This window comes from Tachypleus tridentatus, chromosome 13 (genome assembly GCF_004210375.1).
Source record: "Tachypleus tridentatus isolate NWPU-2018 chromosome 13, ASM421037v1, whole genome shotgun sequence".
Classification (NCBI taxonomy): domain Eukaryota; kingdom Metazoa; phylum Arthropoda; class Merostomata; order Xiphosura; family Limulidae; genus Tachypleus; species Tachypleus tridentatus.
In genome coordinates this window covers 110,409,382-110,481,470 of record NC_134837.1, presented here as the reverse complement: position 1 = coordinate 110,481,470, position 72,089 = coordinate 110,409,382, and the positions used below count along the sequence as shown (strand labels likewise).

The 72,089-nt window shown below is 32.3% G+C and overlaps 3 protein-coding genes across 5 annotated transcripts in view; 2 read left to right on the top strand and 1 right to left on the bottom strand.

Moving 5' to 3' along the window:
- LOC143237605 (uncharacterized) overlaps positions 1 to 7,883 on the top strand; it is a 22,698-nt gene extending 14,815 nt beyond the window's left edge. The window contains exons 2-3 of the mRNA XM_076477045.1: positions 3,946 to 4,121; positions 6,655 to 7,883. Coding sequence (XP_076333160.1) covers positions 3,946 to 4,121; positions 6,655 to 6,787 — 309 coding nt within the window. The 3' untranslated portion in view covers positions 6,788 to 7,883. The remainder of the gene's footprint in view (positions 1 to 3,945; positions 4,122 to 6,654) is intronic.
- A 10,633-nt stretch (positions 7,884 to 18,516) lies between these two features.
- LOC143236865 (uncharacterized) lies at positions 18,517 to 25,381 on the top strand. 3 transcript variants are annotated; one of them, XM_076475505.1, is made up of 5 exons: positions 18,530 to 20,501; positions 21,948 to 22,144; positions 22,542 to 22,701; positions 23,611 to 23,745; positions 25,045 to 25,181. In XM_076475505.1, the coding sequence occupies exons 1-5, from the start codon at positions 20,263 to 20,265 to the stop codon at positions 25,052 to 25,054; spliced, it is 741 nt and encodes a 246-aa protein (XP_076331620.1). In that variant the 5' UTR covers positions 18,530 to 20,262; the 3' UTR covers positions 25,055 to 25,181. The 3 variants fall into 3 exon arrangements, with proteins under 3 accessions (XP_076331622.1, XP_076331620.1, XP_076331619.1); XM_076475504.1 differs by having other exon boundaries at positions 18,537 to 20,501; positions 25,123 to 25,381; XM_076475507.1 differs by lacking the exon at positions 23,611 to 23,745 and having other exon boundaries at positions 18,517 to 20,501; positions 25,123 to 25,381.
- A 4,257-nt stretch (positions 25,382 to 29,638) lies between these two features.
- Ttd14 (TRPL translocation defect 14) lies at positions 29,639 to 64,594 on the bottom strand. Its single transcript, XM_076475503.1, has 13 exons — positions 64,379 to 64,594; positions 56,238 to 56,305; positions 52,154 to 52,191; positions 49,902 to 49,939; positions 49,440 to 49,568; positions 45,239 to 45,333; positions 40,043 to 40,147; positions 39,188 to 39,265; positions 33,657 to 33,752; positions 33,320 to 33,416; positions 32,580 to 32,671; positions 31,804 to 31,919; positions 29,639 to 31,612 (listed from the first exon to the last, which is right to left on the bottom strand). The coding sequence occupies exons 1-13, from the start codon at positions 64,431 to 64,433 to the stop codon at positions 31,399 to 31,401; spliced, it is 1,221 nt and encodes a 406-aa protein (XP_076331618.1). The 5' UTR covers positions 64,434 to 64,594; the 3' UTR covers positions 29,639 to 31,398.
- Between the last annotated feature and the right edge of the window lie 7,495 nt (positions 64,595 to 72,089).

The following is a 72,089-nucleotide window of genomic DNA, read 5'->3' as shown; positions in this document are numbered from 1 at the left end:
GTCACAGTTGGAGCCACAACAAACCCCTATTTCTTTCTCATCCCTATCTCCCTTCCAGGAGTTTCTCGTTTCATTGTTTCGTGCAACATTGATAGACGTATTTCCAGCAGTACCAGTGACTAACTAGATGATTCTGGTACAGTAGAAATTTGTCTGTATTATAGTGTTATCCTTTGGCAGTCTTTCTCTATAGTTCCATGGGTTCTTTGAGTTTTATCAGAGGAACTTATCCTACTTTTTCTTTTCCCATCTCCTTTGTCCCTGTTACTCTTTTTGTTCTGCATGACTTGAGAACCTGTTACCACTCTGATTATACCCAAGGCAGTACAAGAGTTTCTGTCTCTACAGGTCATTGCACCTGTTCATCATATTTCTTTAGGTTTTTATCCAAGGCTGATTTATTGTCTTCTTGCCAAATGAGAGACTGGCAGTCTGCACCATGTTTATCCTGCCTTATTTGAATTTTCAGTCTGTTCAGTTTTCCTTGGAATTGTTTCTCACTTTTCATTTGGCTTTTTTTTCCAGGTTTACCAACAATAAGGAAGAATGTTGTGATTAAGTATTTGCATATATCCCAATATTTTGCCACTAGCCAATCCTCTCCATTTTTTTTCTACATGAGGTGATTTCCCTGTTTTGTGCACTGCCCTTTGGACTTGCTTCAGCCCTGTAAGTCTTGTCAGGCATTCAGAGCATTTGTTTTTCACTTATTTGCACTCAGGTTGTGCTTTTCTCTTCTGTTGATTGGCTACTATTCAGTTGTTCCGAATAAGAATCTGCTGTTACTTTTATCAGATGTGCTTGGAGGCAGCTGTAATAGGTTGATAATCAAGTTGGAGAATTTCTTACTGTAACTTATTCAATATCTTCTCCATTTGGGTGTTTTCCTTTATCTACATACATCTCAGTAGGGCCTGCCCTTCTTCTCTTTGACTTCATTCAGTGGGTTTTCAGCTTGCAAAGTCCTGTCTCTTTTGGAAATGTGATCCTTCATCTTCATTTGGGTGGTGGTATCTTCCTAAATGGGTTAATGAGACACAAATAAAAAACAGAAATTATTATAAAAAACACTTACAAAGAGTGGAACATTGGTGTTCTGCTCCTGTAAATGAGGTGATATTCTCCAGTATTAAACATAAAACACAGGGAGTGAGACATTAAACTTACTGCTTAACTTTTCGATTGGGATCCCTCATCCTGTCTCCATGTTGATGTCATTTCCATGTGGCTGGGTTTCAGATTTAGAACAGAACCAGTCAACGTAATTCTTCTTCATTTATATTCCATCATTTTTGTGGGTCATGGTAAGTTAATAATGGATTGTTACTGTTCTTTCTCTTCTGCTATCCCTCAATGTTTCTTATTCTAAGGATGTTAATGTACTTGGGGTGGTTCCAGGCAAATTCACTTTTGAGGAAGGTTGTTTACATTATGTAGGCATCTTTTCAATACTGGATGTCAGGTTTCTTGGTTGATCTATCAGTTTATCATATTCACATGTACCTTATTCATAAGTCAGGGAGCACAAGATTCCCTCTGATTTCATGAATTTGTGGTGAAAACATGATTCTCTTTCCTACCCCTGTCAGATGATTGGGTTTTGGATTGTAGTTGACTTCCAATTTTATGATCCTCGTTTTTCACCTTCACATGGACATCAGTACCTGGCAGCCACATTTAGATTGTAGTTAATTTATTGATGGTATGATCCTCCTCCTATCCCTGTTTGGATGTCAGTTTGCAGTGGCATGGGTTTTGCAATTCTATACTAGAGGTACATCCTTTTCATTTTACACACTTTTATCATTTTTGGGATTAAGTTTCATAAATATTGCATGATTTGGATCACTTTCTGACTATAGTTCTCACCCAGTTGGATCTGCTCCTCTGTTTTCTTCCCATATGTGTAACATTTTCTATGATGGGTGAAGGGTATACCTGGTTCAGAAATGGTGTGGTTCCCTACATCAGATTTTAGAATCTGGCTGTCTCATTTTAAAAAGTGCCCTTTGGATGCTTTTGAAATATTATTATTTCTTTCCTTTACACAGGTGGGATTCTAGCTATTTGAGTGAGAAGTTTATGTAACATACTGGAAGTTATAATTTTCCTTGACCAAAAATGTATTTTCAAATAGGTTCTTACCACTTCTCACACTTCCCACCCTTCCTCCTCACTGAAACTGGTGCTTCCATCTTTTACCAAAACTTGAAGTGATAATTTGGTATAGGAATAAATAGAGTGAGTTGCATGTGTCATGGGAGTTTGGCAAAGGGTTGTTGCATGAGACACACACATTGAAATCAGTCAATTCCTATGGCAGGGGCAATAGAAAGTGTATGCCATGTTTATAACTATTTTTGCATGAAGAGGGCAGCACTGAACAAGTACAGCTATATAAGTGAAAGTATGTAAGTACCTATTGGAAATGCATTTTCAGTGTAGGAAAATTTATAACTTTCCACCTACTACAATTTTCTGAGTTCTTCATTACCAGTATATGCTTATTAAAACTAATCATGCATTACAGAAATGTAGAAGTCTTATTATTAATAGTTATAATTTTACAAGCTATGAATAGTAGTGGTAAATGTAGTATTGAGTATTCCATAGGTATTTTTAAAATTAGTGCCTTTTTTTGGATTTTTTTGTCCTTAAGATATTCTCTTAAGTTTTATGTTTCTGTCATTGAAAATATCCAGTGTTTTACTAATGTGCAGTAGTTTGAAAATAATTTGTGCAACTTGTAATGCATCGATTGCTGCAATGAGCATTTGTCATTTCTCAAGTTCACTGTTGTACTTTATATGTGGTTTTTATGCAACAGTTTCAGTAAGTTTTCTAGCAGCAGACAATTGTTATAGTAGATTTCTTTACTCTTGTGAGTGGGTATTTATTAATATTTTTGTTTTGCAAGACTATGGCAAAATCAGATGGGTATTTTGCATCAAAACATAAATATATGAAATGCTGCAAATGTTTATGACCTATTTAAAAAGTATTTTTCATTGAAAGTTGCTATACATGGCTCTAAGTATATAATATATGTAATGTTGTTATAAGTGGCTTCCTTTGTAGTCAACATTTATTAAGCGAGTGTTTACACAAAATCTCTGGCACATTCAGTAAATAAAGCCAATGCAGAACTAAACTGTTAAAACATTTAATGTTCAACTGAATGCATATGCATGTATATAGTTCAAAATATATTTTCTATAAATGATCATAAAAAAATAAGAAACAAACTAATTAAAAAATAATTTAAAATGAGAAATAGGGATCATACAAAAAGTATAAAAACAAGGTGAATATAATTGCAAATCATTGTATTTCCAAGCTTACAATGAGGGACTCTAAAAATAAATAAACAAGGCTGGATATAATTTCTACATTATTTTCTCAAGCTATAAATCCCTATTTTGATTCCACTAAAATCAATAAGTACTGTAGGCATGGAGCCAAAATAGGGATTTGTAGATGGAGAAAATAGTATCTATATTTGTAGCCTATTTTGTTTACATTTTTAGAGTCCCTAAATGTAGGCATGAAAATATAATTTTGCATTTTGATTCAACTTGTTTTTGTACATTTTGAATAATTCCTATTCTCATTTTTAAATTAATTATTTTTAGTTATCTTGGGTTTTTAAATACTAAATTTTGGGTGTAATGTTGTTGAAATACTATTATACACTCTTTGAAAAACCCTAATAGACCAAATAAAGAATTTAGTTCTTAAAAAGACAGCTAGTTTGATGGTCATCTATAACAAGTATAATTTATTATAAACAATAAATAAAAATTATGATTGAGCTGTTATATAAGATGTATGCATCTAATTCAGTGTGTCTAAATTATTGTAAGTAATAATTTGTAGTTAGTATTTTTGATGCAAAAGTGTAAATGTGTCACATAGATTGAATGTTATGTGTGATTTATATTTCAGCGTTTACGTTCTTCCACTCGAAGACGACTTAGAATTCCGTCAGACAGTCAGTATAACCAACTTGATGAGAATGGTACTCCGGTGAAACTGTACTCGCCATTTTGCATTGAAACTCCAAGTCCACCCTCTTTGACTACATTAACACAAGATTCTGTTGAATCACACACAACAAAACGGTAATTCAAGAAATAAGCATATAAATTATGGGTACCCTTATTTATAGAAAATGTGCAGGTTAAAAACTGTAAAGCTCTTACTCTCTAATCTTGTTCCAATTTTTTAAAAAATCAAAAATGCCAAATATTTCATTTTAATGAGGTTTAAGTTCTAGACTGCAGCTGCCTGATACTGTATGTATTATATGATATAAAAACATATTTGTTAAATGTTATAAATGATTCATTTGAAGTATTATTATTTTATGTACAATTGTATAATTAGTTAATTATGTGGTTAGTCACTTTTGCATTGTTATTGGTTCATTTTTGCCATTAGGAAAGCATCTTTTCATATCCTATACAATTTGGAAGGTGAGTTGTTTCTTTTCTTCTGTTATGGTTGCATTATACTCTCCATTAAAGGTCACAGCCTTTCAGCATTGTCATTTACCATAATCAACTGTTGAACTGTCTGTAATGCATCTTTCTAGTCTTTTCTGAGCCCTCATGACTATGGGTCATAATTCAGAAATCCAGATGGAATTTTGAGGTACACAAGTCTGTTGTGTTTTTTGTGATGAAATCTTCAACTGACTTGTCCTCAGATTTTCTGATATTCAGCTAGATCCAGCTTTGTATGGTCATTTTTGCCTTCCCTTTCATTTAATGTCATTATCATGGCTCCTGCACATCATGAACAAGACTGTGAGATGTGGCAGGAAGGTCAAATGTTAATTTTATATCACTAGCTTAGTTCTGTCTATAGCTGCTGCTAAATTAGGAGTGACAATATTTTTTCCTACCATCATTTAAGGTGTAGAAGATGATGATTCTTCATTTGCTCTTATATGTTCATTACTGTTATTGGTACTGTATCCACCCACTTCATTATCACTGCTGCATAATGATTTCCAGCAACTTAGTTTCATTCAAGGTCTATTGTTCCTGCTCTTCACTCTGTTTCCTGCCCATACTTGTTTAATAATGACAATGCTCTGGATGAATTGGAATTTGAGTCATTTCAGAAAAACTGCAGCCTACTTGGTCACAATCCTTGAGCTTTCATGAACTTTATGTGATGGTAGAAAAATACATATAGTACTTGGTTATTTAAGGTGATTTGTTTCCTATCAATTTAGTTTTGTCTGAGATACGCAACTAAAGTGTGGTCGTACTACTACTTGTAGTGTCCATTTGCAGTTATATGTTGATACAGTGTCAGCTGAAATGATATAGAAGAAACTGCTTGAGTGCTTATAAACTGCCATAGAAATTCTAGAAATTAGCATACTGAATATTCCTGAAGTGAAAAATAATAGCAGGATAATTTATAAATGAAATGTTATGGAACTGTTTGAATAAGGTGGAATATTCTGGAATGCACTAAAATATTCCATAATAATATACTAGAACATTTCAGAATAATTTAACCTTCCAGAATCATTAAGAATATTTGGGAATTTTCTAGAATATTCAGATATAATGCAGGCTACAAGATGAAATTTCAACTATCTTTAGCAGTCATTAAATGTTATTGAATACAGATAAAATCTAGTGTGCATTAGTTGTGGCTTATTCCTTGGCACATCTGTAATTTTTGGATATATTGGAGAAAAGTAAATGTTCTTACTAAGAAAAAGGTTTGGAGTGAATAGGATTTGTCCCTTTCAAGATACTGTAGGGTGAATAACTCCTTGGAAACAGTATTTTCCATTCTGAAACCATTTTCAAGTCAGAGTTTAGCTTGGAATATTATATGCAGAATGGTACAACTTACAGATTTGATACAACTGTCGTAATAATACAAAATTTTGTTTGAAAATATCAAAAAGTGACCAAGATATTGAATTTTGAAAATGAGCAGTTTCACACTTGGGTATGAAAAATGGATACCATCTGTTGAATCAACTTGCAGTATGAGTTGATTGGCATGCAAGCAGTTTATTGCAAGTGAAGTATTATTTATAGGGTTTTATTTATAACCAGTAAAAATTTCAGTGTAATACATTCAGATTCCAAAAGTAAATATTTAACGTGTGATTTCAGAAAAAAAAGAAAAATCAGCTTCATAGCCATTTTTACACACTCACTACAACCTACTGGCTGCAAGGATATGGGTATGGAGCAAAGTTCTGTCCTTTCTCTTGGGATACATTACAAAAGAACAGTATTCATAGATTTGATGGTAACAGTCATTGTTTTACAAAGGCTTGAAATGCAAAGGTGTGCAATAAAAAAACAAGGTCAGATTTTCCCTTGAGAGTGATGATCTTTAAAAAAAAATCATATTTAAAAAACTATTTGGAGTACAGCTTTAGGATTTTACATGGCTGAATAAATCAAAAAGAAGTTTTTGCTCACATTTTTTTTAACGAAATCTATGACATGAACTGGGAAACCCTAGGTGAGTTGGTGTAGAATGACCAATGAAAAGAATGAGGGAGTGAGAGTGCCATAAACCAAAACTTCAAAAATATGTGCCACCCTTAATATAGATGTTAATTTTTTGTCTTAAATGCTTTTTTTTAACACTGAATTTTTGTATGAACAGGTGTGCATTTCAAAGTCCAGGTGGTAGATTCAAGCAGGATCTCCAAGATGTGACAAGTGGTATGGAGGAATTACATAGTTTTGCTAAGAACATGCAGCACCATGGATTCAAAGGCAGGTTCAATAGTAACTGAAGAAATATTTTGTTTAAAAAGCATGCATATCTGTCAGTTCTACATCAAATCTTTTTAATGGTGTTTTAAAAGAAGTCAAAGGAAAAATTACAGTTAGTTATGTTAATCATCCTGTGCTGCGGGTTTTAATTCAGATAAACGTTATTGAGTTGATGTAATGTTTTATCTTCATTGTGAAAAGATCTGTTTGTAATTGAAGATGTCAGTTATATATTGTTTTTAAACATTGTATATGTAACTTCATTTATTTTTGTAAGATTGTATGGCAGCTTTAACATTTACCTATATGCTCATGGAATGTTTATTAATGTAGCTAGTTTAATTTTTTGCTGTAAGTTTAAAAACAAACCACTGCAAATAGATATTTATCTTTTTTTTTTTGTTAATAAGCCACAAAAAGAAAATACTGAACCAAGAAACATGCCTCACTTGTGTTAGACTAATGTAGGGTTATATTGTTTAGCTCACTTATGTGAAATCTCTGATAGTAAACCATTAATAATGTTTAAAGAAAGGTAGCTTTTACAATGATGAGTATAAGTGTTTAGTTTTAGAATCTAACAAGTCAAATTAGAATTTTTTTAGAAAACTGTCGTACAGTCTAAGAACTTTTATTGAAGTTCTGCTTTTGCTTGTAGTATGTGTTAAGTATTAAAACATCTACAAAAGTTTTATATATATTTTATTTTTTGTTATTTTAGCCTTTACAGTTGTGCTAAATGTGTTTATTGTAAATAATAAGTAATGTACAAACTTAAAAATCTCAAAACCAAATATTTTTTAAACTTGTAACAGTTTTTATTTTGATAGTTTTGAAGACTAAGGTAATGAAAATTAGATACTGTTCAGGTATTCTGTATTCATGAATTTGGTGATTTTAAAATCTAAGAAACTTGCTCCTATATACATCACTTAAGAGTACAAAAATGAAAAAGTAATTGCTTTGTCAGTTAATGCTTCTAGTGTATTGCATTACTTGAATACTGTTTTTGTGTGATACACTATTTGCTAATGCATTTTATTTTTATAAATACTATGTAAAACCATATATTGCTATGTATGAATAAATATATCAATTATTGATTTTAACTTAGTATATTTTTGCCTTTTAATTATTATGTAGTAAAGTGGAACCTTGTTTTGTAAGGAATATCACTATGATATTCATATACATGTAGAGAGAGAGAGGCAGGCATCACATAAGAAAGATCAAAGCAAGAATCCTAATATATTATTTAGTCAGCACAAAAGTTCCTAAAATGATATTCTAAAATCCAAGATTATTTATTTCAGTGTTGTTGTTTTTCCTGTTATATATTCAAGGGAGATACATCCCAACTATTATTACCTTGTGCAAATCTTTGTATCAACTCTCAGCCATGGGTGTGATAGCACAGAAAGAGCCAATCAAGTATAAACTTTCATGAAACACTGTTATGGTGTGTAATCTATTAATGTAAATATGTCCTTTTTCATCACCAGACTAGATACAGAACACCTGCTTGAAAAGTATAGCAGAATATACCTGGATAAAAATGTATTCTTTCCAAAGTTATTAAAGAGAAAGATTATTACAGTTTTTCAATTGATACACTCCTTTGTTCTTTATCTCAGGACCTTGAAATTAAGATTTAAAACCAAATTACAAGTTTAACTACTTAATTCAGTTTTTAGTAATCATTTCACTGGACTACATATATAATGTGTTGATTACTCATATGTGAAAAGAAGAGACTATTTCATATAAATGTTCAAACACCCAATTCTAAACAAGTAAAATTTGTGTTACATAAAAGAAACAGTATAAATCTGGATACAAATTACAAATAAAACTAAATAAAATGAAATGAATCCTATACAGAACCAAATAAGTAGAACTAGATTTAGAATTTTATATGCAAAAATGGCTCGTCTGGGTTGAGAAAATATTTTACATATTTAAAATATTTAAATATTTTCTCAACCCAAACAAGCCGTTTTTGCATATAAATTTCTCAACAAGTGGGTTTCTCGACATCACTGATTAGATTTAGAATTAAAATAAATAATTGATGAACTTATCAATAACCAATATAAATAAGGCTAACAAAACTAAACAGAACCATAATTTCAAGTAAAGTGAACAGTTACAGAAAACTAATAAAGTGAGTAGAGAATTAAGTTAAACTAAAATACAAGTATAGTTAAGAATAGGGTCAAACAAATATAAGATTTCACAGTGTTGCTGTGATATGTAATCTATTACCTAAACTTTTAGTGCAGACTTATATCCTTTCAAATCAAGTGCCTAAAGGCAAAATGCATTAAAAATGTAGAATATACCTGAATAAAGATACATTTTTTCATTTATAATGATTTTTTTTTCATACATATTTCTACTTCCAACAGAAGACTTGAACATTCTGCACAATACTAGATATTTGGAGGTCATAATATTGGCATTAATGGGAAACAAGATGGTTTAAAGAACATGATACACTATTTTTGCTATTGTAAACAAATGCAATTCATGTCAATTCAACTACACAATGTATGATTGGTAAGCAGCTACATAAACAGATGTGTTATAAAATGTTGCTTCTAAAAATAACTAAATATGACGCATGTTACAAAAATTAAATTATAATGCTTGCATTAAACTTAAACTGAAATGGTTGTGTATATTTACCAGCAGGGGGATTTGTATTTATGGATAATTAATCCCCCCACTAGTACAGCGGTATGTCTATGGATTTACAACTCTAAAATCAGGGGTTCATTTCTCCTCGGTGGGCTCAGCAGATAGCCCAATGTTTCTTTGCTATAAGAAAACACACAGGATAATCAATTACATTCTTACATTACAGAAGATATGCTTGGTATTAAAGGTAATTAGCCTCTTTTAGTTGGTGCACCACGTATTTACAACTTCACATGATATTTGTACATTTCACTAATAGGTATCAATGATGTTATATCTCTGCAAGCAAGTGTACCATCTCAACTAGAAGGTTTTCTGCTCTTGGTTAGTTGGCAAGGGAGTTCCTGCTGATTAGCCTTCTGTGGCCAAATTTCTCACATGGTTCTTTGACTACTGATCTTTGGTATACTTTTTTTCTTGTTTTAGGGAGGTTTTGTCCCATACCTTCTGTTTTTTCAGTTACCATGGGAGTTTACTTCCCTTATTCTCACTCTACTTGTATATTTCTTCTAGATTCATAAGCCTTCTGGTTGTCTTTCCCTTCCAGATTGTGGTCATTATTGTAGCCCTCTATACTCTGACTTTACCTACATTTGAACCACTGATTTCTTTGCCATTAACATTTCATACATCTGTTATCACCCTACTAATCTTCACCTTTATTCTGAATATTTCTTTCTCTTCAAGTCTGTAGCAGCTTGGGAGGGTTGTTCCTCCTTTTCCCCTAGTTCTTACCTTCTATCTCCCATCTTTACCTTCATCTAGATTCTTACATACTCTGTGTTAAGTCAGTGACCTCAGATGTGATATTTCATGAACAGCTACCCTCTTGAGTATGTGCAACCATGTTTTATTCCATGGCAGTTCTCCTCCCTTTGTGATCTTTTCTCTTACCTCTTATGAATTGGGTCCACTTTCAGGTCTGTTTGGCTTACTTCTTTTTACTTTCTTCATCTCATAACTTATTCCATGTTTCCTCCCATCTTCTCACTTTTCATCTTCATTGTTTGTTGGAAGAGATCTTCAACACTGGTGTGTGGGCCACACCCAGCACATTCATCTCCCACCATTTTTATCACATCACACATTCATCCATGTCTGAGTTTGTATTCCACCTGTAGCCATGCCCCATACTTCATTGCATCTTTGACTGCTAAGTTTTCATTTTTCTCTTTCCTCCCTTTGATCACACAGATTCCACTCTATGGCATGTGGTGCCTGACCAAGTATTCTTTACCTTCAAATTTGCACTGTAAGCCATGTAGATTCATGCTCTATTGTCCATGGTTCTGCATGCTAACCATAGGAATGGCATGATACACAAGATTGCTGAAAGGTTATCTAACTCATGACCATTGCTTCATAAACATGTCTTTTACAGACCCTTCTACCAATGGACTGCATGGGTAAAGTAAAATGGAACAGCTTCCAATCATTTTCATGGTTTGAGTAAATAACTCAGTATGGTCACCCATAACTCTGTCTCTGGTGATTGATTTTCCCTTCAGACTCTCATCCTCCTTCAAGTGAAGTATAGAAGTCCTTACCACACTCCACTTCTAAGTCACGGGGGTGGTTGACTATGGAGGCACCATTCTGAATGAGTTTCACAAGAAAGATGGCTATAATCATTAATTTGAGAGAATGGCAGTAGTGGTCTGCTGTTTTAGATGCAGCATGGCCTCCAAAAGAGTTGATCTGTTCCTTCACTGGTGAATGTATTCTTCTGAAGCTATTTACACATTCAACACTAGAATTGACTGGTCACATTAGAAGGTAATGTGGCCTTCTACTATTAATTTAAATGTACATTTGAGTTGCTCCATCACCTTACTGGCTGATATGGCCTCTTGTTATACATTCCATACCAACTAGAAGTGATTCATCATAAATGCAGTTCACCTCTTTTGATTGGGAGCCTTCATGGCACCTTCACATGGAATTTGGTTCCCAGTGTTGAGGTGTTGGATTTGAGTGAACCAATCAACATAAGTCCTTGCATAAGCTGAATCCATCCATTCAATGCCAGATAGCCAGTCCTGAATTGCTGTAGGATGTTGATCCTGTAGTGGGTTATAATCCAACATTGCTGGGTTGAAAATGGATGTTGGTAACCCATAGAAGAATTTTAGATGTAGTTGATATGCCAAGTACTGTATAACATACCCTAGCCACTCAACACCTTGTAATTTCCATCCTTTTGTTTTATAACTTATACACTCATGTGAAGAGTATATCTGGCTCATAAGTGGTGTGGTTCTCTTCCTTTGATCTCCAGAATTTGGATACTCTCGGGGGTGTTTCTGTTAATACCTTGCACTGGCCCTCCTCAGTGTGGGATTCAGCCAGTTTGCACTGGTTCTTAAGAACCTGTTCTTAAAATTTCACAAGTTTGCTGAATCAGTTCTTACAGACTCTTAGCCCTCTGATGCTAGATATATAATGTATTGACTATCACTATCGGAATTCATGCAAAGTAATTTAGGTCACTGTGGGGATTCTTGCTACTTAAAGTCAATAACACAATTGTAATTTAGTACGATAACTTTTGAGGCTGGATTTGCACAGGCCTCTACAAGTGACAGATCAACCATCTAAGATGAAGGAAGAAAAGCATTGCCATAGACTAATGTAGGTCTACATTTTCCTGTGTGAACATTTGGTATCAATCATCTATCATACTTGGAGCAGACAGAGAAAAGAAGGTGAGTTTGAAAAATAATGTAGTCTATGTATACTTCTACGCTATTAATGTTATTTTGTAGGTTTACTATTTCAGAACAAAATTAAAAGTTCTTGGATTGGAGATTTAGCCTGGATTGACATTTTCATGCAGATCTTTTCAGTACTGGTTAGTTAATATTGTTGCCCCTCACTTTTTTAAAGCTAAATTGTGCCAGTTAAATGTTTAATTTATTTAGACACAGACAAATTCTTTTAATATGCATAATACAAAAAATGAAAAATGTTAAACGTATTACATGATGGCATCTGACAGTCTAAAGGAATAAAATACATCTTATGTCTTTGCTTGGGATACTGAATCTCTTGTTGCTTTTATTTTCATACTGACAGGATATGAAATTGGGATGCTAGGCTTGTACTTGCATAGAAAAATTATTCCAATAACACCATAGAGCTACATTTGTGTTATAATTGTTTGGCTTGGTAAAACTATATTTCACTATATTTATGCTTCTTGATATATACTTATCATATAAAATTCCTTATGTAAGTGGAACAGAGTCACCTAAAAAACTATTTGCAAAAACAGTTAAATGTTAATTTTCTTTGTTTATATACTGCCAAAAAAAATTAAAAGGTGATTGGAAAATAATTCTATATTTCTAGCCCTTGTAGTGAAAGTTTAATGAGAAGTTATATTAATACATAATAAAGGAATTTTGACATTTCAAGCTTCAGCCCCTAAAATGAAGTTGGGGATATGATATACTGGAGTTTGTAAGAAAACCCCCAAGAACTGAAACTTCAAAGCAAGATCCAACTGAACATCTAACACAAGCAACTTCAAGAAGCATTGAAACTTCTGCTTCTAATTGTGGACCAACTAGAGATGATGAAGATCCAGCAACTGCTCTTCTGGATAGCTGGAGTATGAAACAGGTCAAGGAGTTCAAGAAAAAATATGATGGTTTGATTGTTTGCAGAAAGAAACTTGGTTGTGATCACTTTGCTAAATTTGATTCCATAAACATAAAGGGAATTAACATATCAATGGAATGAAAAAGCTACAGTGTTGAAGCATTAGGAAGAAATAAAACTGTACAGCAAGTACCTCTCAGAAAAAAAATTAACGAACATTTTTCATCGAAAGCACACTATTTGTGCAATTCAACTGAAGGATCGTACAGAAGATGCAATTACCAAATGTCTGGATAAAATAAACCAAAAATATATCAGCTCTACATGTAAAGTTTTTAATACAATCTACAATGTTGCAGCAAAACATAGCAGGCCATTCTCTGATGTTTAAGATGAGATTGAGCTACAAATAAAAAATGGGTTGGACATGGGAGTGAGACTCTATTCTTGGAAAACTGCAAAGGAAATTAAAAATGAAATACTTACCAAAACAGTTGAACAAAATTTAAAACTCTGTGTCATAACTGGTGAAGCTTCAACCATATCTAGTAAACCAGTGATCATGATTTTTGTAAAGGTTGAAGATTGTGGTCTATTGCCAATAATTTTTCTTGATTTGGTTGAGTTGAAAGGGCAGGATACTGAAACTATATACACATCTCTATTGAAAAGTTAGTGGATATGTGAAAAATAATTTGGTCACATTCTGTTCAGATGGTGCAAGTGTAATCCTTGTCAGGGGTGAGCACTAAACTCAAAAATGATTTTCCTGATGCTATAATTTGGCATTGCTTAAATCACTACTTGCAACTGGTTTCAGATAATTTTATATCTCACTGATATAAAACAAGTGAATCACTTCAAAGTGTTCATACATGATCTTTCACCAATCCAACAAAAACCAAATGGAACTTGGACTAGAAATTCTGAATATTGGTAGAGTTTTGGGACCAAGATGGGCTGCTTGCAGCCTAAGATCAACACTTGCTGTTTGAAGTGCTTATCCAGTATTATACAAATATTTTTCTCCTAAGAAAAAACATTCAGTAATGGCTAGCCATCTTTGCAATAAATTCTTCTGGAGGATTTAACAGTAATGATATATATACTACAAGAAATGTCTTTACTTTCCAATGCCCTTCAAGCCAGAAATTTAAATCTAGAAAGAGCTGAAAAAGTAATAAAAATGGTCATTAAGGCATTTGAAATGCTCAAAGAAAGTAGGGGAATCTTTGAAAAGAAAACTGATGAAACCATTGCTTCTGATGCCTTTTGGAATATTGAGTTTGTTGAAAACTTAAGATACATTGGCCTTTCTCTTCCAAAACTACTGAAAGCAGTAATAAAAAATATGAAAGTCAGATTGATGGATTGTAATCACTTAAAATAAAAAAAATAATGCACAAAACAATGACGGTGAAATTCATTAACTGGTAGACATACTTGAAGCAGATTCTTGGAATGTTGATGAAATTTTTGTCCCTTGGAAAGCCACTGAAGAAAAACTGTATGAATTCAGTAAGTTCTTACATCACAAAATCAGCATTAATGACTTCCGTGACTCTGTGGAAAATGTCCTATGAAATTGCCACGATCATGAGATTCCAAGAACTGTACAAAACGCTAAAACATCATCAATGCTGTTACTGTTAATTCCACAGAGACAGAAAGATGGTTTTTAATAATGGCTATCATATATTCATATAAAAGAAGCTGCCTTACAGTTAAAAAATGTGGCAAACCTGATGACAATTAATTTGAATGACCTCCCATTGTATTCATGGGATCCCACTTCTTCAGTTCAAACATGGGTTTAAAAAAAACACAGCTGATGACAGCAGGGTCAAAATGGAAGGAATAAATATTTTGATGATAATCAAGTGGCAATTTGGAAATATTTAAAGCATGCTAAATAAATTATTTCAGTTAGATATTTTAGTTATTATTTTTCAATGCTAAAATTGGGGGTGTGTGAAGCAAGATAGAACCGGTTGTTAAAATTTTTAATCCCACCACTAATTCTAGCTAATCTGGTGAGCAGAAGTAGCTGTGATATTGGATGTTATAATTTTCCTATACTGAAAATGTATTTCTAGAAGGTACTTACCTCTTCTATACTTCTGATGCCTACACCTTCTGTCAAACTTTGAAGTGAAGGTTTGCTAGAGTAGTGTAGTGGGAGTCATGTTTCACATGAGCATGCTACTGGCTGATGAATGATGCATGATAATTTATATGAAACAAACTTTGGAATATACTAATTCCAATGAAAGGGAACCATAAGGCTTGTGGCATGCATAAAGAAAAAGTTTGCATATAGAAGGCAGCACTGAATGAGAACAGCTAATCTTGTGGGAAGAGGTAAGTACTTATTGGGAATACATTTTCAGTATAGGAAAATTATAACTTCTGATTGCCAGTCACAAGCAGCAAAATGTATGCAACAAAAGCAACAGAGTGAGACTCCACAAGAAAGAGACATGCTTTGACAGCCTAGGAAAAAGACAAGCTGCTCATCATCAAGTTGAGACTGAATTAGAGCAATAATTTTAAAGATACAGTGACAACATATGCCATGCAGAGTGTAATTTGTAAGTAATGTCAAGAACACAAACACAAGACTTTCATCAGTGGGTAAACAGATGAAGATGTCATTCTAATCAGAGTCTAAATTGGGACAAATATGACCATTTGATATATTTTGTTCAGGTGATACCGAGGCAATGTTGGGTAAGGATGGCTAGTCAGATATAGACAAACCAGTCTATGTATAATTAACGATGTATATGCTATAGCAAGTAACTCAATGTCATATGTTAACTAATATATACTTGTAATACATGACATTACTGCTTAGAGGCAATTCTGACATTCATGGCAGCCAGTGTCAGTTGTTCTTCCCATGTTTAAGAGCACATGGTCTTAAGGCAATATGTAATGAGTTGAAACAATTACAAATCCAATAATATTATTAAAATAGAAGATGTTGATAAAAATAAGTAAAAAAAAGATCATTCTGAGCATAATCAACTGTTCAGATCACATTTTGTATTGCTTACAAAATCCTATACCATTTCCAACTCTGCTGTCATTTTGGGGTTGTGAAATATTGTTAAAATTACGAGACACATTGATAAAAGTCATACAGTCCATGTACATTGCTCATACTTTGATAAGAGTACAACTTCATTATCAGGCAGGTGATAGCACTGCCTATGTAGATTACTCATCAAAATAGTATTTTAAATATCTCTTCAATACGTCATCAGATTTTTCCAATATTTTTATAACAACATCTATGTAATGACTGACTCACAAGTTCTAGGAATTTTTGTAAATATCAGAGAAAGTTTTAATTTTTTATTCCTCTTTCTTCTGCTCAAAATCCAAAACAGTGGTGTCAACCAATTTCAAATGGATTATGTTATATTATAAGTATTGATGAAAACAGAATCATAATTCTGTTTTTTCACAGTGTTTTCATTACCCTTTCAAGTTAGCTTTGTTACAGACATTTGGTGTTTCTAAAAAAAACTTCATTACACGGTCAAATGAGAATTACTAGCCAATAATAGATAAAAAAATTAAATATTAATGAAACCTCACTGTATTTAGAACTTGGTTGTAAATACAATCTTCCTTTGTACTTTGTAACACTGCATTAAAAAACAAGTAAAGGAAAAACTTTTTCAGAAAAGGAAGAAATGTAGGAATGGCTAATATTAATCCTTTGAAAACTGCATAATTTTTGAAGAAGTGATATTAGCCATCTCTACATTTATTTGCTTTTTGAAAAGTTTTTTTCTTTACTTTTTTATTGCACTACAAGAAAATTGATATGTAGTTGTCATTCAAAATATATAGTATTGCATGGTGAAACAATGGGATTATGGCAGTAAACAACGGAATTCAGGAAGTTGTTTATATAAGAATAAATTGAACATTGAAAGCATATGGGTACAAAAATATTTATTCCATACAATTTAAAACAAATAAAGTAACTGACCTCTTCTAAGTATGTTTTATAGAACTCCTGTGGCTGCTTGACCTGGAGAGGAACATCTTAACCAGATGAAGATGAGCCGAAAACTTATGTTGAGTATTTACGTCAGAGCAAAGATTTCGCGTGCAAAACAGGATAATTTTAGATCACCTATGGCAGGGGTTCCCAACCTTTTGGCACTCGCGACATGAAAATGTAATTGATGAAATAAAATTAATGTTATCCCAAGCTACTTCTAACAAGGCTACGCGATTCCCCTGCCAAGGCTTCGCGAACCCCTGGGGGGTCGCGACCCACCAGTTGGGAACCCCTGACCTATGGTAATTTCTATTGTACATTCAAGGAATCTATACCTGCTGCTCTTACTAACTTTTAAACAGTTTTCTACTGCTGATAAATTTGATTTCGACCAACATCCCAAGGGAATAACAAGATAGATCAAGGATACAGTTTTATAGTTATTACTATAGTTTATAATATATATCTCAAGATAGAGGATTGATGTAAGTTTACATCTAATTTAAAGAGATATTGATCAACAGTGCAGAATACCTGTATAAAAAAATGTTATGCAAAGTTATGTGAATACATCTACATAAATGTGTTCATTTCTAAATTATGAAAGAACAGAAAGTAGCATATACTGTTTTCATTAGAGGGCTTAAACATGAGTTTTTAAATTCTGTATAATGTGACTACACTTCAACCATTATGAGACCAACTGTTACTGAAGATTTAAAATAATTTTTCATTTTTATAATTTAGTTGTCTGTGATAGCTTTTTCACTGGCAACCAAAAACAAATGAAATATTTTAAGATTGCTCCAGCAGCTGATCTTCTAATGTTCATGTACTTCATGTAATATAATGTTCATTTATGTATACTAGTGTGATCCCGCTTGCTTATAAATAAATCAACTTTCTTTTTTGGAATGCTAGAACACACATATAATTTTTGTATCTTTTAGTTTCTATATGACAACCTTGTTTCATCTACTATAGCAAAAATTATGCTTAGTATACAACTTCAAGACTACCTTTTTCCCACTTTTTATGTTACAAAATGTAAGGTTAATAAATAGTATAAACAAGTGAAAATGTATTTGGTAATTAAGCTCAGGCCATTCTCTAGCTTACATTAAAAATAACATTATAACTTAGTAAAATTGTGTTCTTTGGATCATGACTGTCACCAGCTCAGTACATTGTGCCAGAAGCACTTTTAAAAACAAATTATGTTATGTATCAACATGATCTGTACAAGTGAAAATTATTTAAATCCTTATGTATAATGCCAAATAATCCTTCAGTTAGTCTTTTTTTTTTTCCTTTAAAGAAAATTTGAAGTAACTTTAGTGCATGTAAGAAAAATTAACATTGATATATTAAATGTTATTGCTTTCTTTTACATTTGTTTCACAAAGACTATTGTACGAGTAACTTTTGGTGAGTTTTTTTTTTTAACAAATGAGAATGGTGCTAATGGATATTTGGCAGAAAATGTACTGGAGAGTTAATATGAATTTTATCATTGAAGACAGGCGAGGCACAAGGCTTAACAGGAGACAAACCCTTTATTACATGATACATTAAAAATAAAATGATCCAATCGACCACACCTGTGCACTTAAAAGTGAGATATTTGTACTTTTCTCTCTAAATGTGAGAAAAATATATACCAAACGAGAATCTAGACAATACAGAAAAACCCAACAAGTACGTACTTTTTGGATATGGAAAAACTTCCAAATTGTATTTACCATTACGCCAGTTGGTTATTCTCGTTATCAAAAATGTGTAAGGCATTGATCGCGTATTTCTCAACCTTCACACAATTGATGCGATAAGATCCCATTGAGGTAAACCTAAAAACATTCTTCAGCTACACAATTTTTCATAATGTGCCGTTCATTGCTATAAAAACGCGCTTTGTGGTAACTCAGATAAAGGAGTGTCCGTCAAATTCCACTGTTCAGTCAAACGCTTGACAGTGGGTGATGCTAACTAGTTCCCGCCACCCAACTTGTCCAGTTCGAAGTTAGGATAATATATACGTAGATAACCTTTGTAAAGCTTAACGCAAAATACTGAAACAAGGAACCATAAAGTAAATTCATTGCTCAAACTTGAACTTTTTTATAATTGTTCTTTTCATTGTAAGGCAGTTTTTCAGAGAAAACTTCCACTAGAAATGATATTTAGTTGAAAACATTGAATTCTCTGTACAGAAACCATTAATTGTAGTTTAAGTAAACACGTATGATAACTTATCACCAGTTTGTTCTCAACCGTAAACGTTATGATTAGTTCTTTTTTTATGGTGAGTTGTATTGGTTCCCCATAAAAGTTCAGACTCAGTTTACAATATAATTAGTTTAACTTTGATATAGGTACTATTCACTTATTGACAAAGCTGGAATACTTTTACTCTATAAAAATCTCATAATTTAAAAAATATAACACTCTTTTAACCGATAATTACGATGTCCACAATATGCGTATTTTTTCGTCTAGTTAAAAAGAACTAGGTGAGTTTATTTACGATGTCGTTAAACAACAATATTTCGATACGTAAGAAACGACGCTTAGCAACAATGTGACGCACCAGCCAAAGCACGACGAGTTGGCCTTTCTCGAGTGTTTCTTAACTTTTAGTACGAACCTGTTTTTTGTTTACGAGTTGAACTCACAAAGCTCGTTCTCATTTCAAAAACAACAATGGATATCGTGGAAATAAATTCTTTTTGCATCTGTTATTGTAAGAAGACTTATGAAAAGCAAATTAACGGACTAGTTGAGAAATGATTTATGAATTGGTTATCATTTTTTAAAGTATTTTTAATGTGTAAAAACGAATATAAGAAATATCAAACCAACTGAGATGAGCCTAATATGACGTCATAACTGTAAACCCATCAAAGTGGACATAAGGTCACATCGAGTGACGTCACATGGCTGTAGTACGGTTGATAAAATAAACTTAATGGTGTTTGGTGGCCCATATAACTGAATAGGTGAGGCTGAAATGTCATAAATGGGAGAAATTAACATCAATATTAAACAGGATGAACATGTTAATTACAAGTTCTGATCGTGACACAACGTACTGAACTTACTAAGGAAAACTCGACCATCCAATCTTTGTTATTTAAACGTAATTTCTGAAAGGTGATTTAAAGAAGTTATCCAATGCAAATGTTTGTCAGGTACTCTAGTTTTTCACGATGGTTAATAATATACATCTGGGGTATAACATTGTGGTTAACTAGTTCTAAACGCCTCCCAGCACCTAATACTGAAAACAGACAAGGCAACGGATGGTACGAACCTATAACTGTTGTATATCACAATGAAAGAACTGTTGCTCAGTTGAAGTATTTTGATACAACGCGCACTAAAATCCAGAAATGCCGCCTTTACGAAATTGAGTAAGTAATAAAGTTGTAATTACACAGTTTACGAAGTTTGTTGCTAGACTTTAAGAAAATATTTAGAGAAATGATTGATGATTATTATTTCAGATTTTTTAAACATATAAACAGAGATTGATGCGGAGATTTTTACTTATAACCTTCCAGATCAGTATTGACTGCGTATATTACCCTAGAAAAAAAATAATTTATTTCAATATCACTCACAACAGGCTACAACTGATTAGAATAAGGTATTATATGTAAGTTGTGTTTAAAAACGATAAAAAATACTTTTCGTGACGTCAGTGATAAAAAATATTAGCAATAAAATTGAAACTCAGTATTTAAAAAAATTTACTTTTTTTTTCGTGCGTGATCAATGTTTAAAGGGTATTTTGAAGTTTGTTAGCCAGTCATGAGTGAATGTTACAAAAATATCCTTAAATCCAGCATTTTACTAATGCTTCCTAGTAGTATTGAGTGTTACAGAAGTGTCATGTTGGTAGTTATGGCTCAATTAAACGTTACAGAAGTCACGTTAAATTTGTTTTGCAGTTAGTATTCAGTGATACATAGGCGTCACGTCGAAGCCTGTGGCACATTTGTCATGGGAGTTAGACAGGTGTCATATTAAGTCTGTGGCACAGTCATAGGCGTCATGCTAAATTATGTGGCATACATATGCTTGAGTGTTACATATGTGCCATTCTGATCTGTGGCACACTTATGCTTTGTTGTTAATGTGGGTGTTATACTGATGTATGTAGCACAGTTAATCATGAGTTTCATATAGGTGTTAAGCTAGAGACTATAGTACTGTTAGCAATGGGTGTTACATAGTTATCATAACAAAATCTCTGACATTTAGTTGTGGATGTCATGCCACAGTCTGTCACTCTCAGTTGAGGAGGTTATGTAGGTACCAAGCTACAGCATGTGACATTCTTAGTCTTAAATATCATATTGTTAATGTGTAAGCTTCTGATTCATAATTTTCTTCAATCATAAATTAGATTGAAACTTGTAAAATTAAATGCTTTTACATGCATAACATACCTAATGGTTCTTATCCAAGTCCAGCTAAAAAACACAAACATTCTGCATGAAATACATTCTTAATTTGTGAACATTTTCTTTAATTTTACTTTTTCAATACAGCACAGCAGAATACCCAACCTAGGCTATGCTAGGTAAAATGTCATAACATTGTATACAAAGCCATGAATAATAATGCAGTATAAAAGCTGATGTTCTAAGTTGATTCATTATTTTCCATTACAGAACCTTCTTACATGTGTATATAATAACAAAATCAAAACTCACATGTCAATGAGAGTGAAAACTTACATTAGTCAGCACTGTGTGAGGTGTTCATGTAATATGTTAGATTTGACAAGACTTGTATTTTCTGGGATGTTTAGTAAACTATGTTTTTTGGTGTTTCTTTTAATAATGTTGCAGTGGTGAAAATGGCACAGAAGTTTTGAGTTCATTTCAGCAACATGTAGAAGAAGTCAGTTTTCCAATAATGTTGTGGTTTATAGAGGAATGTCGTGTGCTGGATTTTAACAATGAAACTTTAAACAGTGATGCTAATGCAGCTTTATTGGAATTACCAGTACTACCTAGTTGGTCTTTATTCAGTGGAATATTGCCAGGTAAAATACGTGCAAACATATCATATCTGTGGAAACTTAAAATGCAGAAGCTAGAAATAACTTTCCTCACCTTTTCTTTCCACTGTAACTTCAGTGTGTGTATGGATATACAATTCTAATTTAAGTCTTATTCAAATCACATACACATTTTACCAGTGATACTCATTACTATAACTGACCTGTAATATAAGTGGAACTGTACATGTTTCTTATGTTCTAATAAGATATGTTTTGTGTATTGGTAAAAACTAGCTAGTGTAAAACAGTACTGTTGTTATTGTTATGCATCATACAGTGTGGTACAAGAAATAATTTTAACAATATTTAACTGGGTATTGCTTGACACCAAATAAGATGAGACAGACAACCTACTAAAATACTAGTTGTGTATTGCTAGGTACCAGGTGGTGTGGCACAGGAAATGTTGCAAAACAGTATGAAGATTTGGGAAGATACAGTAATGTTGACACTTGTTGCAGAGCTCATGACTACTGTCCAATAAAGGTTAAAGGACTTCGGACAGGATATAGTATCTTCAACTGGTCATTTTATACCAAGTAGGCACTTAGTAATCAAAATTCAGATATAAATGCTCATTTCTTTCACTGTACACAGGAATAAAAAATATGGGTAATATGGATTCGTATAATTTGATTGTGTATTTGAATGTTAAAACTGTTGTGATAAATTTCCTGCCTTATATTTAACACATTTAAGAACTTGGCACTACTTTATGCAGATCTACACCTTGAGCCAGACATAAAAGTATGAGTCACAGTAAACTTAGTATACCAATACGGTTCAATGTCATGTTAATTAGTGCCTCTACCATATGGGAAGCAGGAATGCTAACTTCAAAAAGTAAGTTTCATTTGAGCACCACATTTCTCTCTCCTAATTTATAGTTTAATTGTGTCTATTTCTTATGTGAGAGCAGCAAATTGGAGGTTAAGACTGATAGACAGTGTATCCCCACTGCAATGTGGGCCATATTTCCACAGTCACCTCCAAAACCTAGGATACGTTTTATAATCCCATGTTGTAGCTTGTACCCAAGGATCTTTTTAAAAAAGTGCAGCATATTTTGTTTAATTTTAATGTATTTTGTTTTGGCCTGAAAATTATCATTATAATTTATATACAAGTATCTCAATAACATTTTATTACAAATGAAGCAACAGAACTCATGAAACTGTAATCAAAAGTAATCAAGAACTGCCTTTAGATTTATGAACTGGATCTTATGAATCAATCTGCATTTTGCTTTACTGAGATAATTTTTTCACCATTACTAAAACATAATTATGATAAATTACTACATAATGTTTTTGTAATAAAAACAGATTGGCTTCTTGTAAACCTTTTGTAATGAAATTGAAATAGTTTATACATACGCATAAAAACTTCTCACGTATATACATTTATTTCCTAATGAAGTATTATAAAATTTAAGTTTTCATTTTTAGATCTCATTGTGACTGTGACAGACAATTCCTGAAGTGTCTTAAAAGCAATAGGAGCAGAGTTGCAGACCTAATGGGAAATTTCTTTTTCAATGTTCTAAAAGTAAAGTGCTTGAGAGAAGATACCAGAGTTTGCAGGTATTTTATGATTTAGAATAACAAACATAAATGCAATTAAGATATTGGTTGTATTCTAAATACTAGTCTTGTAATGTTTCATACAGAGACAATTTTTTAACCAAAAGTGCACAGAGGTCATCCATTTGGTTGGCCCTGCACTGGAGAAGGAATGCTGAATATAATTGTGAATTTACTACATAGAAAGTGGCAATTTTTTGGAAAGCCCTACAAGTCTATCATACAGAAAACATCAAAAGTATTACAAAAGATTTGTAATCAAGATATGCTCACATATTAATGATGTCAATTTATCTCAGACTCTTGTGAAGTTAGAGTGCAGGGTGAGTTCATATAAAGAGTAAACATACTTTTGTCCAGTGCACAGTTTATATATTACAGTTCCATACCATCTAGAATATCAAAAATGCATATTTCTAGGTTCCCGGTATCCCTGTATATTGTAGCTGGTATTTAACTCTCTTCAATTACGGTCGGGTAAAATAAATAGTTTATTATTCTGACACTAAATATATCATGCCATGTTGAGTGGTGCAATGTAAAAGATCATGGTATGTACATTCCTATCTCTGTCTGTGCATATATGGTTATCGTATAACACTACTGTCTTCATTATATATATCATGCCATGTTGAGTGGTGCAATGTAAAAGATCATGGTATGTACATTCCTATCTCTGTCTGTGCATATATGGTTATCGTATAACACTACTGTCTTCATTCAAGATCATGGTATGTACATTCCTATTTCTGTCTGTGCATATATGGTTATCGTATAACACTACTGTCTTCATTATATATATCATGCCATGTTGAGTGGTGCAATGTAAAAGATCATGGTATGTACATTCCTATTTCTGTCTGTGCATATATGGTTATCGTATAACACTACTGTCTTCATTATATATATCATGCCATGTTGAGTGGTGCAATGTAAAAGATCATGGTATGTACATTCCTATTTCTGTCTGTGCATATATGGTTATCGTATAACACTACTGTCTTCATTATATATATCATGCCATGTTGATCATGGATATGGTATGTACATTCCTATCTCTGTCTGTGCATAACACTACTGTCTTCATTCTCACTTTATGTACATACACTGAATTCCTGGTTACCTTTGGGAGATAATGATGAAAACATATCATATTTTTGGGATAAGACTTCCCCTAGTTTTAAGTTTGTTGTTGTACTTTTAGAATCATTAAGGACAAGTGTCTATATGGAATTATTCATACAGGTTATAATACAGAATCTGACCCCTATTAATTAATTTTCTTTGTAAAATCTACAGATCCAGCTGACAGTGGAAAGATCCGATACAATCTGTGATTAAATTGTTGAAAAATTAAGTATCTCATCTTATTTATAGAAAACAGCTGAGAAGCAGATGTGCTGAAAGGAAACAGAATATCAAGATGAAAAGTGTGGAATCAGAATGGCAATACTAATTTTCTTACCCATGTCTAATTTATTAATGGATTTAACAGCATTAACTACATTACAACGTTCTATATCTAGTGCTGCCTGTCATCAATTTAAGGTTTAAGGTTTTCACTTAATAAAGCATTTGTACTTCCTCTTGTCTACAGATGTAACTAATAATACAAATAAATGTTTTACTGAAACTTCTCAGTGCACCTTTACTAAGTTTTAAACTTTGAAAGATCACATTTTAACAAACATTACAGCCTTGATCACTTTACCAGGTTAAAATGCTGGACAGTAATATATTAAAAAATTATCTGGAGCAATGCAAGTTTTGTTTCTGTCTGTTGAAAACTTTACCAACAAACTTTACACACTTAGTAGAATAATTTGTATGTACTGATGCTGTTGCAAAAGTTGCCACTGGGAACCACAAGCAACATGTTCAACACCACTTATTTGATTCAAGGTTGTGATCTCTAATAAATCAGTTGTTCTGAGTAGAATTTACAGCTTTCTTTCAGAAATAAAAATTAATCACCAAGATTACTAAATGATGGAGAGATAAAATGTTATCTTCATATTCTCCAAACTTGCATATCGGAGCATTTGAAGAAAATAATAGGCTCTGACAACAAAATACCTAACCCAACTTATAGTAAAGCCATTAAGAAATTTAATATGGTCAATGGAGTTTTTTCTAAGGTACAGAAAGAAGGTCAGTATATTTTCCTAAGAAATCTTTACCTTCCAGTTTTCTAATTGGTCAGAACTGGGATTTTTAATTATATAAAACATGTCTTGCCTCATGTGTTGGAAATTTCAAGAATATAGTCAACTATGATGTCAATAAGAACTTTTAGCCTTTGCTAAAATGAAGCAGCTAAACTTCACTTACTGCTAGGTGATAATATAAAAAAATCCACAAGTGTATGCATGCAATGTTGTATCAGTGTTACCATTCACAAACAATGGGACAAAATGGCCAGTTACAACATTAAAACAGATGACAGGTTTGGCATATAAAGATGGTCTGTATTTTTTCCCCCTCTCTAGTTGCTTCCATTCACCAAGTTACAAATGCCTATCTATAAAACCTTTTGTTGAAAAACCCTTGGCACTCTCATCTCTAAAATGAGAGTTGTACTTATAAAATTGCATACACATACACACAAAAGAGCTCTCCAATCCAAAAAGTATGATCCTCCTAGCACTGTAAACAAAAACAGATCTAAAGCTGATGAAAGTACACCAGCATCCTGCCACATTTTAAAATCAATGTCTGTTTTCATAAGAAAGACAACTAAAAAAACAAAACAAAAAACTGGAGTTCTAGAAATGATGTTTAATTACACAAAAATAAAGTTCCTAATATAATTATAGTGGTGTTCTACACCTCTAATCTATTTAAATATGGTCTAGGAAGCTGATGTTCATGTAAAGTGGAAGGGTGGCCAGATGAAAGGTTCAAGATTTACCACACTCAGAAACTTAATGTTAAGTCAACAATTTATAATCATGCATAAGATTCAACATGGTCAAATTTTCTGAAATTAGAGAAGTATAAGATGAAAGACAAAGTGTATTTAACCTTAATATTAAAACCATCTTGCACTCAGACTAGTCATAGTCTGATTTTATATAATTATATATTCACAGATATATCTTTAGTTAAAATAAATACTTAAACTATTTTTTTTGAGTAAAAAAAATTATATTTACTACAGGCTTATCAAATTTTATGAAAATATACTTATTACATTAAAAGTTATAGTGTGTGTGTGTGTATATATATATATAGTTTCATAGTTGCAAGGTTGGTCAAAATGACCAAACCCATACAGAACAGAAGATGTTGCTTAATAACATGAGTTATAGCAAATATTATCCTATGAAAACACAATGGATGGCCTTAACAGAAAATAGTGCTCATTTTATATTTGTAATTCTGCTTTAAACAAGCAAAGAACTTAAGTAAAAAGCAATTTCAGGATCTAAATCAACATTTTATTCAAAACCCAATAATAACTACATGTCCTGATTAACAAAAAAAAAAAAACACTATGAATATTAAATAACTTGTAAAAACATTACCTATGCTATTTTCTAAATAACAATATCCATAAAAGTAAAATGAAATGTCATCACCCAAGTTCTACATAAAATGCTGCATTTTCTTCAAATAGGCTTATGAACTTCAATACAAAAGGGAATACAATCTCTAAAATCAAAAATAACTACCAATAACATGAATACAAAGTTTTACTAAAGAGAGAACAATTTCTTAGTGATTTGTTTGGGAAATGTTCATATTTTTAAGATTAAGTACATATGATGAAAAATATTATTGTTCATAGCATTAAAATTCTGTATCACAAAAAATATATTAATTATTTTGCTTCAGACCACAACTTATTAATATAAAAACCTTTGTATAAATAATAAATTGCCATTAAGAGTTCATAATAACAACAAAAGTATGACACTTCACCTACAATTTTATTTAGTACATCTTTGGAGAGGAAAATAAATAAATAAATCTAAAACTGACTAGTATGCAGAGAATCCTTAACATGATCCCTGTTCAATTTATAAAACACTGCAGGTTATAAGCCAATTACTTCTTTCTATGATACATACAAAAATTTGATATAATGAATTTTTACAGTAATATGTTAATTTTTAGAAGAACTGAGAATATATCAGAATTGTAACTCAATCAAAAATATAAATATAAATTCTAACATAATCTTAAGTTCTACAGAAAATGTGTAATTTAAAAATAATTTATGTTCAGTAAAACCTACTACAAATTAAGAAATATAGTGGGCATGTAATACTGAAATACATTTTAGTATTGTTTATTCCAATTTTATATGTCAGTAAATAAACTACGGATCAATGAATCAGGTTCTTCCAAGTCAAAAGTAACACGCATGAACAACAAGAGTAACATATTTCTGAATGAAATAATTTCCTTTATGAAAAAAGTGAAAAGGTAGAAGAAAACAATTATGAATCAAACTTGTAGTCATGAGAGAATGCATAGGTATAACTGGTCTGTCAATATACAACGACAGGATACAGTATTTAAAGATGGTATTTTACATACAACTAGCATCAGACCATGTAGTCAGAATTTTGGCATATATTCATTTTAATGTAATCCTATACTGCTACTGTATACCACAGCATTAGATCACAACAATCACAAAATATGCTATAAATCATTCAATCTAAGAAACACATAAACAGAAAAAGTTATCATAATCATACCATCCCATTCAATCATCATACAGGAATCACAGACCACTAGAATCAAAACAATCTTTCTTTAACACCCACTCATTACAAAAATTATAGATGCTAGAACATTCAGTCAGAACAACCTTTCTGTTAATGGTATAAGCCACTTAAATTATCTTCAGAAAATCACTGATACTAGAAGATACAAACAAACTTTCTTTAGTATGCTTACGTAAATGAACCATTCACTAATTAAAACTTACAGATAGAGCCAATCAGGTTTCACATTACTTATTGCCACTGGTATACAGATGTTTCTTGTATATTTTTATACAAGGAACACTGTTACATTAGTAACCTATATTACTAATACTTGCTTAACTTTAGAAATGAAATTTAGATATATTTGTACAAAAGATTTTAAGGGGATAAACTTGTAGAAGTAGAAATAAATGGAATGATTAAAGAAATAAACAAGTGTTATCTGTGCCACTAATTTCCAAAAAAATTGCAACTATATTGTATTGTCTTTACTACAAAGTAATTTTTTCTTTTGAAAATATAAAATTAATTTTAAGAATTTTATAAAAATGTCATATTAATATCAGTTTGTGATGTGATATATTATGACCCTTACACACATATATATAAGTTTCTTATAACTTAAAAAAAGCCAAAACAAAAATAAGCAAAAAATGCTGCATTAATTGAAAACATCCTAGGGTACAAACTATATTGTGGGATTATAAAATGTACCCTAAGTTTAGGAGGTGGTTGAAGAAATAAAATCCACATTGGGGATACACCGTCTATCAGTCTTAAACTCCATTTGCCAGTCTCACATAAGAAATAAAAGAGTAGCAACAGACATAGAAATAGAAATTATGAGAGCTAGATGTGGGTGCTCAAGCCCACAATACCCCACATCTATATCAGTCTTCACTGCCAGCAGACAGTTGTGGGAAGGTAAACTGCTCTCTTAATTTTTATCTCTTGCTACTTTTTTATTTCTTATGTGAGACTAGCAAATGGAGGTTAAGACTGATAGATAGTACATCACCACTGCAATGTGGGTGCTACTTTTGCAGTCACCTCTAAAATCTAGGGCACATTTTGTAATCCCACATTATAGTTTGTACCCTGGGATTTTTTCAATTAGTGCAGCATTTTAAAGTTTATTTTTGTTTTGGCTTGTTTTTTAAGTTATACTTAACTTAAGTTAAACTAATATAATTAGTCAGAGGTTAGGATTTGCTGTTTTTTAATGCGGTCCTTCCTTGTAATTTTGTTTACCTAACTTTATCAAAATGTATTAATTTTCACTAATATATATATATATAATCTCTAAAAAACAGAAAACTTCAATTTTAAGCTTTCAACTGATAAAAAAAAAATATTGAAATCCTTTAAGAGAACTGTAAAACATCAAACAAAGCAATGAGAAGTCGAATTTTCTTTACAACTAAACTACATTTGTACATAAATAAATATTTGTCCTAAGAAAGAACCATCATGATGTTATGTATATGAAATTACTTATAGAATTATAATTATTAAGCTCTAATGAAGTACAACAGCATAAACGACAGTATTGATCCAGAATCCAACTTAATCAATAGAAGTTTGAATGTTGCTTCTGATTTACAATGAAAATAAGGAGAGATGCTTTAGTGGTAAGTTCCATTCTATTAATGTGTAGTCTATCAACTATATTTTAGTCTAAGGTTTAATCAAGTCAGAATTTTACTTGTTTATAAGTTCCATAAACAACATTTGGAGTAACAATAAATAAACTAAAGTAGCAAACTTCCACATAATACCACCACCACCAAGATATAAACTAACGTATCAAACTTTCTTGTAATGCTGTCATAAATACAATATAAATTAAAATATATCAGTAGCAACATTAAGAAAGGTTGCTTGATAGAAACAGAATTAACTAAATTTCTGTTGTCAATCACATTGGATTTACTGTTGTAGGAAAGTCATTCACTTAATAGATATGACTGTTATACTGAACTTGATTAGATACGTTAATGAATGCTTATCCACTAACTGAGAATTTACAAAAGAACCTGTGCTACTGATGTAATAAATCAACAATGCATTAATTTGTTTTGGTCTATCATGTGATGAAAGTAACTGTGATGATATATGTCACAGCTAGTTGAACGATAAAGAATATTCTAGCCTATTTCTATACAAGTATATGGTTGTATCACACATCACAGTAAAATAATATAAAGATTTCTGGAAATATCTCAAAGTTCCAAATCACTAGGTTTTGAATCACACCCACCCACACACACACACATATATATAAGATAAATGTATCTGTTTCAATCCCAGTACTCTATATTTAGTTATAACACTACTAGATCAGCAATGAACAACATAAAATTAAGACAGGTTAAAGTTCTGTGATTAACTTTAAGAACATCCATCAAGTTGCAAATGATTTAAAAAAAAAAAGGTTAATATTTCTGTTCTGATCCGAGTAACCTATTCACTACACCATTATACTAGATTAGGTAAAAAAATAACATGAACTTAAGATAGGTTAAACTTCCGTGAATAGTTTTAGAAACATCCATCAGATCACAACTAAGGAAGGGTAAGATTTTTAGAATATTTACATGTTTTTTCAATGCTCTCAAAGGATATATTGTATAATCTGTGCACGAAATTTATATATCTATTGTAAACATTTGGGAAAAGTTGTTACACTTTATTTTACACTTTAAATTTCTTATATTTAATTCACCCACACCATTTTTTAAATGAGTTCCAAGTAGTAAAGCACATAGAATATAACTATTTCTTTCAAGAAATATGAAATAATATAAATGGAGGGAAATATTCACTGAATATCTTTATACTTAAAATCTAAACATTTCAAAACCACAAAAACATTTCTAATTAGAATATTTCTCATACAACTCAACAAGTTATGGCAAGTAATAGATTTCCGTCAGTGGGCCTTGAATTTATCATTGCCATAAGAACCATTCGAAGTAATGATAAACTTGTTGGGTTTGGGGTCTTCTTTAAGAGATAAATAAAACATAGAAAAAGTTGCTTCTTGAGTTACTTCTCGCTTGATGTCAAGAAATGGTGGAAGACTTTTATTAAGCTCTTCACCTGTTAGTGTGGTGTAGGTTTCTAACAGAATTAAACCTTCACACCTAGAACAAAGATGTATATGTTTTATATTGTAGTCATAGTTTATATTAAAATCTCTACACTCAGAAAGAGAATGATACACTTCTAAGTGAGCTATACACATCTAAAATGATGTTGCAAACATTTCTAGTAGATTTTAAACCCAAGTTTATAGTTCTCAACAGTTGTGTTACAGAATTTTTTTCAAGATTACCTTGGATGACAAGGTTGTTTGTAGATATCCATCTGAAAGTACATGTTTTGCCAAAGAAAACAACGTCGTAGCTTATATACGGTATAATGAAAATCATCTCTTTGAGCCAGCATGTTCTATTAGAAAAAAAAAAAAATTCAGTTATTCTCCTGGTTAATAAATAACTCAGAACAGCTTCCAGAAAAATTAGTGTTCAAGTAATTGGTAATATTTAGGGACTATATTAAACCTTTAAAATTTGAATTTTGTGTAAAACAATAAAGTCTCATTAAACACCTCTGTATAAAAATATCATGACTAAAAGTACATTTATATCTATTATATTGATACATGGATAATGTGTTTGAATTGAACTTTTGTAACTGAGAATAATGTGCACAATACTTCTAACAGTGCTAAGTTTTGTTAATCATGTCTTACTTTAGTTTCATAGGATTTTCTAATACATTAGATATTATTTCAAAACAGATTATTTTAATATATATATACATCTATTTTTCAAAGGGTATCTCACATTAAAACTAAGAACTGCAGTTATCACAATAAAGTTAAATTAACATATCAAGCAATGATACTTAAAACTTCACCAAAAGAACTTTAACATATCAGTTGTATTAATATTTATAAACATAAAACAATATTTCCTTTCATACTTTTACTGAACCAACCCATTCATCAAAACACTAGACCTCACAATAATATTATAACATACTTTATATACTGTATAACATTTTTGATTTAAAACTGTAATGTTATCTATGTAAACTGGATCTTACCACATAATCTCGGTGAGATAACTGCCGTTTCAATTCTATCACTTGATCGTTCACTTCCTTGTTACGCTGTGTGTGAGAATAGGTCCAAGTTCCTAAGATTAAGAACCTATTTTTATACAAGATGCAGTTTGTGTTGCCTTATATTACAAATGATTCTTAATATCTTTGATGTTAATAATCTTACGACACAACTTATTTATTGATGGCTTCTTTGAAATAAATAAAACAAGCCATTATTTTGAATTTTATAGTAAACATGATAGACTAAATATCAGCTAAATTTGTCAACACTAATAGTTAGATTTTTTATATTAACAGATCATCACAGCCAGTGCTGTTAAATAAGAAAAAACACTCATTATATGTAATGATGCTACAAATATGTTGCAATTGCAATATACATAGTTAACTGCATGAAACTTTTACTCATAACAGAAGAAAAACATGAGCAAACTAACATTAATTTCCAAATTCCTAATAATTCAAAGGAAGACTAAATACCAAACTCAATGCTAATGGTTGATTCATGTGTTAATGACTGAGTTATTAAATTAGTATTTAAGTTTTCAACAAAAATTACTGATCAAACATTCATAGTAAACTCATAGAATTTTCTGAGAAAAATAAAATGACAGCCCATCATGATTTAAATTCTATATTTCACAAAAGTACATACTATTCAGCAATATATTTTGTCTAGACTAACAAATGAAACGAATTGTCTGCTAAAATCTTTTTACCATTTTGACCCCGTTTTCTAAGTCGAACTTGGGTCTTAGGGTTAGCAGTAAGGAGGTAGTCATGGATGACATCAAAATCTTGATACAATGGAAATACCTGACAGATTACAAAACCATTTAGCTTAAAGTCAGTATTATATATATCCAAACTATGATTTAACTTTTATATCTAAATTGTTATATATTATCAAACCTTAATGACCGAATTACATCAAACCCTCTCAAAAATGTACCAAATCACTTTCAAAAAACAAGCTATCTTACATGAACCAAATACAATAATCCTCAACCTCATGTATACATACACAAGTTGCATGTGGAATAAATGTACTCTTACTGAATCACTTGGGAGATGACCCACTAAGAACTTCCTTTTACGACTGTCTTGAGCTAACCTGTCACCAGTGTTAATGCCCATCCTTCGACAGACACACTGTAATTTAAAAAAAAAAAATTTAACCTACTTTTTTATTTTATTTATTCCAAAAAAACACAATTTCCTAGGAAGTATGTTACATATGTTTCAATAAAATCATTCACAGCATAATATTTACATAAAAAACATTGCAACTTTAACACCAAAATTATTTTTGTTTTCACATACAATATAATGTATAAAATACTGTAAAACATTTTGAAGAATATGAATTTTAATATATACTCTAAGAACAAAACAGAACAAAGAGAACTTACATGCTCTGAAAGTTTTAATAAATTCATTGCTTTAAGTATAATTAGATATAAGGGCATAATACAAACTACTATAATGAGTACTGAAGTAAATATTGAGGTTATAAAGTTAATGTTTTTTTGGTTGTTTTTAAGCACAAATTTGAGTAAGGTCTACTTCTGCTCTGTCTACCATTGGCATTGAAACCTAATTTTTATTGTCATAAGCCTGAGACTTATTGCTGAGTCATAGTGGACAATAAAATTTGAAATAAATAGTAATATCACATACATTGAGGTTAGATACTCAAGGTATGAAGTTTAATTTAATAGCATTTACAAAGAGTTTAGAAACTGAAGTTTAATAGTGCAATGACATCATGAAGTAAAATTCAATATATTATTATAAAGTAAGTTTGTGAAATGAAGTTTGGTTCTGTGATACAGAGAGGTTAGGAAGTGAATTTTATATAGTATTATATCATAATAATTAAGAAGTGAAATTAGTACAGAATTTATATAATTAGGTTAAGAAGTGAAGTTTAGTACAGTAGTATACAGTAAAGTTAGAAAGAGAAGTTTAGTACAGTAGTATATAGTGAGATTAGGAAGTGAAGTTTAGTACAGTAGTATACAGTAAAGTTAGAAAGAGAAGTTTAGTATGGTAGTATATGGTGAGAATAGGAAGTGAAGTTTAGTATGGTAGTATATAGGTGAGAATAGGAAGTGAAGTTTAGTACAGTAGTATATAGTAGAGATGAGGAAGAAGTTTAAATACAGTAGTATATAGTAAGATTAGAAAGTGAAGTTTAGTATGGTAGTATATATAGTGAGAAATAGGAAGTAAGTTTAAATACAGTAGTATATAGTAGAGATTAGGAAGTGAAGTTTAGTACAGTAGTATACAGTAAAGATTAGAAAAGAGATTTAGTATAGTAGTATATGGTGAGAATAGAGAGTAAGAGATTTAGTATAGTAGTATATGGTGAAATAGGAAGTAAGAAGTTAAATGCAGTATATAGTAGAAGATGAGATATATAGTAGATTAGTAGTATAGTGAAGATGAAGTGAGTTTAAAATGCAGTAGTATATAGTAAGATTAGGAAGTGAAGTTTAGTAATCAAGTAGTATATAGTAGAGAAGGAAAGTGAAGTTTAGTACAGTAGTATATAGTGAGATAGGAAGTGAGAGATTTAGTACAGTAGTATATAGTAAGAGATTAGAAAGTAAGAGATTTAGTACAGTAGTATATAGTGAAGAATAGAAAAGTAGAGATTTAAATATAGTAGTATATAGTGAGAATAAAGAGAGTGAAGATTTAATCTGGTAGTATATAGTAGAAGATAGGAAAGTTTAAGTTTAAATACAGTAGTATATAGTAGAGATAGAAGTAAGAGTGAGTATTTAAATACAGTAGTATATAGTTAAGAATAGTATATAGTAAAGTAAGTGAGTTTAAAATATAGTAGTATATAGTGAAAATAGGAGAGTAGAGTTTAGTACAGTAGTATATAGGTGAGAAATAGGAGAGTGAGATTTAAATACAGTAGTATATAGTAGAATAGGAAGTGAAGTTTAAATATAGTAGTATATAGTGAGAATAGGAAGTGAAAGTTTAATATAGTAGTATATAGTGAAGATTAGGAAAGTAAGTTTAGTACAGTAGTATATAGTAGATTAGGAGAGAGAAGTTTAGTATAGTAGTATATAGTAAAATAGGAAGTAAAGTTTAGTATAGTAGTATATAGTGAGATTAGGAAGTAAAGTTTAGTATGGTAGTATATGGTAAAGAATAGAAGTGAAGTTTAGTATAGTAGTATATAGTGAAATAGGAAGTAGAGAAGTTTAGTATGGTAGTATATAGTGAGAATAGGAAGTGAAGTTTAAATCTAGTAGTATATAGTAGAAGATAGAAGTGAAGTTTAAATACAGTAGTATATAGTAAAGAATTAGGAGAGTAAGAGTTTAAAATACAGTAGTATATAGTGAAGATTAGAAAGTGAGATTTAGTATAGTAGTATATAATGTGAAATAAAGTAAGAGATTAATTAGTAGTATATAGTAGAATTAGGAAGTGAAGTTTAATTGCAGTAGTATATAATAAAGATTAGAAAAGATTAGTAGTATATTTAAATATAGTAGTATATAGTAGAAATAGTGAAATAGTGAGATTTAAAATACAGTAGTATATAGTAGAAATAGGAGGAAGTAGAGATTTAAATACAGTAGTATATATGTGAGAATAGGAAGTAAGTTTAAATACAGGTAGTATATAGTGAAATAGGAAGTAAGTTTAAAATACGGTAGTATATAGTAGAAGATAGGAAGTAGAGATTTAAATACAGTAGTATATAGTGAAATTAGGAAGTAGAGATTTAAATACAGTAGTATATAGTGAAGAATAGGAAGTGAAGTTTAAATACAGTAGTATATAGTGAAGATAGGAAAGTGAAGTTTAAATGCAGTAGTATATAGTAGGAGAATAGGAAGTGAGATTTAAATACGGTAGTATATAGTAGAGAAAGGAAGTGAGATTTAAAATGAGTAGTATATAGTGAGATTAGGAAGTGAAGTTTAAAATGCAGTAGTATATAGTGAAGATAGGAGGTAAGTAAGTTTAAATACAGTAGTATAGTAGTAGATGAAGGAAGTGAAGTTTAATCTGATATATAGTAGTATATAGTAAAGATTAGAAGTAGTGAAGTTTAGTACAGTAGTATATAGTAAAGATTAGAAAAGAGATTTAGTATAGTATACATAGTTTAGAAGTAAGAAGTTTAAATACGGTAGTATATAGTGAGAATAGGAAGTGAGTTTAAATACAGTAGTATATAGTAAGATTAGGAAGTGAGAGAAGTTTAATCTGCAGTAGTATATAGTGAAGATTAGGAAGTGAAGTTTAGTACAGTAGTATATACAGTAAAGATTAGAAAGGAGAAGTTTAGTATGGTAGTATATGGTGAGATATAGGAAGTGAGAGTTTAAAATACAGTAGTATATAGTGAAGATAGGAAGTGAAGTTTAAATACAGTAGTATATAGTGAAGATTAGAAAAAGTTTAGTACAGTAGTATATAGTGAAGATAGAAAAGTAAAGTTTAGTATAGTAGTATATAGGTGAGAATAGGAAGTGAGAGTTTAATACAGTAGTATATAGTAGAGATTAGAAAGTAAGTTTAGTACAGTAGTATACAGTAGAAAGATTAGAAGTGAAGTTTAGTATAGTAGTATATAGTGAAGATTATAGTAAGTGAGTTTAAAATACAGTAGTATATAGTGAGATTTAGGAAGTAGAGTTTAAATACAGTAGTATATAGTAAAGATTAGGAAGTGAAGTTTAGTACAGTAGTATATAGTAAGATTAGGAAGTGAAGTTTAAATGCAGTAGTATATAGTGAGATTAGAAAGTTTAGTCATAGTAGATAGTGAGATTAGGAGAGTTTTAAATACAGTAGTATATAGTGAAGATTAGGAAGTGTGAGATTTAAATACAGTAGTATATAGTAAGATTAGGAAGTGAAGATTTAAGGTAAGTATATAGTGAGATTAGGAAGTGAGATTTAAATACAGTAGTATATAGTGAGAGATTAGGAAGTGAAGTTTAAAGAGATTAGTACGGTAGTATATAGTGAGATTAGGAAGTGAAGTTTAGTACGGTAGTATATAGTGAGATTAGGAAGTGAAGTTTAGTACGGTAGTATATAGTGAGATTAGGAAGTGAAGTTTAGTACAGTAGTATATAGTGAGATTAGGAAGTGAAGTTTAGTACAGTAGTATATAGTGAGATTAGGAAGTGAAGTTTAGTACGGTAGTATATAGTGAGATTAGGAAGTGAAGTTTAGTACAGTAGTATATAGTGAGATTAGGAAGTGAAGTTTAGTACAGTAGTATATAGTGAGATTAGGAAGTGAAGTTTAGTATAGTGTTACACAGTAAAATTAAGAAGTGAAATTAAACCCTATATATACAGGCTGATAATTTTGATCAACTTCATAACCACCACAAACCTATACACTACGTAACTTCAAATATACTAAGTGTATCTTCAAAAAATTAGGCAATATTTTAATAAACATTACAAGTTTATTGTGTACATAAAATCAATATTTTAATTACATGTACATCTACTTTTCTATCAAGTTTATTACTTCACATTTCCCATAGACCCTATCCAAATATGTGACAGGCAATTAAGAACAGTGGGAGAACTTAGTATAAACAACCAATAAGGTTACAATCAACTGATGCAGTTAGTTCAAGTTGTTCTTATGAAATGTGTTTTTTCATTTACTTTTTGTGCTGCATAACTAGTTTCTATTCTTTCATTTCATATATTTTGGTAACAATTATACAAAAATAAATAAAAACATACATAAAGAATAATACATTTTGGACTTAGAGTTAATGCCAATTTCAAAAATTTGTATTCAAAAGTGTACTCTCTTAGTATAGTTTTTTCATATTATGTTGGCTCTTCATAAAATTATTAGTGTTATTTTCAGATATTTATTTTAGAACAAAATAAAAATGTGACAATATAAGAGAATATTCAAAATCTACTATAATTTAATTGGCTTTCTAAGTGAGCTGTAAATTGGTTACAAAAATCCATTAGCTGCTTAGAGTAGAAGAGCATAATGACAAACAATGATACTGAGACGATACATCTACCTACTGAAAGCAAAATGAAATAACTGTATAACAAATCGTGTCTAAAAAAATCTGCTTTTTCTATAGGCTATAAATAATCAAATAACAATGCCAGAAAAAATTGACACTACACCTTTTAAAAGACATGAGAAGGGTGTAATGTGAAAGCTTGATATTTTTTAAAATATAATTTAAACAAGAAAATATGAGGTTCTAATTTATGTTCCAGTTTATCAACACGTATTTCTAATTAGTCGAACTTCAAAATGTAATATTAGGATTTGAGGAATATGTCAAATAGGCAATTCAAAACACAGATGCACAAGATGACACAAAAAAGTGAAGAATCAATTTATATATTTCCTTTTTCAAATTAAAACATAGATAATATAAACATTTGAGTTATAAATTTTGATGCCAAGATTATAGATGTAAACTAAGAATAAAAAAAATGTTTAATTAAATACTGAATGTAATTGTAAAACATTGTAACATGAGCACTTTTACTCTTTTAAATGGAGCTGATACAGTGTAATGACTGACAACTTACATCAATTATCCTGCTGAGCTTTGTCGAGAAATCTGTTGAGTTATCGATCACATCAAAATACGGATGTCCAACCCAAGCCTTAAATACCAAAGACATTAATATTGAATCTTAAATATTTATATGCAGAGAATGTTTTACTGAAACATTTTATGCAAGTTGCATGAAAATTTAACAATCTATAGATAATGTAAACAATGATACATTTAATAAATCTTACTAGCTACTTGTCTGATGGTTTTCAATTCTCCAAGTATTAAAGAAAAAAGATAAGTGTACAAAAATTGTTTCTATTTAACTGAAAATCCTTTTAACAACTTTCCACAAACCAAACTGCCTTTTTCACATCCGTTGTTATTATATATTTTCTATAACTGCTGAACAGGTTTTTCATATGAAATAATAATCAAACTAGACTTCAGGATTACATTTGACATCTGAAACATGATCATGCTAGAAGCGCTTGTTTCCAATAATCCATCAATGACAAAGATATCTAAACACACATTTAGTTAAGCCAAACTTGAACTTTAAGATGCTGATTGTGGTTTCAAAAACTGGTATTAGAATAATTTTAAAAATATAACTTTTCATTAAGAGGATTTTAATGTAAGTTTTTTTCTTCTTATTTTATTCATATTTTACACAGTATTATTCTGGTTTATCAGTTAGTTTTGAGTTAAGTCTGCTTTACTCTTCTTTTATAGAGTTGTTGTTGTTTGAATTAAGCACAAAGCTAGACAATGGGCTCTGCTCACAACAGGTATCGATACCCGATTTTTAAAGTTGTAAGTCCGCAGACATACCGCTGAGCCACTGGAGGGCTCTTTTATAGAAAATACCAGTTCATATCGATACCTGAGCAGTACGTCGGTCCACCTCTCTGGCCAGTTCTAAACCCTCTGTTCTTGTTACATTGTCTAAAACATTGTAGAATGCTTCTGCTCCATTAGCAGCTGACATCTGTAATGAGTTCAGTAATTTAAAGTGTAAATAATATAATAATATTCACTTTATTAGCAAACGTAATAAATTCAATAAAAGAAGGTATAAAGAATAAATCATATAATATGCTCTATGAGGGGTTCAGATCTGAGATGAGTTAAACAAGTTAAAAATTCTCAAGAACATAATTGTATTATCTGCTCCATTTGTAGTTCACAAGAGTGCCATCATTTGTACTGTTAACAGCATAATTATATCTATATAAGTAACAAAGATTATCACATTGTAACATGTCATGATTAAAAAAAACATATTATGGTGGTTACCAAAAAATTAAAAGGGTTACTAAAATACAAGTTAGGACATCCAGTCAATTGACTGTATAAATTGCAGACTGTGCGCTGCAACTCACGGCTGTTCTTCTTACACGTATTATTTTAACATACCTCATGTACTTTAAATTCTATAACCTAATACTTTAACAAGAAAGGTTTATTCCACTGCAAATAAGTTACCTTACAAATAACGATAGTTTCTTTACCTAATCACTTTTACAAAGTCTAACAATAAAAAAAAAGGAGTGATTGTCACACTTAAGTTATAAAGTAAAGTGACATTAAAGAGCCATGCTTTAAATGAATGTTTTTTGCTCTTACATGAACATGTACAAGAAGGTTGGGTGTGCAGGCTTTTTTTTTGGCTTTATCCAACATTATTTAAGATAACATGAACACAAGGACACAAAGAAAGAAAAGCTGAATGCAGTTAAACCCCTAAAAAATTCAATGTGCTACTGGTTGGTTGGTTTGGTGTTTTATGACACAAAGCAGCTAGGCTATCTGCATCAAACATCTGGTAAAAAGTTAAAATTAACATAAATTTAGTAAAATTCATAAAAGGAAATTAAGGTAAAACAAAACAAAAGTTTAAAAAACATAAATAGCATAAAACCAATGTTTACATCTAGTCTACAACAGTAAGAGGAAACTACAGTAATACAAGTTATAAAGGATTTTCTGTAGCATGATTGTAATTATCATAACTCACCAGGAAGACTAACAGGTAAGTTCAAAAACCACCGTCAGTCAACTGATGTTGGCCTTTTCAGTCCTGGTTCTGAGTTATTTGACGTTATGGCCACTTTCAAAAAGTAAAGTAATAAAAGTTTTAAAAGACTTGAAGCAAACAGGATGACTAAAGGGTAGTTCAAACAGCAGTGTTAGTCACCTGAAGTTGGCCTTTCTGGCCCTGGTTTCAAGTTATTTGACATTATGGACATTTTTTAATTTTAAACCAAACTAGATGGACTTTGATTCTCTTTTAAGAATCACATTAAAAAAGGTCTGATGTATAAATTAAAAAACTTAAATAGCATTAAAAAGATTAATGGCCTTTAAAAACTAAAAACATTTCCAAGGTGGACAGTGTCATCACAACCAATAACACTGTCTAACATTATGGATAAACTTTGGGACAGAACATGTTTAAAATGGTGTTGTTGTTGACAGTTGTAATGACGGCAAGAAGATAAAATGTGGCTCATTGTGACCCGAGTGTCACACAGACTACACATTGGCACATCAGTCCCAGATAAAAGAAAACGATGAGTTAAAAAATTGTGATCAATGTGTAGCCTAGATAGAACGACTTCCTCTTTCTGATCCTTATGGAAGCAAAATGGCAAAAGTCCAATATAGCATGTTATTTGGAAAAGCCTGTTTTCACGCTGCTCACTCAAAGTCGACTGCCAGCTGGCACGAAGCCGAGCCTTAAATACAGGACCATAGTCCATGTATGGAATAGGCCCAGTGGTGATAGTGCCAGAGCAGATAGACTCAGCTGCTGTGTCTGCGAGCTAGTTCCCACAAATACCAACGTGGCCCGGTATCCAGAAAAACTGGATAGAAGTAGATGTTAAAGAGAAATGGGCCAGTTGGTTTTGAATAGCAGCAAGAACAGGGTGTGAATCAACGTGAAGCAATTCCAGGGCCAGTAGAGAACTAAGCAAGTCAGTATAAATAGTGAAGTTGGAGTACTGCTTAGCTTCTATGTGATCCAGGGTAAGAGAAATGGCATACATTTCAGCAGTGAACACAGAAGCTGTAGAGGGGATTCTGTGTGCAACCACTGAACAGCAACAAACCATAGCAGAGCCTACAGAGTAACCTGATTTTGAACCATCCGTATAAATTGGAAGGGAAATATTGTTCGAAAGATGTTCAGTAAATAAAAGATGGTAATGGTACTTCCAATTGGGAGTATCTGCTTTTCTCAGATAACTTAAAGAAAGGTCACATTTGGGGACTGTAATAAGCTATGGTGGGATGGGCTGACCAGTGCTATCCAAGAACAGACCCAATTCATCCCACTGCATCTGGATACAAAGGTCAAAAGGAGCAATGGCAGATCGTCAGTTTCGAAAAAGTATGGCCCACCAAGGAAGGAAAATACAACCCCAGGTGGGATGTTCTGGTAAGGAACGAAGTTTCGAAGTAGAGGTGCAAAAAAAGATTCATGAGATTCTTTGTATAAGCTCTGAACTGGGGAAGTGCAGAAAGCCCCAGTGCAGGACCAAAGTCCTTGATGATGAATGGGGTCCAGCATCTTTAAGGCCAAGGGTCTGGCAGAGCCATAGACCAGTGATCCATAGTCGAATTTTGATCAAATAAGAGCACAATATATCTTCAGCAAAATGGTACAAGAGAGGACACAGAGGATGTTCACTGCTCTTGTACATTTGACTCATAGCTGCTTGATGTGTAGTATAAAGGTCAGCTTACAGTCAAAGATAAGCCCCAAGAATCTCAGGGACCAGTGATGATATGACACAAGGAAACACGGATGGCTATAGCCTCCAAGGGTTTGTTGAGTGACAAAGACAGGGCGGGCACATGCTGATCAACCAACAGTGCCATCCCTCCATCACACAGCCTGTCATTTCTGTACAGAGAAAACTGCCAAAAGGCGACTGTATCAACAGGTTTCAGAAATGTTTCCTGTAAGGAAAGACATACAGGATGGTAGGAAGCAATGAGTATTTTGATATCATCCAGATTAGAACGTAAACCTCGACAGTTCCATTGTATCAAGGTGCCCATTTTTAATGACTTGTAGGCAAATTGGCTGGAGAACCCTTCTGTTTACGACCATGTCTTTTTTCTTTACTGTCCTTATTCGAGGGAGGTCTATCGACCTCCATGGATCCTGCCCTGGGTTGATTGGGCAGGTCTTTGTTGTTGGAAGGGGATTCCAGTGACTGAGGACGTGAATGAATGATTGTTTTGCATTTTGGGGTGAGAGAAAAAGATGTATCCAAAGAAATGCCTGTACCTGGAACCAAAGGATGTGGATCTTGGGGTTTGTTGGAACATATGGAAGAGACAGAGATGGGTGTAGAAGTTGATTCATCAACTTTTTTAACTATGGAGGTCAAAAGGCTTTTCATTTGTTTTGAGAACAATTCTCTACGAGACACAGAGAGATCTGCCTGCACTCCCACTGTAGTTGTGGAACGAAGTGCAGCAGCATACGTACGAGAAGTGGTGTACACAAAGCTTTTGAGCCTCAGGATAAGTAATGTTATGAATCCTTTTCAAATACTGCACCTCTTTTTCTTCCAACCATTTAGGGCAAGAACAAAAGTAGGATGGGTGAGAGCCATTGCAATTGACTCAATGTGGGTCCGTTTCACACTTATAGACATTATGGTCCTTGCCACCACAACGAGCGCAAGTCAGGGAACCACAACATGACGTCTTTGAATGACTGAACCTCTGACATTGGAAACATCGGAGAGAGTTTGAAATGTGCAGCCGTACCCTGCAATTAAAATAACCTGTCTTGATGGTGGCAAGTGCACGTGGTGATGTAAATGTCAGATCAAAGATATTGGTGGGCAAAGTAACTCCATCTCTGTGAGTGGAGATACGTCTCACTGAAAAAACTCCTTGAGTGGAAAAACTAGGAAGAATCTCTGACTCAGGGATGTTCTTCAAATATCTCTCAACAATAACTCCTCATGATGAATTCAAAGTAGCATGAGATGTAACCTCAACAGATATATCCCAAATTGCCTTTGAATTCGAGAGGAGTTCACTGTGTTGAGATGTGGATATTTCCACCAGTATATCTCCAGATCGAAACTTCTTTACTGATTTTGGAGAGCCAACAAGTTCCTCCAGTCCCTTCTGAATAAAAAAGGGGGACATTTGCCCTAAAGGTTTCTATGAAAGAGAATGTAGGATAAGAAAATGAGGTACAACAGGTAGTACCGATGTTAAAGATTGCTGCTCAGAAACTTCAAGATGTGGTCGTTTACCTACCACTGTTTTTTCACTCTTTTACTTAAATGTTTATTTGGAGGATCCATAGGAAAAAGGAAATTTCGGTGCCCACTGACCCCACCCACCATGGAGCCCTATGAGGGGATGCACTACAATGTTAAGCAAGGACACTGCAGGAACTTCAGGGTTTTGTGAGCACTATACCCAAACACCAGCTCCAGACACAATGTCACAACACCTTTTGAGAGCTTCTAACACTGGTACTTGGTTGACCCCAGCCCAAGTGGACCAGCCAACTGACCCAAAGGGGGCCACCCAAAAGCTGCCCATCTTCAGAAATTCAAGGCCAAAGTGGTGTGTTAGGGTTGGACCCCTCAACCACCAGGATCTTCTCCTCCCTTTCACAGGTCACTACGCATGGCAAACATGTGGGTGGATGTTTAGGTCCCAGAGAAGGTAAACTGATAGAACAGAACCTTCCCTGGGAGGTCCTCTCATCACGTACAGGAATCCACACCGAGGGGTTTAAAGTAATGGATAAGTTGTACCTGAACTTAAAAACACAGACTGGTGAAAGTCTTAATTACCTTAACATGCAAAATAACTAATAAAAGTTGTATATGAATTTAACATATAAAGTAACTGGTCAAAGGAGTACATTAATCTAAATAGTTATTTTTAAATAAGGTTATTTGAATTAAGCATGCAATTGATAAATAATAAAACAGAAAAAATAAAAGAGCTATCTAAGCCTAACAAAGTAACTGATGAAAACAAGTTACATAAAATGTGAACTAATAAGGAACTAATGGTCACCTGAACCTACCACATGAAGTACATGATGATAACGATTATCTCGAATGTCCACAGGGTTCCAACCATATTTTTTCAATATTTTGTCCCACTCATCAGGTACTATGACTGAAAAGAAAAAAAACTAAAATTTACATCTTATGTCTTTTACAAACACTTAATGTTTTAACTACCAATGAGCACTTAATATAGAGGGAAAATCAGGGATTTTTTTATCAATAAGGGGAGTCTTCTATCAGGTTATAAAATCTTTTGAAAAATTCAAGTTGAAGGTTCAACTTACATTTTGCAAAAATGGTAAGAATAGAGGATTATGATATAGTGGGAATAACTGAAACACAGTTAAAAGTAGATTATTTTGATGACAAAAGTTAACTTGAAATGCATAGTTATAAATTACCTCTCAGGGGTAGGGTATTAAAGGGGGAGAAGAGTGGTTTTATGTGTAAAATGTTACATCCTGTTAAAATTGAGAATATAAAGCAGAATGTTTCCACTTGGATTTCTATTAATGGACATTAAGGCAAAGGATTTTAATGGAAATTGTTAGACCATCAAATGATACAGATGAAATTAGTGAAAAACTTTACAATTAGAATTCAGCTGTTAATGAAGTCATAATTATGGGTGATTTTAATTTCAGGCATATAGAATGGGAAATACTAGAATCAAACCATGAGAGAGAATGGTTTTTGAAATGGTTCAGAATGGCTTTCTTCATCAATTAGTTAAGGAACCTACAAGAAACAATGTTATTTTAGATTTATTGTTAACTTCTAATACAGAAATGATTGAGAGGCTGGACATTGGGGAACAACTGGGTGCAAGTAGTCATTGCTTTATTAGGTTTGATGCATATGGAAATAAGAAATAATGGTATTTTGGTTAAATGTTTCAAATAAAAAGAGCAAATTGTGGAGAAAATGTTACAAGACTTTTGTTGTGAATTGGGTAGATGTATTATTTGGAGACACTGATCAGATGTGGAAAACCAGGGGAAGAAAGGTTTTTAAGACTCTTCAGGATGGCTTTCTTCACCAATGAGCAAAAAAACAGGTTGGATCACAAAGCGTTTAATAAATAAAATTAAATAAAAGCATCACTTTAAATTTAAGAAATTTAAATTGACTGCTATGAGAAAAATTAAGATTTAAGATTGTTCGTTTGTTTTGAATTTCCAGAAAAGCTACTCGAGGGCTATCTGCGCTAGCCATCCCTAATTTAGCAGTGTAAGTCTAGAGGGAAGGCAGCAAGTCATCACCACCCACTGCCAACTCTTGGGTTATTCTTTTACCAATGAATAGTAAGATTGACTGTCACATTATAACAACTCCATGGCTGAATGGGTGAGCATGTTTGGTGCGACCTGGATTCAAACCTGCGGTCCTCAGATTACGAGTCGAATGCCTTAACCCACCCCACCTGGCCATGCTAGGCCTAGATTTAAGACAACCAAGAAAGTTAGTAAAACAGGAAGTTAGGACATTAAAAATTGTGTGTATGAGAAAAGGTTGGTTGAAAATATAAAAATTAACAGTAAGGATTTATTCAGATACATTAAGGGTAAATAAAATGTGAAAATAGGAATAGAACCTTTGAGGGATAACAAAGAAAGGCTTGTGTCTGATGATTATGAAGTAACCAAGTTTTTTAAGTTTTGATTCTTTTTCAATTTTTACTAATGAAGGTTTAAGCAGTGTTCCACACCTTGAATAGTTGATAAATGGAAATAGATAAAACAAGATGACTACATTAATTCTGAGCTGGTTAAGAAAAAATTGTGAAGTTTAAAAAAAAAAAGAGAGAGAGATGGCTCCCAGGCCACATACTATTTCCCCAAAGGTTTTGAAGGAGGTTAAAGATTGGATATATGAGCCATTTATTACTATATTTTGTCAGTCCTTGAATAGCAGACATGTATCAGAGAACTGGAGGTTAATTAATGTAACTCTGCTTTTCAAGAAAGGTGATAATAAATGTCCCAGTTATTACAGATCCATTAGTTTTGCATCAGTTGTGGGAAACATTTTGGGAAATCTGTTAAAAGATACTTTGCATACAAGTCATTAAAAAAAAGTTTAAATTTTATTAGATAGTCAACATAGTTTCACTGAGGGAAAACTTACCTTATAAAGGTTACTGATTATGTATATGAAGGTGACGGTGTAGATTTGGTGTATCTGAATTTCCAGAAAGCATTTGAAGTTACTGCATAAAAATATTTTAAAAATAATTATCTCTATAGGTATGGAGGATCACTTGGCAAATTTGGTAGAAGAGCTGCTGGATGGAAGAAAGCAGGGGGTTGTTACAAATGGAATTCAGTCAAACTGGATTAATGTTACAAGTAAACCCTGAGGTACCTTAATGTTAGGACCTTTGCTCTCTTTGATTTATGTTAGAGACATAGACAAAAGAATTGTCAATAGATTACTTCAATTTGCAGATGATATTAAGGTCTTGGGTGTTGCTAGCTGTGAAAAAGATGCTGCTGTTTTACAAAAGGATTTAGCTCATTTAGAGAATTGGGCAAACAAATGGTAGACAGGTTTTAATCATAATAAATGCAAGATAATGTAAGTGGGTTATTATAATTTGGATGGGAATAACCTTGACAGTATCATGAAATAAAGGAATCTTGGTGTAACAGTTGATCAGTCTCCAAAGCCATCCAAGTGTGTGTTATTACTAGTGGTAAGGCAAACAGGATTTTAGGTTGCATCTACATAAATACTGAACAAGTCTCAAGAGGTTATAGGTTCATTGTCCAGGTCATATTTGGAATACTATGTTTAGTCTTGGACTTGTTACTTTAGGAAAAAGAAATTAAATTGTTGGAAAGGGTTTAGACAAGGGTTATTAGAATGGTTTTTGAGAAGGAGCAGCTAAAATATCTCAAATTTTCTTTTAAAAAGAGAAAAGTTAAGGGAAATCTGATTGAGTTGTTTAAGATTGTAAAAGAATTGATACATCATCTGTTTTTTCATATTTGACAGTGAGAATAATAGGACTAGGAGAGTCAACTATAAATTCTGGCAGGATAGAAGTCATCTTCAGCTAAGACAGTTTCATTTTTTTAACAGAGTGGTTAGCCTTTGGATGTTGTAGAGGCAGTAAATTTAAGTGAGTTTATGAAAAAGTTTGATGAGTATGAGTGAAAAGGGTTGGATTTAGCATTTTTTAAAAATTATTTTAATTTACTCTAGAGGATAAAACAGCTAAAATGGACCAATAGGTACATGCTGTCCAAAAATATCTGTCATCAGGATTATTGATTTTATTTGAGGCAATCAGAAAAAAATGAAATGGTAACCTAATCTTACCCTGTAAAATATTTTCTGCTGAATTATCTTACCATTTTATATTTTAAAATTAACATTTAATGAAATTCTTATCAACTTTAGGCAACTGGTACAAACAACACTGTATTTCCTCCATATTAAAGCAATATCAACTTTAGCTTACATATTACTGTTTCCATATTAACATCCCTTAGATTTCATTTTAACACCTTCAGATGTGCACACCAACACATTTAATCTTCCATTATTAATAACATTTTGATACTAATAAATATTCAGTATCTAATAGTTTTGAGAAATAATTCACTGCAAATTCTAAAGCATTTTCAACACACTATATATTATGATAAAATTTAAACATATCTTAAAAACATTAATAAAAACTTTTATGAAATTCTAGTATGTCTGATATTTTACAGTATATGTTAGTTTATTTATTCTTTTATGAAATAATATTCAAGACAAGGACTAGTTGTGGTGAATGTAGTTTCTAAAGTTTTAGTACCTATTTGGGTAAAATAAGAAAGCTCTAATTGAATAACTAATTCACAAGTTAATGTTATAACTTATTTCAGAAACACCTGGTAATTATGTATAAAGCTAAAACTGAAACCTTGTTTGATTACAAACTCTTTAACTGTTGCAATACTTATTTCAATAATGTTATGCTAAAATAAAAATTGTTATTTGAAAATCACCTCACAAACTGATGTTGCTGCATTTACTTCAGAAATAGCACATAGCCCCATTTAACTTTAAAACTGACAGCTCTAGTTTCATAAGCAATACATAAGCCGATGTTTACATTAAAATATCACAGTTCTTACTTAACAACCAACTTAGAAGTGGAAGCAACACAAATAACTGGACAGTTTAGTCTACAGCTAAAAGTTCTTGTTAAATTCAACTTACAAGCAGAAGCATCCATTGTTCCTCTATCACAAATAACCAGACAATTTTGCTTACAGCTTTCAGCAAGACTAAAATAACACTCTTCTAGAGCCATCATCACCCTAAGAAGGTCATGTTGGAAACGTATAGCTACAAACCAAAAAGAAGACACAATACATACCCTAAATTCTGAAAGTTTTAAACAAACTAAACAGTCAAAATTAATTTCTGCACATATTTGCACAACAATGAAATTGAGATTCCAATATGTTTACAAGATATTGTAAATTTCTAGGTCTTTTCACATCATGTTACTTTTGAAGTACTAAAATAAAATATATATTGCAGAAGTTTCATGTTAAAGCTTAAAACAATATGATGTTTCAATTATTAGTTTAAGAGAGAAAACATTGAGTTAAAAACTGTAATGTTCCAGTAATTACCAGTCCATCATTTTAAAGTACTATGCAACTTTTGTTTTACCTTCTTCTGCTGTTAGGTCTGGAAATCGTACTCCACCACTGTAACAGTTAAAAACTATTGTTCAATATTTTAAACTTTTTCCTACATGATCATTTTATTACACAAAAAATCACAAGTTTCAGCTTTAACAAAAATAAATTCAGCTCTTTTCAGCATTAACACAAATTGGCAACATCTATTGTACATTTATAAGACAGTATTTTCTCTAGAATGCAAAAACAAACTTTACACATATGGTAATATGAAAATAAAACTGAACTGGATAACTACATGTAAAACAGCAAACTATGTCAAGAACTACAAGATACCCATGGACACATTTCCTATACATTTTATGTTAATTTCACTTTAAACTATAACTTCTATACTTATTCAATGATAATTTTATAAAATTTATCTCAAAACAATATCTTCTCTAACTTATTTCTATATTACTATTTTACACAAATTATTTTTTTAAAACAACCATTTACTTACAATTCTAATATTACACCAATACTCTCAGATATTTACTCCTCTAAACAAAAAAAAAAACCATTATTTTCTCTAGTCTTGTTATGGTAACATTAAGAAGTTGCTTTTCTCAAACCGTATATGATTACACATCTATCATGGCATTTTTACAAAAGATATGCTTTAAATTTTATTCTCACAATAACTGAACGTTTAAATTAAGTAATGCTTTAATACAAGTTTATGATATTATCAAATATTGTAACAAATTTATGACAAAAAATGAATGTTGTTTTTCAACATGTACAATGATGTTTTACTAATCAAAAACCAAATTAGTATTCAGATTTGGTTCTATAATATTTAAATTCAGATATATATAGAATCATATATATCATGTTTATATTTATCCTTTATGAATGGATAAGTAAATAACTGTCTGTAGCAAGAAATACTGGGAATATGATTTATTAGAGAGAGATATATGGCAATAAACCAAAAACATTTAGTATTTACTATTTAACAATAAAACCATTCAACTACATGAATATATTACAAATGTTTTCAGTAAACAGTTACAACAGTTGAAATATGAAGAAAACAATTAGCATGCAACATTGTTAACATCCTAAATTAGTAACAGCTAAATTCCTTCCTAAATTGTATTTAATTTGATAAATCTATAATATGCTTCACCATTTCTTATAATACAGAGGCTGAGAACTATAAAATTATTGTTTGGTTTATAATATTATGATGCTGCAGTTACACACATTACCCCTATTCCTTAACTGTTAAACCTGTATACATTACTTATTCTGTAGAATGTTTACTTAGCCTGAAAGACTAAAACCTTGTTATTATTATTCATATAATTTTAATGTGATGTAACCTCAATATGTTTTACTATTGGCCCTATAATTTTCTTTGCATATATAAGTTATTAATAAATGTATTGTGTCTCTTCAGATATTTTTATTGTTAAGGGCTTCTTTTTGACTAATAGGATCAATAAGATCTCACAGAAACTCATATGAAAGGAAGCATTTTGCATAATATATTACACTTTATTTTATCACACTGTTGTAAACTTCTTATGTTAGAGATTTTTGTTTGATGGTGCCTAAATAATTTACAACATTTTCCAATTTTCCCAAACAATTTACAGTAAAAAAATTATTACATTCTGAGTGCCAAACTCTTCTTACTCATTCAGTCAAACTGATCTATGATGGATATTCCTAAACTAATAGCTTTGTTTTTGAATTTTACACAAAGCTACACAAGGGCTATCTGTGCTAGCCATCCCTAATTTAGCAGTGTAAGACTAGAGGGAAGGCAACAAGTCATCACCACCCACCACCAACTCTTGGACTACTCTTTTATCAATGAACAGTGAATTGACTTTCACATTATAATGCCCCCATGGCTGAAAGGGTGAGCATGTTTGGTGCAACGGAGACTCCAACCCGCAACCCTCAGATTACAAGTCGAACACTTTACCCACCTGGCCATGCTAAGCCAAACAACTAATAGAAGATAGTCCTTAGTTTTGAAGTTGAATTAAAATAGATATATATGGTATGTGTTTAACTTTGAACATTTTAAGCTAAATACATTTACTTGTTTTGAAGTAAAAATTATCAAAAGTGTAATAAAACAAATCATCATGGAGAAATTCTTGCTCAAAAAGTTAAACTAAGAAGATGCATCCCGTAAAAATATTTTTTAGTGAAAAAATGTACAGCCATATGCAATATTTAAAATTAAAGCTACATTTGTAAAACCTCTTTACAAACCTAAACAGCAAGGTAGCAGCTTCTGGAACACGGTAAACCTGAAAATAAGCTAAGATTAGGTCTTTCAAGACATAACACTCAAGAATATACAGCAGAAGAAACAGATAACAGAAAGCCTCAAGAAAATTAAAATTCAAAGTAATATAAATATGTAATAAGGAAAGCTCTTACTTCTCAGCATTATTGATGAAGCATGACTATACACTACAATATAGCTGGTGAGAGCTGTATCTGTGAATCAGTCCAGAACTTAACCCCCATGACTGTTTAGGAAAAATAAGCCCAATATAAAACTAATAACAAGGTCAGTCCTATAGTAGCTATTTTAGAAATGATGCCATCTCTCACAAATATCAAACTGATGTGATAATAATTATACAATTCCACCATCATTCTAGAATGCAAGTCTTCAATTTTTCATTTCACATCTACAATTTTCCTGCAGAAACAAAGTGTAGTTAGTTTACACTAGGATTATGATTCACAGACTAACTTTTAAAGCCTTTACTTTTGAAAACTCATTAATGATCACTGTAACTGATGTTATTGTCACTTCCAAAAAGATGAACAATTGCTTGAATACTAAATAAACAGTTAATAATAAAGAGTTCTGAATACTACATGTAGACATCATCACTGTCATTTAAAGACAAGAATTTCATGTGGCAATTTCTGTCTGTCTGCACAATTACTTTCAGTTTCAAATTTTTTTGTAAAAAAGAAAATATAAAACTATTCTTTATTGAAATCTTGATGTTAGAAGAATAATATGCAAATTAGTTTTGTGTATATTTATCTTTCTGATATTGATACTTGATATTGACTTGAAGAATTATTACAGAAACTTTTTTTTTTACAGTTTTATGACCTAATTCTGATTTTGTTTTGAAAATTATCCTAAATAGAAGAAAATAATTTATAAAAGTAAAATACAACAAAATGGATTAATTTTTCAGCTAACTCTAGAATTGTATACATAATTGTGACTGGCAGTGGACTTAATAATAATACATAGTTTTTCAGAAGAAAAATTCTTAGCCATATTTATTGTGCTAAGAATTTAGTAAATGTTTATTTGGTATCATAGATTGGAGTTATGCATTTACTAAAAATGTTACTTTAAAAGTATGATTTGTCTTGAGTGGTGTTGCTATGATTATTTTCAAAATAAACATTCTTTATTTATCAGTTCAACCAAGTTTAAAAACTTAAACATTATACCAATGCATCATAGGTATGATGTTTAGGTTTTAAAATCTGTTAATGAAGTTATAGTAACTTGTTTACTTTTGCAAAAAATAAAAGAAAAATGAAAATATAAATGTTTGTGCTTTGCAACTGCCTATCACTGTAAAGTGTCAGAGAAAGCATTTCTCACCACAACCCTTCAAGTATCCATTTTTTTCTACTTTCTTTCATTGCTGGTTGTCTTAAAACTTATGACACCTCTTTGTACAGCTAGTGACAAAGGAGTTTTGTATAAAAATAAAAAAGTTTACAGTAAAGTGTGTAAGTTCTAAAATGGTTATACAGAAAAATCCAAAATAAAAAAAAGACAAATTATAATTATTTAATAGGTTTAGTTGTCATTATCAGGAAAGACATAAGAGTGAGAGCTTAAAAATCATATTTGAAAACATAACAGGTTAAAAGTAAACTAATCATAAAGTAATTGAAATGCCACTGCTGAATAAATATTGTGGAATACCTGGATGTTTGTTTATAGAGGTATTTTTTAAAATGTTATTAAAAAGACTTATCTTTTTTTGCAGTTTTTGTTTAACTTAGAAATTACATGAAATGAATAAAAGGATATGTTGTGACTAGTCTTGTGTTGAAAGGTGCACAAAGATGGATGATTCTGCTTGTTTATGGACATATAAAATTTGCTTTCAGTCTCTCTGTGTAACTTGTAGTACAGCCCTGGCAGTGGAAATGATGTTACTTTAATTACATGGTTGTATTAGAATTTATCTGATATAATAGTCTAATCTGTGTATTTTACACAGACAAAAACATAATCATTTCAGATCATGAGAAAACCTAGCATTGTAAAGTAAGAAGCAAGTATTGGTAGATTTGCTTAAGTTTAAATTATCTGGGACATCACATTAATTACATTTATAAAAGTTGGTAGCTATATTTTTTATTATAGGTTTTGGGAATCTGATAATGAAGTACAGAACTTTTTAATTTGGCATGGGTAGTCTCATGATAAATAGTTGTGAAGAAACCTTGTCTGATGTATGCACAAGAATGATAAAGTTTAATGTTTCCTTTTTTAATTCAATGTTGAATTTTGTAGGTTAAGTTTTTGTACAAAAACTGAGCATACTGGTTTGGGAAAACCTGTAAATACATAATCAGCATGTTGTAGCTAATATACAAAAGGAAAAAGTGTAGTATTTAAGAGTTTGCTGTTCAATAAAAATCATAAATAAATTACAAAACACAGGCAAAGGGGTTGCCATGGTTATTCCATCAATCTGAACATAATTCATGTTGTTGAAATGAATGTTTGTTATTTTTGTAGCAAATTTCAATAATTCAGTAAGCATAAGACCAATGAGGAAAGCTCTAGAAAGATGATCATTTTTGGAAAGAGCAATAATACAAGTTTTTTGACAGAGTTTTCCATACTATAAAAATGATTTGCATACCCTGCAACTAATAGGCACTTAGTATACTGGTTAATATTTACAAAACTGAAAGTTCTAGCTTATTTCCATGTCTTTTAATGGTTGAAGCCATTGAATGTAAATCTATAGGCTATTCAACAACATTTAGATAATAGAACAAAACACCAAATGCATGAATAACCACGGTCCTGCACAAAATTTTTCATATCAAGTACATGCATTTACTCCCAGTTGTGACAACAATTTTCATGAGCTTAAATTCACAATATACAAAACATACAAAGCAGCACTGTCAAAAATAATGGTTAACCTAACTGGGTTATTCCATAGATTTATTCACTGAATTCTTTAATTTTAATAAATAAATTTCACCAGCAAATAAAAAGTTTGATAAACATGAAATACAAACACAGAACAATCAAGAAAATATTATGAATATTATTGAACTTTCTGCATCTCTGATCAGGAACAGTGACCCAGGTATTTGTTTTCCTTTCACAATGTTATCAAGTTTAACAAACTGCCTGGACCAGCAGGTTTTTTCAGGCTTTTTCCAAGATATAACATATAAAACTAAAAAGTTTTATTAAGTTAGAAAGTTCGTGTCTTTAGAAAAACAGTTAATGCAAATGGTGTTAAACTATACCTAGTAAATTACTGGGGTACAAAATATGTTTTATATGTATACAAATTTCATCATTTCATTCAATACTAGAAACATTTTGTTTAATCATCAAAAATACGTTCAAGCCATCAAACATAGAATTAGCAGCCTGAATACTTTCTATGCAATTTTTTTTTATAAGTTATTCATGAAGCAGGGTAAAGAATTGTCATCATAGGTATAATCTAATTAAAATACAATAATATATTTAAAATGTTTATCTTGATTTTTGGTTACAGGTTCAGTTTTCATTCTTTTAAAATACACAATCAATCCTCAAGGCTGCCAAAAAATTACTATAATAATGTTACAAGGTCATGAAACGTCAACTATTCAATAAGTACATAAAACATTTCTTTCTTAAATCACTTAGAATATTACATTAAATAATTAACTCTCAATTTTAGGAAGTAGGCTCAAAATCTGCAAAGACTGACAGAAAGTCAAGAATTTCCATCACTTCATTAGCAGAAATTAAGGTGTTAGTTTTCACTTTCTGACATGCTTTTTTGATGTCCAACAACATCTGCTACAGATTCACTTATTTATTAATTTCTAAGTTCTTGCCAAACTGCTGGCAAGGTAAACACTGATATAATACTGCTATTTCTACACAGATATTATTAATGTTTCATAGAATTTTATAAGTAACATATTTTTAATATTAAAAAGTTTTCTTTACACAACATCTACATAATGAATGTTTTGTTTTATACATTGTACACATAAACAAAACTCAATTGCAAATAAAAAATATTACAATTTTAATTCTTAAACTCACTTTCCAGCCCAAGTTTTCAAAAAATGTTGACAGTCGAGTCTGTCCTGTTGTCTTTCCTGCACAAGGTCCTAAAAAATGCAAATATCTCTCACTGAAGAATATTTCTTAACTCTAAAAATTCTACAAATACTTATTTTTTATTGCTTAGTCTACAGTTTCCACATTTGTTTTATAAATCTAATCACAACATGTCAAAGGAATTGACTTTGGTATCTCCTCATTTGCATTTAATATAACAGAAACTGATATCTAACTACACTCATTCTTTTTCATAACAGCTTTTTACAGAAGGAAACAACAGTGTTGCAATCCTATTTTGATATGAAACGTCTAGAAACGGTAAAATGTGTATTGCAGAAAAAGTTACCATATGAACAGGTAGTAATTATTTCTAACCAATGATGACTGTATCAGTGGACAAACTAATGAAGTGATCAGTAATCACATATTCCAAAATAATGATAAAAATATTCACAATTGCAAAAAAATTCACTTCCTACAGAGTAACTGAAAATTTTCTGGATTTGTAACAAAAGTGTATTGGGTGACAGAATAAATAAATAGCTGAATAAGACAGTGAAAGCTACAGAAAATTGTATTTACCAATAAATTTCTTCTGCAGGGAATAACGTGAGAATTGCCAGTGCTTTTTTGAAAGTGCTATCATGTTATATCTTATAAAACAAAGAAGTTAAATCCACTGTTGACCAGCCAACATGGTTTCACTAAGTGAAAATCTTGTCTTACAAATCTTTTCACATTCTTTGAAAAGGTTACTTCTATTATAGATGAGGGCAGCAGTGTAGATTTGGTGTATCTGGATTTTTATAAAGCATTTAACCAGGTGCCACATAAAAGGCTTGTAAAAAAATTTCTCTGTAGGATTGGGAGAAGTTAGCAAATTAGATAGAAGAATGGTTCAATGGAACAAAACAGAGTTGTTACATATGGAAATCAAACTGGATTAATGTCATAAGTAGGGTGCCTCAGGGATCAGTCTTAGATCCTTTGCTCTTTTTGACTTACATCACTGGAACAGATGAAGGAATAGTCAATAAATTACTTACAATTGCAAATAACACCAACATAAGAAAGTAATGTAAATTTGATAGACTAAATAATCATTGACATGTTGGCTGTCACATAACAAATTAAATATAAATAAAATAAACATTTCAAAATATGCTAGGAGCAGTCACAGTGCCCAAAATTTATATATCATAAGAGAAATCGGACTTTGAAACATAATTTTCTGTATAACAATTTGTCATACAATCCATAGTTAAAAGTCAGGTGTGACCCACAGGTGAGGCATGTAGCAGAAAATGTGTTAACAAAGAAAAAATGTCAAATTTAAATTGAAAAAAAAAAGAGAAAAAAGTATGATACACTTATTGTAATTTTTTACATTCCTAATTTATGAGAGAAATGCTCCTTAATTCAGTTGCTAAAAAGCAACACTATCTCAAAGCAATGGTACCCCAACTGATAACCTACAGCAAAGTTTTTTTTTGCAGCTTGTTTGTTACCCATAATTAAGATTATTTAATGTTATTTGGTACTTTAGATTTTTAGCATCTCTTCTGGCAAAAGCTTACATCATTACAATTCAATTTTTTTATGAACTAAAGCTTGGTGAAAGGAAAAATCATACTGCAAGTATTTGAATTTTGTACAAAAAAGTAAAATGTGGTTGGTTGTGTGGCATTTATTGGCCCAAAGAAACTGGACTATCTGCATCAAAAAAACCAGCTAAAAGGGAAAAAGTAAAATAATTAAAATATGTAAAAAAGGAATCATACTAATACAAAACATAGTCCAATTTTCAAATTAAAATCTTAAATAGAGTTAAAAAGATCAATGGCCCTAAAAAATGTAAAAACACATCTGAGGTGAGCAGTGCCACCACTGCCAATGTAAAGAGTGAACCCCTGGTACATATATTTTTAAAATGGTGCAGTTGCTCTCAATTGTAACGACAACAGGACACTAAAATGCAGGCTATTGTGACATGAGTGTCGTACAGACCACACACTGGTGCATCAGTACCAGATAAACAAAATTGCAAAGTTAAAAAACTGTGACCAATGCATACCCCAGTGAGAACAATTTCCTCCTCCCAATCCTTAAGGAAGCAAGAAAGCCAAACAGCAACAGAAGGTTTAATCTGCATAGCTTCTATTGATCCAGAGCAAGAGAAATGGTGTATAATTTGGCAGTGAACACAAACCATAAAGAAAATTCTGTGTGCAACAACTGAATCACAAAAAAATCATGGCAGAGTCACCTGATTCTGAACCGTCCATACAATGGAAAAGGAAGGATGGTTCAAAAGATATTCATCAAATAGAAGGCAATGATTTCAATTGAGAGTATCTGTCTTTTTCAGATGACTCAAAGAAAGGTCACATTTGGAGATGGTAATTAGCCATGATGGGATAGGCTGATCAGTGGATACAGTTATATTGCTCAAGGACAGACCTAATTTACCTTCACCCAACTGCTCCTAGATATAATGGTCAAAAGGAACAGTGACAGACCATCTATTCTGAAAAAGCTTGGTCCACTGAGAAAGGAAAACACAACCCCAGGTGGGATGCTGTGGTAAAGATTGAAGTTTTGAAGTGTACAGTAAAAACAGTTGCAAACGGCAAAGGTGTACAGGATGTTCATGAGACTCAGTGCACAAACTCTGAACTGGAGAAGTGCAGAAGGCCCCTGTGCAAAGCCAAAGTCTCTGATGGTGAACATGGTCCAACATCTTCAAGATCAAGGTCCTGGCAGAGCCATAGACCAAATACCCATACTCCAGTTCTGATCAAATATGGGCATGATATATTTTTTACCACAGAAAATAGATCTGCTCCCCAAGAGGTTGAAGAGAGAACATGTACACTTACCATGTAGCTGCTTGATGCGTGAAATAAAGGTCAGATTACAGTCAAAGATAAGCCCCAAGAACTTTGCCTAAGGGACCACGGGAAGAACAACATCTCTGAGACAGAACTCATGAGTGGGATGAATAGCCCTTTGGTGGAAGAAATGCATGCAAAGGGTTTTGAAGTGAGAAAAAGTAAAACTGTTTGCTGTGATCCACTTTAGTAAGAAATTTAGGGCAGTCTGTAGCTGTCATTCAATAAACTTCATGCTCAACAACTGGCACAAAATGTGGAAGTCATCGATATAAAAACCATTTGCAACTGTAGGGAAGAGTTGCCCACTGATGGCATTAATCTTTGTAATGACAAGTGTAACACTCAAGACACAGCCCTGAGGGACTCCAAGTTTCTGTGGGAAAGAACAGGAAAATGTTATCCACATGGACTTGGAAAATGGGTAAATGGCCATGCAACCCATACAAGAGGAGGTCTTGCAAGATGTCATACCTTCATGTTGTATCATAAGCTTTCCTAAGGTCAAGAAATACAGAAACAAGATGTTATCACTTGAGAAACAGTTCCTTGATTGATGTTTCAAGTCAAATTAGGTGGTCCATGGTGGAGATCTCTCAAATGAATCCATGCTAAGTGGGTGAGAGGAAGTTGTTTGATTCAATAAACCAAACAAGACAAGCATTAACCATCATCTATCATCTGCAAAATCTTATAGAGCCAGCTCGTCAAAGCAATTGGACAATAGTTTGAAGGAATCTTTGGATCCTTCACATGCTTAGGAAAAGTAACTACAACAGTATAGGACCAAGCATCAGGAAAAACATTCTTCTGCCAGATCCAGTTAAATACAGCTAGAAGAATAGCAAGAGAGGCAGGAGAGAGATGGCACAGCATCTTGTAATGAATATCATCAGCTATGACTGATGTACTGCCAGACCAATGAAGGGCAAGTGCAAGTTCCACCAGCATAAAGGGAAGATTGCTCTGCCCATGTTTGATGGCTAAGAAGGTGGGGGATGAAGTAGAAGTTCTAGATGCATGAGTAAAGCTTTTGTTGAGAGTAATGGTGATACTCTGGGCATCAGCAACTTCCTGGCTATGAGAGAGCAAGATTGAAAGGGGTCAGAAGTTATACTGTCCAGTAAATTTTCAAATCTTGTCCCATATGATTTTGAAAGTAATGATAGAAGAGATACTAGAGGTGTATTTAATCCAAAATTCCTTCTGGCTTTGATGTCTGACCTGCTGAACACAGGCCTGCTGAAAAGAAATGCAGTTTAAAAGTGTGGGATATCCACGAAAGGTATCCTAAGCCCGTTTTTGAGCTTTCTTTGCCATGTGGCAGGCAAGATTCTACCAAGGATGATGATACTGTGAGAAATGTATTGCAGAATTAGGAATACACTGAGCAGCTGCCTGCATAATACAGTTGCTGCTACCATGCAATTGTAGATGGATGGTTTACAAATGATGGCAGGATCCAGTTCTGAGAGAGCAGTGAAAGAGGGCCAATTGGCCTGGTCCAACTTCCATCAAGGCATTCAGGTGGGGTGGCACCAACCATGGCCAGTCTGTCTCAAAATGACAGGAAAATGATCATTGTCCAATGGGTTACTGTCATCTCTCCAAAAAAAGTAAAAGAAAAGTGAAGGGGACCAGACAGAAAGATCAATAGCAGCAAAAGACTGACTAGGTCCATGAAAATAGGTATAAGAACCAGTACTGAAAGAGATAGGTTGTGATCCAAGAGTGTGTGTTTTATGGAATGACTCCTCCCATCAATCCCAGAGGGGATTGTGTCCATTAAAATCCTCCAAGATTAAAAAGGAAGACAGTTACTGCTCAATGAGGGTATCAAGGTCTGATTGATCTTAGGTCTCTTCAGAAGCAAGGTAGAGAGAACAAACAGTGATGGTACGACCCAAGGAAGCACAGTTGGCTACAGCCTCCAAGGGTATATCAAGTGGCAAAGACTGATCAACTAGCAGTGCCACCCCACCACCCCTCTCATTTCTGTACAAAGAAAACTGCTGAAAGGTGACTATATTGGCAGGTTTCAGAAATGCTTCCTGTAAGGAGAGACACATAGGATGGTAAGAATCAATCAAATTCTTGATGCCATCTTTATTTAAATGAAAACCCTGACAGATCCACTGGACTTCATGTGAAGGAGATGAGGCAGGGAGCCCTTCTGTTTTTTTTCACAATTTTTTCTTTAATGGACAAAGGTCTATCAACCTCCCTGAATCCTGCCCTGGGTTGGGAAGGTAGGTCTCTTGTCATTGGACAAAGATTTCAGCAACTAAGGGCATAAACAGATGGTTATTTTACTTCTTGGGGCTGCAGAAGAGGATGAACCTGAGGAAACACCTGAACCTGTAGCTAAAGGAAGTGGAACCAGGCAGTTACTGGAATGAGTGGGAGGGACAGTGATGTAAGAAAACGTAGATTCACCAACTCTTTTAATCATGGAGTGCAAAAGATTCTTCAGATATCTTGCAAATGACTCCTTCTAGAGGCATGAAGAGGTCTGTCTGCACTCCCACTATAGTAGTGGAATGGAGTGCAGCAGGTCCAGTGTAGTAACACAAGTAACTATTAATATAAACTGTGTAGAAGATATTATTTACAATCTTCAAGCATTGCATCACTTTCTCCTCCATCCATTTAGGCCAAGAAATAGAGTAAGAGAAGTGTAAACCACTGCAGTCAATACACCATGGTTCTAGTTTGCACTCGTATGCATCATGGTCTTTACCACCACAATGAGCACATGTTAAAGAACCATGATATGATGTTTTTGATTGACCAAACCCTCGACACTGGAAACATCTCAGATGGTTGGGAATGTATAGCTGTACCTTACAGTTAAGATAACCTGCTTTGACTGTGGCAAGAAGACATGGTAATGTAAACATCAATATCAGAGCATTAGTAGGCACCATAATTCTATCTTTGCAAGTGGAAATTCAGCACATCACACAAATGCCTTGGCTGGAGAAACCAGCAAGGATCTCTGATTCAGGAATGTTCTTTAAATCCCTCTGAACTAAAACTCCTCTGAATGAATTCAAAGTTGCATGGGAAGTAATTTTGATGGGTATATCCCCAATGGCATTTGATTTCAAGAAGAGTTTGATATGCTGTGGTGAAGATGTTTCCACCAGAATGTTTCCAAAGTGCAACTTCTTTACTAACTTAGGGGAGCCAGCAAGTTTCTCTGATCACTTTTGAATAAAAAATGGAGACATCTACCCTAAGGATTTCTTGGATAAGGAATGGATAATTAGATATTTAGATGCAGAATCTGACTGTGATGTTGACTGTATAGGAGTCACTCATGTGTGTTCATTTTCTGATAATCTGTTTTTATTTCAATTTTTTCATTTTTATTTACTTTTTCATAAATGGGGGTTTCCATAATAAAGATGATACATTTCAGTGCCCACTGACCCCACTCACCATGAAGTCCTATGAGGGGACACACTGCAATGCCAAGGTTTTGTGAGCACTATATCCAAGCACTAGTATCAGACACAATATCCACAACACCGTTGAGAATGTCCAGCACTGGTACCTAGTTGACCATAGCTCAAGTGGACAAACCGACTAACCCTGGAGGGGCCATCCCAAAGCAGCCTGTCTATAGGAATTCAAGGCCAAAGTGGTGTGTTGTGGTTGGACCCCTCAACCACTAGGATCCTCTCCTCCCCTTCACAGATTGCCACGCATAGAAAATACAAGGATGGATGTTTAGATTCCAGAGGAGGTAAACTGAATATTAATACATGAAATAATCCAATATTTGTGTTCTATTCATACTTTAGTCATACCAACAGGGGCATAATGAGTAAAACTTACAGATAACATTAAACATCATGGATATTCCTAGCTGTTCTAAGAATGTTGGTGTATTACAAAATGACTTAGATTCATTGGAAAGTTGGACAAATATCTGGCAAATTACTTAAATGGTTAGTCTCAAAATTGCTCATGTTCCCATCAATATTAAATGTGCAACCAAAATTATAATCAACCAAGTGAAAGATAATTTACCTGGTTTATGATATTTATTACAAATTCAATACTGATGTAAATGCACTCAATTGTGAGACTAAAGAATATGAAGTTGGCATAGTGGTGAATAAAGCCATTGAAGCAATCAACACAGTGCTTTGTTGCTAGTAGGAAAGTTTCCAGTCTTTTAAGGTGTATTTACAAACATACTAATTAAAGATAATATGAGATGATTCATCAATGTTATAAACTACTTGAAAATAAAGTGTATGTACGAAAACATTTGGGAGATGCTTGTTTGAAGTTAAGTACAAAGCAACACTATAGGTTACCCACCACAGGTATTAAAACCTGAATTCTAGCATTTTAAGTCTGTAAACATACTGCTGTGCCACTGGGGTGGAGCATATTTTGGATATGAAACTGAAGAAGTTATTGTGACCAATAACTATTATGTTTGTTAAATACAAACTGGAAATGTCACTTAAAAAGCTGTAAGTAGCACAGCTGCAGAGTGGGCAGTCTTACATATAATGTCAACAACCAATCATAGTTTTTGACTAAGTACAGAAGTTGTTAGATGACTTTACAATTTTCCCATTAATTTAAATGCATCGCTTTGCATTATTTTGTTTCATATTAAAATACTTCTGGGGATCATGACTCCAGATCTCACTAGAATTAGTAGAAGGTGATCACATTTGGCACTCACAGCACTTCAGACTTTAATGGCTCCCAGTCTTGGACCTAACTGGAGAATATGCAATAATTCTAAACAATAAGTATACATCTAAGTTTCAGAAAGATGTCACAAATAATCTTTAACCGACTACTACTAGATCTAAGTAACTGCTAATATCACCAATACTAATTGTATTAGTTTATTAATGCAGCAATAGTATAATTAACAATGTCATTAATAATTACTACTGCTACTACTCGTGACGTTATTCTTTCAAGTTCCAATGTATCACCATAATTTTAGTTATTAGTATTTGTACCATTACTACTAGCACGGTTCTAGTATATAATATAGCCTGTAGGCTACGATTGTCATTAAACTTACGAGTTCTTAATATTTAAGTTAACAGACACTCTTAGTATGTTCTCAGTTTGTAATTATAAACTATAAATGAAATTATAAAATGTAACATCTAATATCTGGTTCGAAATCAATAGAGACAACACTGAAGTCAATTTAAATTTCAAATAATAAAATTTTAATCTTACCCCCAGTAAGAACCAATTTATAGACGATTTTCTCTTTTGGTTCTGAATTTTGCATTTTATTAGAATATATAATTGATGCTGTCCGTAAATATTGCTATACTAGTAGAAATTTCAACTAAACACAAGTTTATAAAATACTAAGCCTAATAAACAAGCACGTTTACAAATACCAGGTTGCCGAAAAATGCACGCCGGGTATGCATTATTGCCATCTGTATAAAGTTAAGTTACATTACCAAAACCTGTATTTCTATAAGTTGTCTTCCCCAGTTAGAAAGTCTGCGAACGTATGCACTAAAACCGGGTTTCGATACCCGTGTTTAACACAATACAGACAGATAACTGTGTAACTTTGTGTTTAACTACAAACTAACAAATAATAAAGATGTTCATTTCCTCAGACCATTGTATTTTACAAGAAGTATATCTTATAAAGTAATAAACTTTTGGAAAAAAAAGCAAAATATATGGTATTTTAATACTTAAATAAAACGCTATTATACTTAAGGTAGAAATACATTAAGGCATCAGGTTATCCCTTAAGTAATGTCCGATTTTAGATTCAGAAAAATAGAAAGGATTTCAAACGCTTTTAATATTATTTAATCAATAATGTATGTTTCATTTTTATTAGTTTCTTCCTGCCAACGATTCACAAGTATTGGGTTTAGAGGAAAAGAAGGTAGAGAGGGTAGTTTTGACATCTTCATGTGTTCCAAACTCTTTTCCATCAAAATGGTTCTTCAAACTTTGGAACAGATGATAATCTGGTGGGGTAGGGCAAGCTCTGGAGAATAAGGAGGATGTGGAAGTTCTTCCCAGTCTGGCCCTTCAATCTTTGCAGGTATAAGGCCATGCATTATCCTGGTGTATCACAACACCTTTACAATTGATCAAAGCAGGCCTTTTTTCTTTCAATGCAACATTCAAGCGCTCTAACTGTTGACAATAGATGTCTGATGTAATCGTTACATTGAGTGGCAGCAACTCAAAGTGGAACGTACCAACAATATCCCACCAAGCGCTTAAGACTTTTCTTGGATAGATGTCCATTTTCGGCTGTGCTTTAGCCAGTTTATCTGCACTGAGCCTTTGCCTGCGGCGTTTAACATTTTTTAAAATAAAATATCCATTTTTCATCTCCAGTCACTAACCTGTCCAAAATAGGTGAGTTATGTTCACGATTGTGTGAAGAAGAGTAAATATTCACTCTTACTCTAAGGTTGGCTTCTGTCAAATCATGGGGGACCCGTTTTCCAAGTTTTGACACCTTTACAAATTGTTGCAGATAATAGTGAACCGTTGAATGGGTTGAATTAAGCTGCTGTGCTAGTTCTTCAATTGTTACAGCACAATCTTCATCAAGCGCAGCCAGCAACAAATCATTATTAAACCGAACAGGATGACCTGAACATGGCACATCACTTAAGTTGTAGTCACCTGATCTGAACTTCTGAAATCACCTTCGACATTTTCTTTCATTGAGAGATTCCGCACCATAAACACCTTGAAAGCTTTGTGTAGTTTGTGCTGTTTGCCTTTCTTAAACTCATAACACATTATATGTCTAATGTGCTTCTCAGACAAATCCATCGTCATAAGGGTTTATTTGATTAATGACCTGAAAAAGTGGAGTTGGATTAGTTTCTTTTGTTTATCTGAACATTTTTATACACGTTTCACTACATATTTTAGTCATTAAAGCCTTCTACAAAGACAGAAATGATGATGCACTTTCTGTATTAAATTTTCGGACATTGCTTATAGGATGACCTGATAACTTTTCTAAATCATGTTGAGATTTATTAGCACTTGAATACATTCAGTCAAAATAATTTAGCACCATGTACATTCAAATAAACTTTTCATTACTATTGTATGATACAGAGACATATAGTCTGTTTTTGTCGTGTCATAAGTTAACAACACTGTTTTTTTTATACTGAAAGACCACTTTAAAATGGCGTACCTATCAAAAGTGCTAACTCTTGTGCATGATCTTATATAATTTTTGAATATGCAAATATGGAATTGCAAAGACTGACAAAGCAATTTATTCGATAGTTGACTGGTCATAAAATTAAATCATAAATAATTGAAGTAATTTCTACTCCATGTAACAGTTGTATAGCAGAGTCACATATGGAGAAAGATAAGTATGTTGTACTAAAATGCTTTGGAAGCTACACCACGTCGTTATAGATCACATCGTTATTTCTGGTTATTCACTATGTGACCACCATATTTCGATAATAGCTCTGCAGCATAGTTTCCATTGAAAAAAGGCTTCATTATAAGACTGTCATATCCAAAGCACGCTATTCTGTTTTGATTTATTTCCATATTCTATCTAATGTACGACAATGATGGTTTTCCAGTACCCATTTCAACAGTCTGATTACGCGTTAATCCACAGGTGCTGCGTGTTGCAACTTTCCTAGTATGACTTCGTACGGAATAACACACATATCCATTCCATTATCAAATACTTAAAAAATCTGATGGCTGAATTAATATGTCATGTAAGTACCTTGTGTCACTTTTCTAGATAGAGATCTTTCTTGATTATGTTGCATAAAGTTGCCTCGAACCTTTATGTTCATGATATTCACATCTTATGAGGCATAAAACTTTGCCTACCATGACTGGGGAATGATTTGTTTTAAATTTCTTTCTGAATGGTCCTTGTGCCACAAGTTTATTTATATTCGTATGTTTTCCAATTCCATTAAAAGCTAGAGAGATTTCTATTCTTGAAGTTCTAAATCCACAATCTCTGTAAACATTTATGATAAGAATATTTCAATAATGTACTAAACTTCTGAACAAGGTATGTAGGATATTACTACTATCCTATAAATCAATCGATATTTTTCTTGACCAAGTCTTACCACAGATGAGTAACATTTAAAAGAATTGTTAATTTTACCACTATACAATTAGAAATAATATAATCTGTAGTTTGGTATCACTATGAAAATTATTCTTTTTCTCATCTTTAACACAATTATTTTCTTAAGCTCTAGCAGTCCTGAAATGTTTTACAATGAATACAGAGGCTGATCGTTCGTGTCTTAAGGAACATAACATAATTGTTGTGAATAAATATTTTGTTTATTTGTTCATTAGTATTAGCTTTTGTTTTTCCTTTGCTATTCATAATTATAGTATACTGTTCTTAACATTTCCTAAAACTATAATGTATTGATAATATTTAATTATTTTATGTCAGATATAATTGAATATGAATATCAAATACTTTGTTATTTAGGTAAATATTAGTGCCTGAGATAAAGGTTTGTTATTGTTGTGTTTATTTTAATATACTTGTTTTTTCTGTTTTATTCTATGGTTCTGTAAAACTTCCAAGTTTGCAAGTCACGGTCAGAAAAGAGCACATCCTAACACCATGTAGTTTTCTAGGTCTTATGTTGTATTATCAATGATTTTTGTTTTCAGTTCCTCTAACGTAGCTGTATCACTGTTTTGATGAACTAGGACTGGCACTTGTTTTGAGTGAATGTAAAACTATGAACATTTATATTTCTGTTCCGGAACCTTGCTGTGATCGATACATTGGCTGTGGCTTATTATCTCCATAACTGTCCATTCATTCTAACTAGTCTTCCTAGTTACAGTAGAATTGGAGGAGATTGTACAAATATAAGATATATGTAGTACGTATGAGACATATACTAACTGGTTTTGAATGCTTATATTCTATAAAAAGAAGAATAAATTACATGTAGTTCTAGTATTTGTCAAATCTGAGCATTACTTTTGTATGAGAAGAAGTTAATCGTTTAAGTAAACCATTTCTCACTGAAATGGTTGATGAATTTCAAAATTGCGATAATTATTATTGCATATTGATAACATCATTGCAATAATACAACTTCATCGTTCAACCAGAACTAGATCAGCAGCACAGAAATTCTAATAGATAATTTCACCTGTCAGTGAAGTTATCTCTTCTTACTCAATGTTCAAAGTTTAGAAATTGCACAGCTGTCAAAGTCATTGCAGCAGTAAAGATGATAAGCCTTTTAAACAAAAACAGTTTTACTCTTGGATGGACACAACAAAGAACCAGTCAGAAACTTTGGAAGAAGTAAGGTAAGTACCAATATATAGCACTATGTGGTACGATTTGCTTTGTAGCAAGGTAAAACACATTCATCACAAATTGGCAAACAAAGTACTAATGCTCATAAAACATGCCACTTGCTTAACATTACAGAATGACAAAATACTATCACTGTAACAAATTATGAACACATGGTAGTCCAAATGTAACGCAGCTAGTGGCCCACGAAACTCTTATACATAAGATCCTTGGATTTTCACAATACAAATACTGGAGGGTGTATAGCAGTTTTTTCAGAATGTGTGCACCTAAATAAAATATTTGATGTGTGGTGCACTGTGATCTGTTTGTCGCCAATAATTTTTCTTGATTTGGTTAAGTTGAAAGGGCAGGATACTGAAATTATGTAGACATCTCTATTAAAAAGTTTGCATAATGCAGGATGTGACAGCGGATATTTGAAAAATAATTTGGTCGCATTCTGCTCAGATGGTGCAAATGTAATCCTTGGCTATAAGTCAGGGGTGAGCACTAAACTTAAAAATGATTTTCCTGATGCTATAATTTGGCATTCCTTAAATCACCGCTTGCAACTGGTTTTTAGATAATTCTATCACTGATATAAAACAAATAAATCACTTCAAAATGTTCATAGATAAAAGTGCCCCCCGCTAGTACAGCAGTAAGTCTACTGATTTACAAATCTAAAATTATGGGTTTGATTCCCCTCGGTGGACATAGCAGATAGCCTGATGTGGCTTTGCTATAAGAAAAAAAACACACACACATGCACATAGATAAAATCTACACGATCTTTCACCAATCAAACAAAAAACAAATGGAACTTTTCAACATTTCGAAAGAAACTGGACTAGAAATTCTAAAGATTGGTGGAGTTTTGGGACCAAGATGAGCTGCTTGCAGTCTAATATCAACACTTTTCAATGCCCTTCAAGACAAAAATTCAATTTAGCAAGAGCTGAAAAACTAAAAAAAAAAGGTCATTAAGGTATTTGAAATGCTCAAAGAAAGTAGGGGAACCTTTGAAAAAAAAAGATAAAACCATTGCTTCTGACACCTTTAGGAATATTGAGTTTGTTGAAAACCTAAGATATATAGGCCTTCTTCGTCAAAAACTACTGGAAGCAGTATTGAAAAATATGAAAGCCAGATTGATGTATTGTGATCACTTGAAAAAAATGCTCAAAAAATAACAATAAAATTCATGAACTGGTAAACATACTTGGACCAGACTCTTGGAATATTGATAAAGTTGTTGTCCCTTGGAAAGCCACTAAAAAAAAATTGTATGAATTTCATCACAAATTCAACATCAATGACGTCCGTGACTCTGTGGAAAATGTCCTATGAAATCGCCACGATCATGAGATTCCAAGAACTGTACAAAACGCTAAAACATCATCAATACTGTTACTGTTAATTCCACAGAGGCAGAAAGATGGTTTTTAATAATGGCTATCATATATTCATATAAAAGAAGCTGCCTTACAGTTAAAAAATGTGGCAAACCTGATGACAATTAATTTGAATGACCTCACATTATATTCATGGGATCCCACTTCTTCAGTTCAAACATGGGTTTTAAAAAAAAACACAGCTGATGACAGCAGGGTCAAAGTGGAAGGAATAAATATTTTGATGATAATCAAGTAGCAATTTGGAAATATTTAAAGCATGCTAAATAAATTATTTCAGATATTTTAGTTATTATTTTCCATTGCTAAAATTGGGGGAGTGTAAAGCAAGATAGAACCGGTTGTTAAAATGTTTGAATCTCACAACTGGTTATAGCGTTATGAAATAAATTTTATGTTAGATACAAGAACCTATTCGTTCGTAAACTCAAGCATGATTATTCTTATTGTTGTATGATATACTTGACGTATGTTAGAAGTTGCGCACATACATGTTATGAAACTTTATGGGTTAAAAGAAGTAGTGACTTGCTTCGAAAATATTTAGCTTAATTGTAGGTACTTACCTAAAACATTTGTTTATAGTTCTACCCTATTCCACATTAGTACCAGTACTTTGTTGTTCAAAACCAAACAGTAATGGAAAAACTCACGTGTTTTTCAGTTAACTGTATTCGCTAACTAGTTAGACCATTGGCAAGGTTGTTGTTGTTTTGAAGTAAGCACAAAGCTTCTCAATGAGCTATCTGTGCTCTGCCCACCATGGATGTCGAAACCCGGTTTTTAGCGTTGTAAGTCCGCAGACATACCGCTGAGCCACTGGGGCCCGTTGGTAAGGGCTAGGTAACATGACAGATGTACCTGTATGAATTATCTCAGAAGCAATGTAGATTGGATATTCATTAATGCTTGTGACGGGTACTTATGACTAATACGTAAGAAAAGTTCTGTTTGCAACTTGACTAATTATAGTACTTAACTTTACATTAATTACTTAGATTCGTCAGTCGTAATTTTTGTCATAAAAATCAATTATTCTTGACCAGTGCTTATCATATTTTCATTCTTCTGATCAGTAATTAAGCTTGAATTCTGCACATAAAGTAAAAAATGAGTAAGACCTGTTCTTAAGATAAAGGAAAATGAAAATTTTTAAATGGATGCCCACACTCCAAATACATTACTTGATCTTTAGACCAATAAGCCCATTGAGAAAGACTTATCATGATACGCTCAGGGTTTTGACCAAGTCTGTTGTGATAAAAGTGTCGAACCTAATTAGGCAAGACACCTATTATCCCAAACACTTATACCTCCTCGTCTGTAATCTCATTCATGAAAGAGCTCACATGAGTCTCTTTCATTGAGTTGGAAGAAATGGATGAAACAATGTTACTTCCTGTCCAGTAATGTATTAAAGAACTACCCCGTTGTGTTGGAAAGATGTATTTCAAGAGTTCGAAGAGATATACACATTCTTCAATCTAGCTAATATATTCATGAAGCTGCATTGACCTTCTGAGTGTTGAAAGAATATGCTACGTTCACACAAATATACAGTTTAAGATAAGTAAGATAAGATGTAAGTGCTACCATTTTCAGGATCATAAAGCTACCAAAATGGCCCCATAAACATATCAATTATTGGCTGATGATGACAGCACTGGTAAGCCAAGGTGGTTTAGTAGACAGATGTTTGGGTCTTTATGTAATGAGAAAAGGATCATCTGAGTGACTAGACATATAATAGCAGCATTCTGTCTAAAACATCAGCGTCTTTGAGATGGAAGAACTATACAGCCTCCTGTCACCTGTATAGAACCCTCCCATATTATAGTTTGTAAATACTGTATTGTAATTCTGAATTTTGTTTCTGCTTTCTCATTCAGTTTATTATCTTAAGTATCCATCAGGTTACGTTTAGTTCATACTTTTTGTGCCTGTTAAAATTCTGCACGATTTTCAATTTTATTCTGATGTATTTTATTTTTTAAGTTAATTAAATATTTCTTAATCTATAAACTGAAAATTACGCAACTAACCTCTTAACAGCTTTGAGCTCATTTTCAAAGGCAAATTTAATTATCATTTAGTCGTATTGTATTATTTTACTAGTAAAATTTGCATTTATCAACATCATTTTAATAAATGTAACGAAAAGCCAATCAATTGCAATTTCAAAAGATTT

Coding starts and splice junctions, on each gene's coding strand:
- LOC143236865 (XM_076475504.1), top strand. CDS start 20,263: ATGCAAATGTTTGTCAGGTACTCTAGTTTTTCACGATGGTTAATAATA. Junction 20,502..21,947: donor TGCCGCCTTTACGAAATTGA/GTAAGTAATAAA, acceptor ATAATGTTGCAG/TGGTGAAAATGGCACAGAAG. Junction 23,746..25,122: donor GAAGATACCAGAGTTTGCAG/GTATTTTATGAT, acceptor TCTTATTTATAG/AAAACAGCTGAGAAGCAGAT.
- Ttd14 (XM_076475503.1), bottom strand. CDS start 64,433: ATGCAAAATTCAGAACCAAAAGAGAAAATCGTCTATAAATTGGTTCTT. Junction 33,753..39,187: donor AGCTCAGCAGGATAATTGAT/GTAAGTTGTCAG, acceptor TTTAAATTACAG/TGTGTCTGTCGAAGGATGGG. Junction 31,613..31,803: donor AAACAACCTTGTCATCCAAG/GTAATCTTGAAA, acceptor TCTTTGTTCTAG/GTGTGAAGGTTTAATTCTGT.